This window comes from Chelonoidis abingdonii, chromosome 4 (assembly GCF_003597395.2).
Source record: "Chelonoidis abingdonii isolate Lonesome George chromosome 4, CheloAbing_2.0, whole genome shotgun sequence".
NCBI classification, from domain to species: domain Eukaryota; kingdom Metazoa; phylum Chordata; order Testudines; family Testudinidae; genus Chelonoidis; species Chelonoidis abingdonii.
In genome coordinates, this window is record NC_133772.1 from 6391275 (window position 1) to 6460680 (window position 69406).

Sequence of the window (69406 nt, forward strand, 5' to 3'; positions counted from 1 at the left end):
TGAAATTGAAAGCCTCAGCTCTGTTAGCTCACAAGGAACAGACTCATAAATTTATTTGTGGTGAAGGGCCTAGAAGGGGCCAAACAGCCACCCTGTACAAGATGGGTTACATGTTCATTACCACACAGCTGTTCTGACAATATCAAAGGGCCCTGGCCCAGCTGGCATCAATCAGTAGCGCATCAGGATCCTTTGCTCCATAGCTACATCTGGCAGCTACCAGACACAGTCACCATTCTCAGAGTTTAAAATCTTCACTCCGGGTCGATGGTCAATTATCAATGTATATCTTCCCCCATACACGTATTTGTGAAATGTTCGTAACCCAGATGTTATAACTAAGGCTAAAACTGGGCAGAATTCCTCTCTGTCTTTGTCAGGGCATGTGAAACATAACCTTTACAGGGAGGCACACTGGGGCACAGATCCACAAAGATCCTGCAATGGAAGTTAGGAGCTTAAATACCTCTGTGGATCTGGGCCTGAAACAGGGATGGATAATGGTACAGAGCCCAAAGATAGACAGACTGGCTTTCTCCCTGCCACCTGGAATCAGCATGGGTTCCAGCTGCCACTGCCACAGGGCAGACGGTCACCAGCCAAAATTACAAATACAGGAGGGTCAAAATGCATCTCTCATTCTTTGTTAGCTGCATCCAATGTTTTTTGGTGTTCCTGTTTCCATTAGCATTTTATGGCAGTTCACTCAGGGGTTAGAGCAGACAAGCGTGACATGAATTTTCCATTGTATTTTACTGTGGCCAGGCAAGGTCACAGATCGGTGACTCTGAATGGATTGATAGTGCTTGTTTTACCTGTTTAGCTGAGTAAATTGCTCCAGCAATATTGCAGTGACTGTCCTGGGGAAAAAAAGAACATTCACACATATGCTTAATTCTCTTGCGGGGAGCCTCTGAGCTGTTCCTGGAGTTATTGCTCCAGCAGGGTGCTAGCAGGAGCTGTGACCCCAGAGGCATTGCCTTGTGCAGGGGAGATAGGGCCAAGGGGGGCCCTTATTTTGAGCTGTTATTACAGAGCACCACATTTAGAGTTTTACAGGTCACATTTTTTAACTAGCGTAAGAGCATTAAGCCAGATGTCTTGGACAGATCCTAAACGTGGGTCATCCTTTATAGTCTGGCTCCCTAGGCTCCCTGTGCAATTTTAGTTTGATAGCGTTCATGTCCCATCCGAAACTGCTGTACATTGTCAGCATTGTCCTGCTCCAGAGATGGCTGCATTCTTGGGGAAGTCCTTTTCCATTTGTGTGTCTCTCTTTCCCCTCCCCCCGTGTCTTGTCTATTGAGCTTGTAAGGTGGCTGGAGCCGGGGCTGTCTCTCACTGTGTCCATGCAGCGCCTAGCACAGCTGAGGCCTCTAGGAGCAATAAGAGTAGTTGAAGGGGTTCAGAGCTGGCCAGGGCCGGCGCTATCATTTAGGCAGCCTAGGCAATCGCCTAGGGCTCCAGGATTATTCGGGGGGCGGCATTTTGCCGGGGGGGCAGCAGGCGGCTCCGGTTGACCTGCCGCAGGCATGCCTGCGGAGGGTCCGCTGGTCCACAGCTCTGGTGGAGCTGCCGCAGTCATGCCTGCGGACGGTCGGCTGCTCGCGCGGCTCCGGTGGACTGCCCGCGGCAGCTCCACCAGAGCCACGGACCAACGGAGCCTCCGCAGGAATGACTGTGGCAGCTCCACCGGAGCCGCGGACCAGTGGACCCTCCGCAGGAATGACTGCAGCAGCTCCACCGGAGCCACGGACCAACGGACCCTCCGCAGGAATGACTGCAGCAGCTCCACCGGAGCCACGGACCAGCGCGGGGGGCGGCTAAATGGCCATGTGCTTAGGGCGCAAGAAACCCTAGCGCTGGTCCTGGAACTGGCATATCCATTCTAACCTGCTTCTCAATCACTGATTGCTCTCTGCATGTTTTCCTTTTCCTCTGAAACTAGCCATGTCTGTTCTCAGCCCAGGAGCCTTTCCACTGAGTCCTAGAGGCCACAGCCAGCAGCTAGGCTGTGGGGGTTCCCACTGGGATGAGCAGGGTTGTACTATTGGCAGGGACTCTCCTAGCAGAGGGAAAGGAGAGGACCAACAGGAGTTGAAGCAGAAGGCACCAGCCAGTGAGGCATCACATCGTGGGATTTTAAGGGTTACATATGCTGGGGTGATCAGTGGACTGGGTATGGACAGTGTAACAAGCCAGGCCTTCTCTCTCCCCCATAGGCAGTTTTATCATCCAAACTTACACAAAAAGTTCCTTGGCTCCTCCAGGGCTGCAGTCACCAGGGGATTTTTCCCATTTATCTCTGAGGCTCTCACTTCCTTCCCTCCCAGGAGAATCTGGCAATCCAGCAGCTTCCTAACCCTGGCACCAACTTCCTCCCATCCCCAGGCCCAAGGTGCCCGCCTTTTGGAGTCTCATCGGGGTCAGCTGACTCCATATTAAAGGGCCAGTGTCCCCCTGTAAGAGACTGATTTGCACTTTTGATAATAAAGCTGCCCCCAAGGAAGGGAGTTATTGAAGAAAGAGAGCCTGAAATGGAGGCCTCGGGTTACCTGGGAGAGGAAACTGAGGCAGGTGTGCCAGATATGTCACAGCCTGCCACAGGAAGGCACACCAGTGGTGACACCCTGCTTCTGACCATGAAGCCCAGGGTGGTGGCCAATGATCTGTTATGGTTGGCAGCCTTAGGCTGTGCAGTTACTGGCTTTGTAGTGAGGTGACCCTGCCCACCGCCCAGAAGAGCCTGAGTCTTGGCTGCAGAATGGATGGGGGGAAAGGCCCAGGGCTTTGCCCCTTGAATGTTTTGCACAACTTCCCCCTCCTCTTCTCCTGTCCCCATCTTGTTCCTCTCTCTCACGCCCCACCCCCATTCCCTGCCCTTGGATCTTCCCCAGAAGAGAAAGGAACTTGGCCCTGGTTTCACCCTGCTAGTCTTTGGGAGGAGTTGCTGGTCCCTGCGAGTTCCTGTCTGGAGGAGATGCAGCTGCCAGCACAGCACTCCTGATCTTGGGCCATGCCCTGCATGCGGCCGAGTGCCTGGAGTCTCTGCTGGAGGAGCGTGACAGTCCTGTGCAGCAGAACCTAGGAGGTGGCGTGTTCCTTGGTGCCGGGAATCCCCCAGCTGAGCCCTCACTGGATCTTGAGAAGGGCACTTCCACTGGATGGCTCTGCCACAGGCGGCACCCTGGATGGGCCCAATGCAAGGGGGCCCTGATCTCGGGAACGAAGGCACAGCTGTAGGGATGGGGTCAGGGCCCTGGGTGCAGGGCATGACCCTTCCTGGCTGGTCCGGGGCAGTCAATCTCCAGACCGATGGCACAGCTGTAGGGATGGGGTCAGGGCCCGGGTGCAGGGCATGACCCCCAGATTGTCAGGGCAGTAAAGTCTCCTCTAGGAAAGATAAGACGTGCTGTTCTGGCCCCACTCTAAAGGGCAGCAGGGCCCTGGGCATCCATGGGCCCTGCCTATGCCCAGAGCTGGTGCCTCTGTGCAGAGCTGGTGCCGGCCGTGCCAGGCCTCCCTCATGCCTGCGCTGGCCTCGGGCAGCCAACAGCACGAGCAGCACTGACCCTGCGTCCAGCCACGTCTCTCTCAGTCTCATCCCTTTGTCCAGATCATTTATGAATATGTTGAACAGCCCCAGCTCCAATACAGACCCCTGGGGGACACCACTATTTACCTCTTTCCATTCTTACCACTTATTCCTATCTTGTAACTGGAAGGCTTGGCAATGCTTTCGGGATCGTGTAGGGATCCTTAATTTAATTGACTGACAAGCCTTTTGTTATCTTAATTACCCCGCCTCTGTTTATAAACAAACTCCCAGGCCCAAGGCTGGAAGCTGGGAGCAGCACAGAACTCATCACAGATCACACTCAAGCTGTGTTGCACTTAGGAGCTCCATCCGGGGCTATGGCAAGTGCTGTGAGCAGACCTCAGGTATGAAACGCAGGGGAGGGAGAATAGAGCCCCCCCCAATACCTTCTAAGTGGTGCCCCTGCCCTCAGGGAATCTGTGCCACAGCGGCTGGATGTGCTGGAATCCACTGTCAGCGGGTGGGGGTGGGTGGCAGGCTGCCGGCCCTGAACAATGGTCCCTTTGAGCCTGGAGCCCGAGGGCCAGCACAAAGCGCTCTGTGCCTGCAGAATAGGCCATTCTAGTGCACCCAGGTGCCAGCCAGCTGGGCACAGTGGGCCAGCACATGGTGTGGGGGGCTCTGGATGCTGACCCCCATTCCCATCTTTCCTCCCCACCCTCTAGTCTCCCCCATTACCATCCTATGGGCACTCCATTCTCACCCCTAGGCCCTCTCCCCCTCCTCCACTCCCATCCCATGGGTCCCCCACCCCGGCATCCCCTGGACCAACCCTCTCCCTTCTCCCTCCTCACCGCCTCCCACTAGCCACCCACTTCTTCCCTTTCACCCCCATCTCCCCATGAGCCTCCTTCTCAGTCCCTTCCATCCCACGCCCACCTCCACTCCTCATGGCCCCCCGGCTCCTCCTTCCCCATGGGCCATCCGCCCTCCCTCACTGCTCCCCTTCCCCCGATTCCACTGCCTGTGGCACCAAGGGACCCACTGAGCCACATACACCACCTGTCACTGGATGGTACCACTGAGCCTTGTACACCACCTTGGGCACCACATGGCACCACGGGCCTGTCCCCAGGGCCCGGAGCTGCTCCCCCCACAGGATAGTGGCTGGGGCTCCCATAACCCCTGGTCTGGCCAGGACCCCTGTGGAAAGGGGCCCTGCCATGGGCTAATCCCTTGTTACCAGTTGTTAAGCCACCCCCATGGGCCCTGGGCAGGGCACGTGTCACAGTCTGGGTGCTCTGTGGGTGGAGGGGCTGGGACATGAGCAGGCAGGGCCCTGGGCAGGGACAGGTTCATGGCTCAAACACAGCAAACTGCATCCCCCAGCCCCTCCCAGCCTGCCCTAAGTCAGACAGCACCCACCCCGGGCACTGCCCACCCCCAGTGCACAGGGCGCCACGGTGGGGCAGGGACTCATCATGGCCCATCCTGCCCCACCTAGCTCCTCCGTGGCCTCTACTCCTCCCCCACTCCCATAACCCTCCACAGACTCTATAGAGGGAAGCGTCGGGCAATCTGAACAACAGGTGCCTGTCCTGAAGCGTGAGCTGGGGCCGGTGGCGTCCCCAGCATTGAGGTTGTCAGACACTTCCCACTATAAGATCCTCTTTTCATGTGCTTCTGACTTTGCCATGCTGTAACTGGTCAGGGCAGACCCTCCCCGACCTGGCGTTTACCTCTGGCGGAGTTTGGGGGTTAGGTTTCAAGAGAAGGGGGAAAATATATTGTTTTGCCATGTTAAAAAAACCCTGTACACCCGCTTTATTGAGCTCTAGCGCCCCCGTGCTCTAAAGCAGGGACTGGATATTTGGCCCTGGAATCAGGGATGTGCCTTTTGCTGTTCCCACAAAAATTCACCCAAATATGTCCAAGTTACGGGCTTCGGAATAGCTCAGTTTGCACCTGCCCAGTAGCAACTTGTTAGCATTGGGCTGCCAAACTCTCCAAAGATTCTGTCCTCAGTGAGCATGCTCCAGCCCCTCAGTACCTAGAGCACCCACAGAGCAACTAAGCATGATCCATCCTGGGGCGATGAGGGCTGAGCAGGACAATCCTTGCAGTTGCTGCTCCTGGGTACCATCAGAACTGAGAGCAGGGAGCCTGTTTCTCTGGGCTTTCAATGCCCCCGCTGCTGGCATCTGGACAGCATGGAAAAAATGGTCTGTCTGGGACGCAGAGGGGTGAGGAATGCCCCCACACCCACAATCCTGCGGCCTCCTAGTGAGAGAGGTGGATTATAGATTTGTGGGGCTCTGGGTCAGAGCAAGTGGGGACCTCTCCTCATCCCTTCCGCCTGCAGTCCCCCCTACCCCATTCCCATCCTGTGCTTCTGCCAGGGAGTGGGGTCGGGGTGTGGGGGATTTGCAGAAGCTCTGAGCACTCCCAGGCGTGACTGCAGTCAATGGGAGCTGGGGCTTTGAACATGTCAAGTGCTGCATAATGCCACATACTATGGAAGGTCCTCAGTGTCTCCATTCGGGCAGCCAAAGTTAGTGGGCACTTGGAAACGGTGACCTTAATCTCGCTGAACCTCAGTCCCCTGCATGCATAGTGGGGATAACATCACCCCCACTGCTGGGATGATAACGAATTCACGTTTGGGAAGCTCTCCGACACTATGCTAAGAGCACCATAGGAACGCCCAGGAGGCAATGGCCAGTTCTGCACTGGGTGGACGGGGTAGATGGCACAGCCAGTGCAGGGCCCATGCACTTGACAAGGAAGATAAAAAGAAATATTGAACAGCTGTCCATTCACCAAATGAGGCTGGGTCCTGTGGAAACAATAGCATGTGATCATATCCTTAAAGACTGGAGCAGAATGACTGTGTCGTCTTGGAATGCCGGGGACAGAGGACTGGAAGAAAGCTAATGCTAAGCCAGTATTTTAAAAAGGGCAAATGGGATGTCCCAGGTAATTACAGACCTGTCACCCTGACATCAGTCCGGGGGAAGATAATGGAGTGGCTGATATGGAACTCAATTAATAAAGAATTAAAGGGAGGTAATGGAATTAATGCCATTCCACACGGCTTTATGGAAAATAGATCCTGTCAGACTAACCTGATCTCGTTTTTTGATGAGATGACAAGTTTGGTTGATAAAGGTAATGATGCTGACATAATCTACTTAGACTTCTGTCAGGTATATGACTTGGTACCTCACAACATTTTGATTAAAAGAACTAGAGTGATAGAAAATGAACATGGTCCACATTAAATGGATTAAAAATGGCTAACGAATGGGTCTCAAAATGTCATTGTAAATGGGGGATCAGATCGAATGGGTGTGTTTCCCCTGGGGGTTCTTCAGGGGTCAGTGCTTGACTCTACTCTAACATTTTTATTCGTGACCTGGAAGAAAATGTAAAGTCATCACTGATAAAGTTTCCAGACAACACAACAATTGGGGGAGGAGTAAATAATGAAGAGGACTGGTTACTGATACACAGCAGACTTGGTAAACTGGGCACAAGCAAACAATGTGGCTAAATGGAAATGAAATGGAAATGTGTACACCTTGGAGCGGAGAATGTCGGATGCACTTAGGATGAGGGGCTCTACCCTGGGAAGCAGCAACTCTGAAAAGGATTTGGGGGTTGTGGTGGATAATCAGCTGAACATGAGCTCCCAGTGTGACATTGTGGCCGAAAAGGCTAATGCAATCCTGGAATGCATAAACACGGGAATCTCGAGCAGGCAGTACTGAGTTAATGGGGGAGGGATAGTTCAGTGGTTTGGGGATTGGCCTGCTAAACCCAGGGTTATGAATTCAATCCTTGAGGGGGTTGCTTAGGGACGTTGCGCAATATCAGTACTTGGTCTTACTAGTGAAGGCAGGGGGCTGGACTCAATAACCTTTCAGGGTCCCTTCCAGCTCTAGGAGATAGGTATATCTCTCTATATATAACGGCACTAGGCCCACACCCAGCAGGGGTCCCAGCACCTGAGCCATAGGCTTGTTCCTAGGGTGACCAGATGTCCCAATTTTATAGGGAAAGTCCCAATATTTGGGCTTTTTCTTATATAGGCTCCTATTACCTCCTGCTCCCATCCAGATTTTTCACACTTGCTCTCTGGTCACTCTACCTGCCCCTGCCCCCACTCCGGAGTCACCTCTGCTCGGCCTCTTCCCTCAGAGTGAGAGACCCAAGGAGCTCAATTTAGTTAGCTTAACAAACAGAAGGTTAAGGGATGACCTGATCACAGTCTATAAGTACCTACATGGGGAACAAATATTTCATAAGGAACTCATCAAACTAGCAGAGAAAGGTCTAACATGACCCAATGGCTGGAAGTTGAAACTAGACAAATTCAGACTGGAAATAAGGTGTACATTTTTAATTCTGAGAGTAATTAACCATTGGAACAACTTACCAAGCACCATGGTGGATTCTCCATCACCGACGATTTTTAAATCAAGACTGGATGTTTTTCTCACAGCTTTGCTGCAGGAATGATTTGGGGGCAGTTCTTGGGCCTGTGTTATGCACGACGTCAGACCAGATGATCAAAATCGGCCCTTTTGACATTGGTATTTATAATTAGGGCTCTGTGTTTGCAGGGAGGTTGCAGAAGTCACGGATTCCTTGACTTTCCACTGCCTCCGTGACTTCTGCACCGGCCAGTGTGGCTGACCCCAGGGCTGCCCAAGCAGCTGGTTCTGGGGTCAGCTGTTCAGGTGGCCTGGGGTCAGCCATACCGGCTGCCGCTGGAGCTGGTCCCAGCCTGCCCCCCCGCTCCCCCCAACAGGCCCCCAGAGCACCTCCCCCAGCAGCAGCCCCCTCCAGAGATCTCTCTCAGCAGCAGCCCCCCAGGGTATCCCCCACAGCAGTGACCCCTCCCCAAGATTTAGTCAGGGGTATTTATAGTGTAAGTCCTGGATAGGTCATGGGCCATGAATTTTTGTTCATTGCCCAGAACTTTTATTAAAAATATCAATGACTAAATCGTAGCCTTATTTATAACGCATATGCTTGAGGGCAGAGTTAAGGCCACATGGGCATCGTGAAATTCCAGGGGGCTGTTCACCCCCGCTCCCTCTTTAAGCAGTTGGCAGAGCGCAAAGGGGCCGTTGTGTGGCTGAGAATGAGTCTCACAGTTGAGGGAGAAGGAGCTGGGAACATCTGCCCCATGATGCCAGCAGGAAATGACTGATGCAGACCCCGTTGAGGTAGGGGGTGGAGCTGAGTTTGGGGACCATTGCTGTGCCATGGAAGGACGTATCTTACTATCCTGCCCCCTCTCCTGACCCTGCTCTTTCTCCAGGCCAAGGAGCCTTGGACTGGCTGCAAGGAAAACAGGGAGCAAGGTATGTGACTCGGGGGATGTCAGAAGTGTCTGTATCACAAGGAGCGGCCAGAGGCTGTTGGGAAGTCTGGAAGTGACTGCCCTGGGGGGGAACAGCCCAGCTCATGAGCTTCAGCCCTGCTGCTGGGAGCAGCTGATGATGCAGAAAGGCAGCTGGGTCTAGTGACTGGAACATGGATCTTGAAAGCCCCTCTCATCTGCCCCCTCTGTTAGCGAGCAGGGTGCTGCTAGGACCGGCTTTCAGAAGTGCTGTCCCACGGTGTTCCTTGGAGCAGGTTTCTCCACTGGACTCAGCATTAGATAATGGTGAAGACCACATCTGTAAGTCTGCCCCACCCCACCCCTTCTAGCAGTGCAGATTCACCGGGTGACCTTGGGCAGTCACTTAAAGGTGACCTGCAAAAGAAAAACATCTGTTTGCCTTGCTTTGCATAGAGAAAGCCTGAACCTTTGTTTGTCTGTTAAACATAAGGGTGTGTTTCTACCTTTTTCACACTAGAAATTCAGGTCTTGGCTACTGTGATTTTCTGGGATGACTGGAGAGCTGGGCGGGCTGGGACAGCACAGACACAAAGTGACTGAAAGCTGGTCAATGATGGGGGAAGGTATACATTCATTGCTTCAAACTGTATGTGGTGAGGTGCTACCACTTATATAACTCAAATGCCAGAGACACACTCAGGGGAAAACAGTTCTTGTGAAATCTTCAACTGCCCTCACTCTTCAAATGCCAAACCATCCAGAATCTGTCTCACAGAGTCCTCAGAGGAGATCAGACCTGCCATGACTGGTATTTCTGAGATAAAAAACAAGCAAAGACCTTATAAAAACCATCAGGCCCCTTCATCCATCACAGAAGAGCAAAAGCCAGAGCACAACTCTCTTCCTAGATTTGCAATGGGCCCTTCTGGCCTTGGATCAGATATTCTGACCTCTTGGACGTCACAGGCCAGAGAACTGCCCCCAAATAATTCACAGAATATCAGGGGTGGAAGGAACCTCACGTCATCTAGTCCAACCCCCTCCTCAAAGCAAGACCAATCCCCAGACAGATTTTCACCCCAGTTCCCTAAATGGCCCCCTCAAGGATTGAGCTCACAAGCCTGGATTTAGCAGGCCAATACCCAAGCCACTGAGCTCTCCCTCCCCCCTATAATTATAACTCTAATCAAGTCTCCCCTTAAACTTCTCTTTGTTAAGCTAAATAGACCGAGTTATTTGAGTCTATGGCAGGTTCATTCTCATAGCTCTTCTCTGAGCCACCTCCAATTTATCAACACTCTTCCTGAATCGTGGATATGAAAACTGGACACAAGATTCCTGCAGTGGTTGCCCCAGTGCCAAATAAAATAACCTCTCTACTCCTACCTGAGATTCCTGCATACACATCCAAGGATCAGATTCACTTTTTTGGCCACAGAGTCGCACTGGGAGCTCACGCTCAGCTGATTATGCACCATGACCCACAAATCTTTTTCAGAGTCACTTCTTAGATTCCTAGTTGTCAAGGCCAGAAGGGGCCTTTCTGATCAGTTCCAGCCTGTTCTATGCTGGGCTCACGCAAGGCTCTCTCGCAGCCAGGCCTACAGCTAGCCAAGCCATATCTTTAGAAAAGAGACTGGTTGTGGATGCAGACTCCAGATGATGGCAAAACCCCCATGCACAGGGAATCTGTGGGGGGCAGGAGGGACAGATAATCCAGCTTGCTGTTAAAAATATGCATCTTATTTCCAGTTTCATTTTTTCTAAGAGGGGTCTCCAGTGTCTGGCGCAAGAGCCTTCTCCTCTGCAACCCCCTGCCTCTTGGAGCAGCATTGCTGTACCTCTCCTCCTCAGCTGGGGCACAACCCCTAGGGGGAACACCCCTGGGACAAGATGGTGGTGGCAGGGTGCGTGTGTGTGTTGGGGAAAGAGATATTCCAGGACAAGCTGGGGCAGTGGCTGTGACTCTTCCCAGGCCAGGCTCTTGGGCCCTGTACCCCCGGCAGCCGTTGGCTACGAACCAACCCTCCCTAGCCCATGCAGCAGAGCGAGAGTCCCTCACCCCACTCCCTTGCCTCAGTTTCCCCGCCTTCCCCGCGTGGCTTGTGGCAGGACAGGGAAGGTCTCCCTCTGACACAGCGGGGCTCTGTTCCCTAAATCCCAGGCCGAAGGCCCCCGGTGGAGGAGCGCGCTCCGGGCTGCGGGCGCGGCGGCACAGCTGCGCGTTAATCGCCGGCCGGCCCCTCTGGTGGGGCCGAGCCTGGCTGCTCCCCGCCTCCTCCCGCCTGCGAGAGCCCGCGCCGCACTTCCCGCGGGCTGGCTGCCAGGGCGAGGAGCGGACGTCCGCGGCGCGGCTGCAGCGGGGACCTGGTGAGTGCCGGGGCCGGGGCCGGGGCCGGGGCCGCTCCGGAGCGTAGCTGTGCCCAGCAGGGTCCGCGCCCCCGGGGAGGTGCCTCGGGGTGGGGCAGGTGGACGCGGTGCAGCGGGACCCTGTCCCCCGCCTGCTGCCTTTCGAGCCAGGGACCCTTGCGCGGCCTCTCCCGGGGCCTCCAGCCCGTGCAGGTGTCGGGGACCGGCAGGGCGGCCGCTGCGCTGCCCAGGGCATGTGGGATGCTGCTGCCTGCCCCGCCGGCGGCTGTAAGAGGCGTTCTCAGCCCACGCGGGATTGGCCTGGGCACTAGTGTATCACGTTGTGGTGCCCGGGTGGCACAGCCGCGCCCACCGGAGAGCCGGCTGGGGGCCCTTCTGTCGGGCTGGCTCCCCCCACGCGCACACCGGGGAGCCGGCCGAGGGCCCTTATGTCGGGCTGGCGTCCCCCCCTGCACCCACCAGCAACCGGGCCCCATCTATAAGCCTCTCTCCTTGCCCTCACTCAGATCTCTGAAATGCTGCAGCCAGCGGTTAGCTCCCCCCTCTCGGTGGGGGGGACAGAACTTGGAAATTTGCCCTGTCAGGGGCTTTTGTCTTGGGGGAGAAGTCCAGGATCCTCCCAGGAAGGGCTGTGGCTGCTGTGTCCCAGCCCTGCCCCATGGATAATGCAGAGGTGGGGCTGGGCCGCAGCTCTGGGGGCTTCAGGGTGCAGCATAGGGGGCAAAGGATGAACAGCAGCCTCCCCGTGGGCATCGGGGTTCAAGGAGTGCGGGGCAGGGGGGTTTGGAGCAGTTGACTGTTCAGCGGTGGATGTGGGGGGTTTGCAGGGCCTCTATCCCTTGCTGCTCAGGAGTGTAGTAGTGCCAGGAGAGCGGAGCCTCCCTCCCCAACCCCTTTGTGATGGAGGGGATTCTGGGAAACCCAGAGTGTGAACTTCAGAAACATGCCAAGCCCAGAAACATGCGTCCGTCCAGCCCCCTGGATCACCTGGCGCTGGTCCGGTTCCAGCCTGTGTGTTGGCTGGGAGCTGGCAGCTCAGGCCGGCTGCTGTGCTGCTCAATGGTGAGATCTGAGGTGCTGGCGCTCTGGGCCCTGTCACTGCCTGGGGGTTCTGGAAGTGTGGAAGGCGGTGGACTAGGGCTGTGCTCTGAGGAACGATCCTGGGCATCCCGGGAAGAGAGGTGTTCTCCTCTTCACTTGCAGGAGGCCTGTGAGAGCCCAAGTCCTGAGGAGTAGCCAGCCAGCTCTCTTGGTCTGATGGGGAACAACTAGAACCCCAATGTACCTGTGACTGGAGGTCTGCTTCCCTGCCATCCCCCCTAAGCCCATTTGGTGCTGCTCACAGGCTCCACACCCAGCCTTAGGGCAAGACCCTGGCTTTGAGGTGGACCCAGGGCAGCCTGGAGGCTTGGTGCACTGCTGAGGTGGCAATGGCGTGATTGGCACAGACCGTCATGCTCGGCTGTGGGTTCTGGTCCCCTCTGGGTTGGAGAGGCTGGCGCTCGGCTCTCAGTGCTGTAAATCCGGGGCAGGTTTGCAGGGATTGCCCTGGGAGACTAAGCACCGTCTGTCCCTGCTGTGCCATTTCTGGAACAGGCTGGCTCTGGCCGCGGAGCTCTGGTCGGAGCCTGCCCAGCAGGATCTGCGTTTTGACTGTGTCCATAAGGCCAGGAAATGGGCGGTGAGGGGGGTTTTCTCCCCCGATCAGCTCCATATGCATATTCCGCGTGCCTCCTGACCTCTGACTGCACTAACAGTCCCGACTTTGCCCTGTTGGCCCCACAGAGCGGCCGGGGCTGTGGAAATGGCAGTCAGATGGGACGGCCTGCGGTGGTACCTGTCAGCAGAACTTGGGCGCAGAGCGGTTGCTGCAGCTGGTATTTCCAGAAGGGCTCACTGTGCACCAATGGGCCAGATCTGCAGATGGGTTTGGTGCCCGGGCTGTGAGCCCACCTGGGAACCTGGCACTACTGGCTTGGGGCTGCTGTGTGAATCTGGCTCGGTCTGGCGCAGCCTGTATTGGTGGGGCTGATGGGCGAGGGGCCAGCAGGACTCTCTGAGCCCTGGCGTGTGTGCAGGGCCAGCGGCTGGGAAAAGTTCCGTTGTTTTGCTTGTGAACGGAACCCATTGGACCCGGGGTTGCTGGGAGGCGCTAACCCAGAGCCCCCTTCTGGAGTAGAGCCGGCTGGGCGTAGCAGGGGTGTAGATGAGCCCCCTCCCCTGCCCTCCTGGCTCAGGTCTGCCCTTGGCACAGGGCCCTCCGGCACCTCGGAGCAGTGGAGGATGAAGCGCCTTCCCTTATATGGCTTCCAGCCCTTGCATTTGCTTCCCCCAGCGCTGGGTTTGTGCCTGTAATCGCATGACCCACGCGGGCTCCAGCTCTCATGCCGCTCGCGCATAGACTGGCAGAGCTAGAATCCCAGGCGCAGGGGAGTTGCCGCTGCAGCTGTGGGGATGGCTCCCGCTCCTGTCCCAGACCCCCTGCTCCCTGGCTGGGCTCCGGGAGACAGCTGCTTTCCCAAATGCCGGTCGCCCCTCCCCCACAGCAGGCCAGCCATGGGAAAGCACCTTGGGCGGGCAGCGCCTTGCTCACAGTTTCCTGTGCAGAACGTGTGATGGGTCAGCGGGAGAGGCTCCTTCCTGTAGGCCAGAGAGCTGAGGGCTGGGCCTGCTCCCGTTTGGCTCTGCTCCCTGCCTGCCCTGGGCCTGCTTCCCCACCCAATGTCCCAGCCTGGCTACTCCCAGGTGTTTGTGCTTGCAGCCTGGGAATGGATCCTAGGGCGGATCCCAGCACCTGTAGCCAACAGGCAGCCTCTGCGCCCACCAGCGCGCCCTCCCCTGGGCGGGTTGCCGTACTGGGGAAGCACCGCTCCTGACGAAGGCCAGATTGGGCCCTGGCTCTGAAGCCCGTGGGGCTGGCAGGGGCTAGGGCTGTCTGGTCCCGTGGTGCCTGGGCACATCGTCTCATTCCCCAGCTGTGGGCCTCTCCTCTGCCTCTGGCTGAGCAGTGACAAATCAGTCCCCGGCCAGCTCCGCAGCTGGGAGACGCACACGCAGGCTCAGCCCCTCGCAGAGACAGCAGGCTGCCCATGAGCTCATCCCGCTGCATGAAAATACCAGCTGTCCCCTCTGTGGGAGCAGCCCCTCCACTGCAGAGCTAGTCACTGGGGTTAACCCACTGCCGCCCTCCTACATGCTCCCCCTTGGGTCTTGCTGAACCCCAGAGCTGTGGGCTCCCCCTGGCCACTATGCCCCACCTTAGCACCCCTCCCCCTTTAGCTGAGCCGGCTTGCTGCTGTGTGTTGAATGGGGCATGTGTTGATGGGATTCTTTCCAAGTCCAGAACGTCCCTGTGTTCAGGGTGCTTGTGTTTGGGTCATTCAGGGGGTCAGGGGTTCTGGTGTCAGCAGTAGTAGACTCTCCCTGGCTGGTGTCTGGTAGGGTTTATTTATTGGTGATATGCATTGGAGCCTGCAGGGCCTAGTGAGCTAGGCTCCGTGTCTGAGCTGGGTTCTGTTCCCGGCCCTGCTGCTGGCCCTCAGGGTGACCTTGGGCAGCCATTTCCCCTCCCGCCCTCTGTCTGTCTAGCTGTTCAGGGCAGGGACTGTTACTGTGTGTCTGTGCAGCGCCTGGCACAATGGGGCTCTGATCTCAGCTGAGGTCAGGGAGTTTCTCACTGCAGTGCCTGGCACAACAGGGCCCTGATTTCAGCTGAGGTTTCTAAGTGTCAACGCATGTAACTACTACTAATTATGACTGTAAGATTATTGACTGAAATTTCGCAGGACTGTGGGGAGTTGGGTGCCCAGCTCAATGGGTGATGAAAAGGATCTGGATCTGGGTGCTTGATTCCCTGAGGCCCCTGTGCCCAGCCTGCCTGTGGCTCCCCCATTAGACCCAAGGTGCCAAAAGGCAGGGGCCAGGTGCTGCGATATGTGATGTGCAGATGAAGGGACTAGTGTTGCTGAGCTGGCGCCAGAGTGCTGCGTGTTGGGGCTTGGAGCTGGGTATTGTGGGAGGGGCAAGTGCTGCCTTTAACTGGGCTTAGCTCAAAGTGCAGGAGTTTTGGTGTCTGACTGTGTAATATCAGAGCGTGTCCCTTTAAGTTCTTCAGCAGGTGCCAGGTTTCTCTGGTAATGTTTTCTCATGGAGAGCACAGGAAGTGGGAGAGGCAGGGCTGAGGGCTGTGCTGTTGGTGCTGCCAGGCAAAGGGCTGCAGAGCCACGGCTGGCTTCCCTCTTGCACCACTGCCTCATACACCCTCGCTTTGCTTCCCTGTCACTGGTCCTCAGCTTCCTGCTCCAGCCACGTGCCCAGTGCCAGGGCGAGTGTGCCTCGGCAGGATGCTGGGCATAGGTCTTCGCCTGGGACAGAGGGCTGCTAGCTGTGCTCCGCCTCCTGTGTGGGGTCCTGGATCTCAGCCTGGTCTCTTTGGCTGCCCCATGTTCTGAGGGTCTGGGCTGCCAGGGCCGGACCTGCGGGAAACGCACAACCCAGGATCAATGTGAGCCCTGCACCAGGCCCGGCTGTGATTGGAAAGCCGACATGAGCTGCGGGGTGCTGTTGGGGAGGGCTGGGTTCCAGAGGGTTCACAGGGAGCTGGGTGGCCAATCCCCCCCCCCCCCCCCGCCTTTCTGCCCAGACTCCAGCCCTAAGATGGGCTCAAGCTGCCCAATCCCAGCAGGGCTCTCCTGCCCCTGCAGAGGGACCCAGCAGCGATGGGCCCACAGGGCTGTTCCCAGGGTGACTGGGGGGGTCTTGCAGCTGAGAGCTGGCAGAGCCTCCTTGCTACCTTGGCGTTCCCCTGGTACCGGGCAGGTGAAGAGACTTGCCCCAGGTTGGTGGCAGGGCTGGGAATTGAACTCGGGCATCCTGCATGCCAGTCCACTACCCCAGTCTCCCTACTTAATAAACCCCCTGGGCTGGTGGGGTGGCTTCTGCTCTCTGTCCCACGGTGACAGCCTGAAGGAGGTGTGGGCGGGCAGCTGTGTTCACTGAATATATGGAATGCGCCAGGCCTAGCTGCATCTGCGCACTGCTGGGTTCTACAACACAGAGCCCAGTGAGTGCTGCTAGTGGGCTCCCAAAGTAAAGGGGTACTGCCCAGTTCCTCTTCACTCCCAGCAGTCTGGGAGCAGAACGTAGTGAAATCTCATTCCATGGGCGAGTTAGTGCTAGAAAGGAGAGAGAGGAGTCAACTGAGTCAAAAAAAATCTACAGAACCGTGGTTTCAATGGCACTATCCGTGGCATGGTGGGGGGGGGGACTTGCTCCCCCCTCACACTTGGCTCACAGCTCCTCTGGTTGGTGGAAATGTTGCTGATCCAGTGTCGTCAAAAATGGGTCAAGCTGGGGATCGTTCGAAACCCCTTTCTCTCGCGAACATGTGGTACCAAACCTGACAAATCCAGGACAATGATGTTGATCTACAGTCGAGAGAAGGGTTAATAATCAATGTTGTTTTTAATTATACTTGAACTCAGGAGTGCCTTGATGGTACATAAAAAAGGCATTGATCTTTGGTCATTCTAGGGGAGTTAGCCTTGCCATAGACTCATAGGAGTGGAAGAGACCTCAAGAGGTCATCTAGTCCAGTCCCCTGCACTCAAAGCAGGACTATGTATAGACATGTAGGACTGCAAACATTTATTCTCCAATGTCCTCATCAGTGTCGTCTCCGTCCAGCACCCTGCTGCTAGACACATTGTCACGCTGATCCTCGTCCGTGACACACTCGCACGGCTCCATATGGGGCAGGCTGCTGGCCAAACGTCTGCCGGGTGGTATGCATCTGGTCTTTGCACCTGATATTTGGTTGGCTGAGGGACTGATTTGGTAGCACACATAAGTGGTGTGATCAATCCATCCTCCAAAACCCGTCCGTGCCCGATAGGGGAGGGTAGTTTTGGATGTGCTTGGCCATCCTGGAGTCATTCCACTGCTTGATCATTGCCCTCTTGATAAATAAATACACCCTCTATTGTTGGTGATTTTTCTCTGCTTCTTGATAAACATCCATCAATAGCTCTGTAAGCGCCGTAATGTTGGTCTTCAAATGATAAAGTTGGCATACGAACCTCCCTCGTGCACTTATGATTTCATCAGTGTTTCTCAGCCATTCTGAACACCTCCAGATCAAGGAGAGAGTCTTTGGAGGCTGAATCAAATGCCTTCCAGGAAGATAATTTGGTCTTTCCAGGCAGCCTTCCAGTAATGTCACATCCTGGAAGGGTGTGGAACCCTGGCTGTGGGTGGTATTAATGGTCCGAGTGATAGGGGTGTATCTCTGAGAGAGATCCAGTGATTCTGTTCCCCAGTAACAGGCACAAAATCAGCATCTTGCAGATGTTTTGAGTAGCATCTCTCTGAGAGCACTGTAACATCTGTGTCCTGTGCAAAAATTGGGAGTTTAGTAGGACCTTTCTTCGTGGCATGGATGACAGGCAAGGTGTTTGAGCGTCCGTTGTCTCATGAGAACTACTGCCTCTGAGTAGTGCAAGAGCGCAGCGTTATTGCACCAGGCAATGGCAAAATTCTTCCAGCAGCTCTTTGTATGCTATAGCATTTTCCCTGCAAGGTGTGCAGTTAACTCATCCTTCGTGCTGGTACAGCACAGTAGCTTTCGCATTGTGACGTTGGAGATGTTTGTGGAGTCAGTGATTTTTGTATGGGACAGGTGCAGTGCCATGGAGTTTCTTCTTTCTCGTAATATTTCTAATTGATTCCTCTGCGTATGTGTCGAACATGAGGTGGACTTTGTCATAGGTCCAGTATTTTCCTGGTAGCCTCCTAATGAAGTGTACCTCTGCCATGCCATCTGCGATTGCTGCGCTGGAAGTCCTCTGCTGGCACAAGGTACAAGATGTGTGTGTTTGCTTTTTGCCTGGCACATATGCTTTGTTCCATCATATTCAAACATTAATCATGGTACCATGGAGAACTCGTACTTTCCAAAGTCTCACGTAGATCAACTTCATGCCGAGATCCAGACGTGACCAGGAGATGAACAAACAGCAACCTCTCTACAGTTCCTGCTACCTTCATTCTGACTTCTTTCTTTGAATTCAAGCACTGCTTTAGGCTTCTTGATTGGAGCCTGTAGATTGACACAGCCTTGGATAATTCTTTGGGTTTTGAAAGCTTCATACAAGTTGTGACCCAAAGTATCCGCTCTGGCATCTGTAGCTACCTCATGGCTGAAGCCTGCTTTCATTGTGATATTCGTGCACTTCAGTCTGTCAGACTCAAATAGGTTGGCAGGGCATGTAAGTTCATCTTGTAGCTTTAAAATTACCCCTTGTGGCATCTAATAATCTAGCTGGCGCTTGGCTACTTGTGGGGAAGCTATTCCAGCAGTTCTTAACGTTTTGTTCCAAATTCGATGGAGTTCTAGGATTGTCAGGAAAAACTGGGAAAGATCATTTGGCTGCTGCGTTATGCCCACTGACCTCATAGTGATTTCCATTGCTCTGTTTTCATATTCTAGGGCTTTATCTGAACTAAGTTCCCGGAAGGGATCTGGTGACCTTTTACAGCCCAATTTCCCTTGCTGGAATTCCTCCCCTATGTCACAGTCAGACTTTTGTATACCTCTTACCTCAGCAAGGAACCACGCGATCATCGCAGAATAGTTGGTTACACCTAAAGCAAAAAAGGGTTTCACACAGTCTTCCAGTGCTTTGAGGTGCAAATTGCGATGAGCAGTCCTGACAGGTTGAATAAAGCGCAGCAAAGAATCAACCCTCTTCGCGTGTTGCGACGCGATCCTGAAAGTTGGCTTTGTCATTGATTTGGCCTCCTGGAATTGCTTGATCCATTCTGTGCTGTGGCAGCTTTCCGTTGTGTGCAATAGGTCATTGAGAGCCAAACGCACCCTGGATGTGGGGAACTGGTCTTGCAAGTCCTGTTCCCTTTGGAGAGTGACTTCAAACACATCAGATTGTCTTCTCTGGAAAGCAATCTAGGTAGCATTTTTGAAGGGCAGCGGGTGTTCAGGTGCATGCTTCTATAGCACGTCACAACTTTGTCCCTGCAAGAATATGGTTTGCAGTACTGTCACTGTACCGAATCCCCCAGATCTCAGGGCTACCAGTGTCACTGTGATTGATATGTGCGGTTTGCCAGGACATAGAATCCACTGTCAGTGAAAACCATCGGGGGCATTAGTAGCTGTTGGACAGGCCTGTAAAGACCCATGTCTAGTGTCACGCCACGTTTTAATGCAGTTCCACAGATATATTCGTTCCCGCATTCCAGCTGCATAGGAAACATGCGCTTCTTATAGCATGTAAGGTGCCGCTGAGCGTTGTGTTTAACCAGGTCCCTTCATGGTGGTATTCTCTGAGTTGAGTGACTAGTCAGTGTTCTTCCTTTCCCCATTGGTAACTAAAAGTGATCAAGACCAAAGTAAAACCAAGGATTTTGTAATACATTATCTTGGGACTGTAATTAATTCATGGTCTGGAACTGGGCGTACCATTTGTGGATGGAGTCCAGTAATTTTTGTCTGGATGCTGAGCTCTTAACCAGCGCCTCATTACAACTCTTTCAGCATAATAAACAAAGGTGGATAATCAATATCACTGCTTCGCCATCACTGGCAAAAAAGAAGCCATTCAACTTGAAGCTTAGGGTGACCAGATGTCCCGATTTTATAGGGACAGTCCTGATTTTTGGGTCTTTTCCTTATATAGGCTCCTATTACCCCTGTCCTGATTTTTCACATTTGCTGTCTGGTCACCCTATTGAAGCCACCCCTCCACTACTCTGTAATGGTAAAAAAAAAAATTAACTGGGTCTCGTGTTCTATGCATTACCTGATCATGCAGGACTGTCGGTCAGGGACCACCATGTACCTTCAGGAGGGCTGCGGGTTTGAAGGGCCAGTGCTAAAGAGTAATTTAAAAAAATCTTGATTTTTTTTTTTTTTAAAACCTTTCCTGGAATCCAGAGCTGCATCATTGTTCTAGGCTTGTCAGGTTTCGTACCATTGGGGGTCATAGGAGAAAGGGCTTTTGAATGATCCCCAACTTGACCCATTTCCGATGACATTGTGTCATCAAAATTTCCACCAACCAGAGGACCTGGAGCTGCAAGAGGGGACAGCGAGTCACCTCGCTGCCCCCTGCCGTGCCACAGAGGGTGACACCATTGAAATGATTATTCTGTAGGTTTTTTTTTAAAATTAAATCCGATAACGCCTCTCTTACCTTTCTATCATGAACTTGCCCGTGGAATTACGCATGCCTCTGCCTAAGGGGCATTCCCCTGGGTGTGGTGGGTGGAAGCAGAGATCTGTGGCTGTATTGCCCAGCATCTGTCCTTGGGTCTGTCTGAGGCCTGGGCTGGGGAGAGCTGTCTTGGAATGGGGCAGGGGTGGCTCTATGGGGTGTATTTGGATATTAGGAAAAACTTTTTTACTAGGAAGGTGGTGAAGTGCTGGAATGGGTTACCTAGGGAGGTGGTGGAATCTCGTTCCTTAGAGGTTTTTAAGGTCAGGCTTGACAAAGCCCTGGCTGGGATGATTTAGTTGGGGGTTGGTCCTGCTTTGAGCAGGGGGTTGGAGACTAGATGACCTCCTGAGGTCCCTTCCAACCCTGATTTTCTATGATTCTATTCCCCTGGCTCCCTGCTTTGAAGGAGAGGCCAGTCTGTGCATCTGTTTCTGCCATTCTTTCCAGGCTGGGCTGCGTTTCGAAGTGGTGCCTCCTGGGTTTAAAGTTAGATCTAATCTGGTGGTTGAGGAGGTTGCAGGGAGCAAATCTGCCGCGTGCCTGCTGGGAGGGCGGGGGAGGGGGTTAGAGTAAGAGGATAAAGGCTCTCACTGCCCCGCTGACAGGGAGGGGCGCTCAGGGATGGCAGCAGGGACAGCGCCAGTGGGGCTGCACGTAGCCGAGGAGGCACGGCTCCTCCAGCGAGTCATCGTTGGCTGTGGCGACATTCCCCCTGGCAGTACCATAATCCCAGGCCATTGTGCTGAGCAGATTAGTGCATCCTGGAAGGACAGCGGGGCTGGGGTGGACCTAGCACTTCGTGGGTGGCATTTAGAGGCAAGCCGCAAAGACTGCTAAAGCACAAATCCCCCCAAATGCGAACAGCCCCAGCCCCACTGTGCCGGGTCAGGTGTCAGTAATGGTAATACCTCGTGCTGTTCAGCCATTGATCTCAAAACACTTCACAGAGCAGATCATCAGTGGTTTGAGCATTGGCCTGCTAAACCCAGGGTTATGAGTTCAATCCTTGAGAGGGCCATTTGGGGATTGGTCCTGCTTTGGAGCAGGGGGTTGGACTAGATGATCTCCTGAGGTCCCTTCCAACTCTAATAATCTATGATTCTATGATGAGTATCTTTATCCCCATTTTACAGATGGGGAAACTGAGGGGAGCAGGGACTTGCCAAGGGTCACCCAGCAGGTTGGTGGCAGAGTCAGGAATATAACCCAAGTCTCCCGAGGCCTAGTCCAGAGCTCTAGCCACTGAGCTGCAGGGAGATGCTTTGAATTCTGGTTCCAGCTCTGGTTTGCCTATCCCCTTCCCTCTGCCGCATCCTCTCTGCAAACCCTGGGGTTGTTGCCTGCGACTCATCAGGCAGCGTTAGACGCAGGGCTCGGATTTAAGGCGGGGAGACTGGACAGGTGCATGTCAAAGGCATTGGCTTTGTTAGGAGAGATCCACAGTGTCTATTAAGTGCAGGAGCGATCGGGGTCTGAAGCTGGATTCCAACATGCTACCTCTCCGAGGAGCGTATCCCGGCACTCCCACTCAGGGGGGTTCAACCAGCTCCCCCATATCCAGGTGTTTGGTTCAGGGGCAGAGTCAAGTTGGGAGTGGAAGCGGGGCCAGCTGGGGCAGGATCGGTTTGGGCTCTGTCCCAGGGGAAGTGGAATTAGCAGGAGGCTGCTGGCACAAATGTGGAGGCTCACAGGGTGGGTCGGAGGGTGAGTGGCAGCATCGGCAGCTGCAGAGATTGGGCCAGAGTCGGCCTCTGCCCTGTGTTTATGGTCTCTCGCTCCGGCCCTGTCACTAGAGCCTCTCGGAAGCTTTTCCAGGTGCTGCCCTGCTGAGGGGAGCAATGGTGAAAGCACTCATGGCGCGAAAGTACCCCGTGCCCGCTCCCCACTTGGAGCAGTGTGACGTCCTGTGCCTTGCGCCTGCCAATTCCCCCAGCATTGCTGCCTCCTCTGGGCCACGTAGCCCAGGTCCAGAGGCGAAGGGCCCTTCTACCCCTGCCTTGGCTGGGAAGAGTGGTACAACCCCGACCACTGCCAGCATCCCTAGCTCTTAATAGAGAGGGACCCTCGTGGCTGTGCCCTGTGCCAGTCTTCCCCCTCTCCCAATGGCCCGCAGTGAGATCTCACTGGACCACCAAACGCCAGCTGGCGCCTGTGGGCATCCCCCTACAGGCAGAGACTCTGGCAGATAGAGACTTTCCGGATCATGCTCCGCGTGGTGATGGGCTGGCACGGGGAGAAGAATCTGGGTGCTTGGGGGCCAGTGGCTTCAGCTACTGCTCGAGAGGGGAAACCTCTGTTTGTGACGGCCAGAGGAGTGACTGAAATAGCTGAGGGCTGGCAGCGGGAGAGGGTAGTCCAGAGTTCAGTAGAGATTTGGCTAACAGATCAGGAAAGGGATATTGGACCTCCCGCTTCGGGGCTTTAGCGGATCGGATCGCTGGCTGTGAGACCAGACTGAGAGCTGTGTGGGGAGCAGATTATCCCGCAGTGACCACTGCGCAGGTCCCACGCCTCCCTGCTGCTGCTGGGACGCTGGGCTGAATGGTCCTTGGCCCGGTCTGGCGATTCCCCTGTTCCCAGCTGTCTCCATTTTGGGGTGTCCAAAGACCCTTTACATGGACCTGATTTTTTTTGAGGGGTGGGTGCTCAGCCCAGTCTGAGAATTGGCCCCCCGGAATCCCTGGCCTGCACTCCCTGCTGTGCCAATCAGTGAGCAATGCAGAGAATGTGAGGCGCCAGCAGAACTTCCTTCTGAATAACACTTTTATCAGCCTCTTCTCCAGGAGGCGTGTGCTGCTCTTTAGCTTCAAAGCCTCCTCCTAGCCACTCGCATGCTGGCTGTGTTAACCACTTCCCTGCACCGGGGCTGGGACCCGTGGCTGGGACCCAGGCGGGCTGTGTGTGCTAAGCAAGGTCAAGTTGGCATGCAGCTTGGATGGGTGACCTCCCAGTGTTCTGCAGGCATTGTCCATAGGGGCCATTCCTCCTACTGGACCAGTGGCTTAGCATGATGGGAGGCAGTGGGGTGGAATGGATGGGTGGGAAGCCACAACTTGGCTCTGCCAGTGACCTTGGGCAAGTCCTTTGGTCTCCCCGTGCCTCGGTTTCCCCCTTCTACCCTTTGTCTGTTTAGCTCTTCACCCAGCTCTGGGCTGAGGTGGGTACGTGCTGTGATGTCTGGAGGTGCTCTGCTGCAGGTGAGCTGTAAATATGTTCATTAAAGATCCCACATCACTTCTCACAAGTACAGGGCGCAGGCTTCAGTGTCCCACGTGATTACATTCCACCAGCCTGAGTTCTGAGCCCATTGGTGGTGGGTTCACACAGTTTGTCTTTGTTCTTTATAAGCAGCACCTAGTTGCTATGGCTGGAGATGCTAAATAATTTTCCAAGCCATTCCCATTGGAGCATCCTCTGCTCCTTTACTGTAGCGTTGCTCTGTGTTAAGCAGCTGCCACGTTCCACCCCAGAAGTGGCCGCATGTCAGTGACAGAGACAGTACTCCTCACGTGCAGCTTGTCTGCCAGGTGGCTCTATTTGCAAAGCATATGGAATGATAGAGCCGTGCACCTGGGGGCGTTTTATGTTGGGGGCTGCATCTCTGAAGGTACGTTTTGCCACAGAGGTAGCGGGAGGCCGCCTAGCTGGAGTGAGAGCGGCCGCACTGCGCAGTAACAGTGGGCCCCCCTGAGCCATCAAGTTAGAGTCCTATCAAATGTAAGTGTAGACAAGCCCTGACACTCGTGTTGGGCGGTAGGCTCTCTGGGGTTGTATCTGTGACTCTTTGTGCTGCAGGAAGCTGAGCCGCTCTGTGCATTCTTTCTCAGTGAATTGTCCTTTCCAGGCACGTGTGGAGGAATTGGGGGATAGCTTTGGAGGACTAGCCTGGGTTGCAGTGTGGTCATGTTAGCAGCACATGCGCTGTATTCTTGAGTGTTCCCTCATGCCTGAGAGGGACCAGCCAGCGTGGGGTAACAGTACCAGGCCTGGAGGGAGGCGGGGGTTAGTGTGTGGACAGGACTCGAGCTAAGGGCAGCGCTCGTGTGAACTCTGCAGGGACGACAAGCCCCAGGACCGATCTTCTCAGAGGCTTCTTCCTTCCCCTGGTGGCTCCTTTGCTTGACCACATGAGTGAGAAGCGATATTAGTGACCTGGTGGTGGGTTATCCAATGCAGAGGTACTCTCCTCCCCCGCTCTTGAATCCCCACTTCTCTGCTGTTTTTAGGCAGCTCCCTGAGTCCCCAGCTGAGATCAGGGCCCTGTCACTGCATGGACACCACCTCTGCTCCCAAGAGTTCTCAGTGCTGCTAGACTAAGGGTGGGAGGGGAAACTGAGGCACGGAGAGGGGCCGGGACGTGTCCAAGGCTACCTGGCAGAATGTCAGGAACAGAACCCAGGTGTCCTGGGGCAGTGACCGAACTGCTGGTCCAGGCTGCCACCTGTGACCAGGCTGAGCACTCATGCCGTGGGCCTTTGCTGCTGTGCTTTGTGCCAGGGTCATTGTGGGGAAGCTGCTTCTCCTTCGGGCTCTCTGGAACAGATGAGGTTAAACAGGTTGTTTCCAGTCGGGATCCCTGGTGCTGGGAAATCCCCTCCCTTGCCCGGCAAAGCGGCTTAGGTGTCTCTGCTGGGCAATGATTAATGCCAGGCGGATGCTCCGGCCGGATGGCTCCCTTGGCCGAGGGCCCAGCTGGACTAGGGGCTGCTCCCACTGGAGCCAAGGCCACAGCCATGGGCAGGTTCCCACGTGGCCGCTTTGTGACCACTTGCCCTTAGGGAGCGGGAGGAGCATTCCCCAGCCCCAGCCGGTCTGACTGGTTCATTTGCCCCAGGGATATCCTTCCCCACCGGAGAACTCTGCAGGCTCCAATACCTAGGGCCCACGCCCCCCATCCAGGCTCTGACCTCTCACACGTGCCATCCCCCCACCAGGCTGCAGGGGCTCTGCTTATCGGCCTCTGGCATGGGCACTTGTTGTCCTTCCTGGTTGGCACCTGGAGCTCCCTGGCTATGTCCGTATGGAGCCCTGCCATGCATGTGAAGGGATGAGTCTAGCTATGGTCTCCAGGTCCCTAGGAGGGGAGATGATTTCTTCTAGCCGGGTTTTCCTCTAGCAGCCTGGGGCTGGGAGCTGAAGTGACAAATCCAGACCAGAGATAAGGGGCTCATGTTTAACAGGGAGGGAATTAGCTATCAGAACAGCTGACCCAGGCATAGGAGAGTCTCCAGCACTTGGCGCCTGTAAATCCAGGTGGGATTGTCTCTCGACAGCTCTGCTCTGGCTCAGCCCGGAGTTCTGTGCTGGCCGCAGGGATCGCAGGGGGATGCTGGCTGGTACTACGGCAGGGCAGGCTGGATGGTCAGATGGAGCCTGCTGGTTTACAAAGGCTGAGATTCTCCCCTCTAGCTTAGAGCTGCTGAAAAGTGTAGCCGGTTTTTTTTACTGCCCCTTTGAGAGGATTTCCCCTCCCCCAGTATCCCCAGCCTCGGGCATTCAGAAACCAGGAGCCTGGCTTTAAAATCAGGAGATCCTTAGAAATGGGAGGTTCTTGTTCTGCTGAGTGGAGCCTTTCAGGGTAACATTTTCAAACAGAAATCCAAGGTTCTCACAGCCTCCCCTGACTCCGGGAGCTGGAGATTTAAGGAAGGCACCATGGAGGTGCCACCACATAGTGCCAGGCTTGGGATACAATCATGGGAGCTGGCAGACTCCCAAATGTTGCTGTTCCACAGTGTGACTATGACACTGTAGTCGTGACACCCCATTTCCTGGAGAGGGGGCCCCCTCGGAGCCGAGAAGGGCTTCTGTTTGCTTGGGAAAGCTTTGCCAAATGTCACCCCTGCCTCTGTCCCTGGCAGTGCACCAGCGGCTGGGGCACATGGGAAGCCCTCCAGCTGTGTTCTGCTGTGGGTGACCCTGTTGTAGCTGTGCCCGCCCCAACTTCCAAAGAGTCACCAGGGCTCTGGCCTGGCACAGCTCACCTTGAAGAGTCCCCTCTGCGCAACAGCTCCGAGTTCTTGGTCCATTTGAGGGTGGAGGGGCTGCGTGCCGGGAACCCCTGCTGTAGTGTGCACTCACTGCCTGCAACGAGCGTGCTGTGCGCTGGGTCCTCGGGGTGTGTGTGTGGGCTGCAGGCCTCCTTGCTTTGCACAGGAGGAGCGGAGCTAGGGACCCCCTGGCTGGGTGAGCAGCCTGGCTGGCACATGTGGTGGCCCTGAGGGTTGCGAGTGTGGGCTGCATCCGGCACGACACGTGGGAGCAGGCCCCATCTTGGCTAGTTCTGCAGGTGTGACTGTAATACTGTTCTGGAGCTGCTGGGCTATTCCAGAGCATGGCCTGAGAGTGACCCCCGCCCCCCGGAAGTTAATGTGCTCGGCATAAGCCACTCGGATCCTGAAATGGGTCAGAAACAGGCCCCCAGATCCCAAACCTCCAACTTTCTCCCTATATGCTTGCAGGGTCAGTGCAGCCCTTCCTGCTCCTGGAGGGGTCAATGGGTGTCCGGTGCCACTTTGTGGTCTGCGTGCAGGTGGGCAAAGCTAGTGGGCTCTGGCTCAGGCCCAGCCCCCACTGTGCACGGCTGGTGGCCCTAGTGGGTGAGTTCCCCTGTGGGTGTGGCGTGGACGTGCGCTCCTTCCTGTGGAGGAGCGGCTCCAGGTGAGGTCTGACGACAGCCGCCTCCGCACCCTGCCCCACTCACTCTCAGGTCGCTCCCAGGAAGGCAGCGTGGGCTCCCCCCCGCTGGTTCCTTGGCCCAACCCCATATGCTGGGACGGAGCATGTTCATCTGGGAGGAAAAGATCAGCCTGCCCTGGCTGCCTGCCTGCATCTCCAAGCTCTGGGGTAAGGGAGGGGAGACTGAGACCCTGTATCTGGACCTGGGGCTGAGCCCTGAGGGTGCGGCCCTCGGGGAGGGAAGCCGTGGGGGAGATAGCAGGCACAGCAGTGGGTCGTCACTGGCTGCCAAAGGGAACCTGAATGTTGCAGGCCTGCAGCCACATGCCTGCCTGTCTGCCCTGCCCTTCCGAGCGGTTGGGAGGTGGGGGGGAGGGAAGGGAGGATGTGATCCTGGTTACACATGCTGCAAAGAATGCAGAGCCCTGCTGCTGGGTGGAGGGATGGAATGGCTAAGTGCTTGGGGGGCGGCAGGGGGGAGGTGGGGGGGGGGGTGGCTGGGCAGAGTCCCGCCACCTGGGCCTGAGAGCAGCAAGTCCTCTTCAGCCAGGCTGCAATTTTAGATCGACCACATGGGTCTTCCTGACCTTCAGATTAGAGGGTGATTGGGGGGACGACCCTCCTCCTCTTCCCACCTCAGGACTTGGTGCGGGACCCCTGGCTGGTCTGTTCTAGTGCTGTAGGCTTGATGCTGTGGTGATGGGCTGGAAGGCGTTTCCGGTGCTGAGCCCCAGTTCTCACAGGCGTCTAATCCTTCAGGCGGGTGTTTCTCAGCCTGCAGGCAGCTTGGTGGTCTTCTGGGGCAGCTGGGTAATTGTCTGTCCAGCTGGCATGCACACCTAGCAGACGCCATCTCTGTGTGCCTCTGAGAGCACCTGTATGTGAGACTGTCTGTGAGAACGCCTGTGGGACTGTGTGTGATTGTGTGTGTGTGAGAGCACCTCTAGCAGTGTGAGACTCTGCGAGTGCCTGTGACTGTCTGTGTGCAGCCCTGTGTGACTGTGAGACTCTGCCTCCGCATGTGTCTGTGTGTGAGTGCGCCTGAGGGGCTGTGTGAGCGCAGGTGGGGCTGTGGGGGACTCTGCATGGGGCTGTGAGCATGCACGTGGGGCTGTGGGGGACGCTGCATGTGTCTCGGGGAGGGAAAAGCCTTTTTGCAGTGTCAGAAATTGCTGGGATTCTTTGCTGCTTGCACGTGGGAAATGATTTGTTGTTTTCAGGCTGGCAGCACTGTTGGAGATCTCTTGGCCTGGTCTACATAGCCCAGGCTGGGGGATCTCTTGGCCTGGTCTATGCAGCCCAGGCTGGGGGATCTGGCCCAGTGAGGACGGACCTGCCCACCGGTGCAGCTGCCCTCTGCCCCTGCTTGCTCCAAGGGCGCTTCCTGGGAGGAAGGGTGGATGGTGGCATGGTTGTCACTCTGTGGCTGTGTGTAGAAGTTGGCTGGCCTTGCGGCTAAGTCCTGGGACTTGGAAGGTCTGTGTCCTGCTCCGCCCCTGGCCCCGTTCATGACCTTGGTGTCACTTAGACCAGAGGTTTTACACTGATCTGGGTACCCCAAGTTTTCTGACGGGTGGCGCTGGGGACCCCACTTTCGAGGAGTGTTGGGCACCCTCCTGCTGGAGTCACTAGGCGCGACAGGGGCTCTGCATTTCCGATGTCCAGCCCCAGATGTCACTAGAACTGCTCAGCCTGAATCTCTGTATCACATTCCGTGTGTGGAAAATGGGGATCACTCCCCCGTGAGCCTATCTGCCTCCCGCTGGCAGCCCGGCAGAGCCAGCTCAGCTGGTGGAGGGTGGATTCCAGTCCTGCTAGCACACTGCCCGTGGAATTCCCACCCTGGGTTCCCTGTTCACCCCTCTCTGCAGTCGGTGAGGTACACAGGGATTGTTCAGGCTGCAGAGGGGTCACCGAGGGCAGATCTGATCTGCAGACCCTTCCTTGGAGGTATATAAACCATGTGGGCCAGAGGATGTTTTGGTTGCAATTTTCCATGCCCTGAAGCCAGGCAGTGCTGCCCCCTCCTTCCCGCCCCCCAGTTGCGAGCGGGGATCTGAGCCTTGCTTGGCCAGCCCCATGGCAGGTAGTTTCCCAGTTGGAGCTGCCTTCCCTATCGAGGGAGCGTTGAGTCCCATGGCCCCGTCATGTGGAATTCAAGCACCGCCCGCCTGTGGCAGTGAGATGTCCTAGTATCTCCCTGTGTCCCCCAACAGGCTGGGAGCCATGGTGCCAGGGACTGTGGTGCCAGCCCCTCTCCTCTAGGGTCTGGCCAGTCTCTCAGGCAGGAAGAAGGGGGCAGTGGATGGCAGCAGGGTCCAGGTATCCTCATAGACTGTTGCTTTCTAACCCAGAAAACTCCCTACCCCCTCCTTCCGTGCTGCCATGTGCAGTGAAAGAGTTCACAGTGTGAACGTCAGGCTATCACTGCCATCTCCATCAGCTCCCAGTGAACTGAACAGGACACGGCACAGCTCAGAGAGACTCAGGCCCATCTTTTCCACCTCTGCCCAGCATGGGCTCAGGCTCTCTTCAGACTCAGGTAGCGTCGCTGGACTGGTCACACATGGAGTAGCTTCCCTCCCCGCCCAGCGAAGGGCTCAGGCTCTCTGTGCTGGGCACGTTTTGGAGGTTTTCTTGACAACCCGGGTAGCTGGAGACTGGTTTGATTCTCTTTCAGTGAAAGCAGGGACCCCTGAGAGTGCTGGCGAGGCCAGTCGCGCCCCTCCTGGCCGGGGGAACACAGAGCCAGGGGCTGTGACTGGAGCTGGGGCTCACCCAGGCCGTGGTAGGGAGGGAGTGGCCTGGCACCAGCCACTGGGGAGTCAGGGGCCCTGTCCATGTCTGCCAGCTGCCATGCATGTGTAGAACAAAGGGCCTGTGTCTCCAGGCAAATGCAACTGGGCAGCTCCGGCCTTCGGGGGGGCGGGGTGGGGAAGAAATCTGCCGCTGCTGACCCAGCCCTTCCCCTTCTGTGGGGAGCAGGGGCCTCGCTCCATGCTAGCCACTGGCCACCTGGAGGGATTGGGTGCTCGGGTCCCTGCTTGTGGGGCTCCCGGAGGTGGTTAGCTGCCCCGGGGTTCAGTTGCCAGCACTGAGCTGTATGACGCACACAACGCATAGCCTGGTGCTGTGAGCCCTGCCCCCATCCCCTCAGTGCCCCATTCTGGCTGCAGTGCCGCAGCCTGGCATGGGAGGCCGTGAGCATGACCCGCGAGCTGTGTCCAGTGGTCACTAGAGCTGGCCCAGGATCTGCAGTATTGGGCTGCCTGGCAGCTGTGTCTGACAGCCCAGCTGTGGGGAGCATTGGTCAGACCAGCTCCCGGGCCTCGAGCAGCACCCTGAGGTGGCCTGACCCTGGGCTGCTCTGGCACTGCCTGGCTGTGGGGGGCTGGGACCAGATGGACATGGGGTTGAAGCATGACTCCAAGCGTTTGCTCCCGCCCGGCCACCTGGGTCCGGCCACTCCCCAGCCAAGCTCCCCCCACAGCCACTCCTCAGGCCGAGTCTGCAGCTGTGGCGATGGCATGGGGTCGGGAGCAGGAAGGGGTGCGGCTGGGGCATGGCATGTGGGGCCCTGTCCTCCCTAACTATGCTGCCTCTCCCCCCATCAGAATCCCCCCGGCTGCCAGCACTGCCCTGCCCCAGCAGCTATGACAGGATGCCCGTCTGCGCTGTCTCCCCGGAGTGCCCAGTGAGCCAGATGCCCATGGAGGGGCGGGACAAGGCCCCCGGCCGTGCGCCGGCCCGGGAGGGTGATGCCGTGCGGGTCAACCAGCTGCACAACAGCAACAACAACGCCTCGCCAGGGGGCTGGCTGGGCCGCAAGGGCTCCCGCTCCCTCTCGCCCTTCGGCCCCCGGGCCTCTGTTGGTGCCAACCATAAGCTGAGCTACCTGGAGCGCGTCGTGCTGGAGCTCGTGGAGTCGGAGCGCACGTATGTGCGGGACCTGCGCAGCATTGTGGAGGTGAGCCGGCCCCCTCCACACCTCCCCCCGCTGGGCGTGAGCCACAGGCTGGCCCCCTTGCTGCCCCTGTGTGGCACCGCATGGCTCCCCTGACCCCATTGTCCCTGGAGCTAGGGGCGCGCCTCTGTGCTGTCAGCCCCACTGGTATGAGCAGCTTGGAGGGGCATGGCACTGTGCTAGGCTGGCTGGGTCTGTACCCCTAAACGCCCCATGGAGTGGAGGTCAGGGGACATCTTTCGTCCCCATATTGCTGGTCTGGCCCCTCCAGGGAGGGGTCTGCTAGTGGGGTGAGCTCCCAGCATGCACCCGGGGTGATGGAAATGGGGGAGTGGGGAGTTGCTATCAGGGTCGATGGGCTCTGTGGGGATAAAGCCGCTTGCAGGGACCGTGGCCCATTGGCTCTGCCCTGGCAGGCTCCAGGGTAGGTGGGCTGGCATGGGGAATGGTGCTTCCTGTGACAGCAGGACAGGGATGGCAGACCTGAGCCCTGCTCCCACCACCGAATGGAGCCACCTTGGGCTGGGGGAAGCTCCTCCTGATGGTTCAGACAGGAAGAGGGGGCTGGGGGGCCCTTGGCCGCATGACAGCACCTCCCTGCTCGCTGACCCCCACTGTGGCTCACTCTGTGCGCCTGGCAGGACTACTTGGGGAAGATCATTGACACCGAGGAGCTGCTGCTGCGGCCGGAGCAGGTCTGCGCGCTCTTTGGGAACATCGAGGATATCTACGAACTCAACAGGTGAGCCAGGCCCAGAACTGCCCGCTCTGTCCCCCCTGCCTCTGTAATCCTGCCCCCTCTGTCCTTGCCCCCCGCCTGCTCTGACCCAGCCCCTGTAAGCCCAGCTCTCACTGTCCCTGCCCCACATCTGCTCCCGGCCTGACCCCCTTCATTCCTGCTCTGACCTGACCCCCTCCAGCCCCCGACCTGCTCTGGCCTGACCCCTGTAACCCCTGCCCCACCTGCTCCATCCTGACCCCTGTAACCCTTGTAACCCCAGCCCCCTCCATCCTATCTCTGCCCTCCTGCCTGACCACCTTCATTCCTGTCCCTGCCCGCTCTGGCCTGACCCCCTCAAGCCCCTGAGCTGCTCCAGCCTGAGCCCCATAACAACTGCCCTCTCTGTCCCTGCCCCCTTTGCCCCTGCCCCCCTCTAACCTCCAACCTGCTCCAGCCTAGTCCCCCTGGCCCCCTCCATTAACACCCCCACCTCCTCCACTCCCCCCGTCTCCAAAGGGGATGAGGCATAAATGCCCCAAGATGGGCTTCCCCCTAGAATTGGAGAAGTCGGTGTTAGTGCTCAGTAGAAAGCACCTAGGGAGCCTCCTGGGCTTCCCGCCCCAGCTCTGCCGGTGCCCATCAATCCCAGCCTGCAGCCCCTGTTCTCCCAGCCCTGGGCTCTTCCTCACCCCTTCCCCTCACCCCAGCTCTGCCTGTTCCCCTCAGCCCCCACCTTGCAGGCTTCTGACTTGTGGGCCGGGGATCTCTTTGCCCGGCCCTAGGACAGCAGTGTCAGAGGGAGCCGCGTTAGTGGCCCAGGACTGCCTTGCCTGAGGGTGGAGGAGCGGCTCCGGCCTGTATCCCTCCCCATCTCCCTTGGCTTGGCACTGAGGCTGCCTCAGCCGAGAGCCCTTGGGCAGAACTCGGCTGGGGCAGGGGTGGGTGTCCTGTCCATCGAGCTTTTTGCAGTCTGGGGTTGGGGCCCGCGTGGAACGATTGTAACACCAGCGGCTTGACTGACAAGCGGCCAGGCCAGGGCCACGGGGAGAGGGGGCAGCCAGTGCGTGCGTCTCCTCTCGTAACGCTTGCTTTGTTTTCAAACCCTGCTGGCACAGGAAGGGGCCCTGCCCTGCAGGTGGGTACCACACCGGGCACACTGCATGCTCCGCTGCCTGCCCTCTGCTTGGGGGTTTGTGTGCTGGGAGTGGCGGGGGGCATGCCTTGCATGCATGCAGCACATGCTTGGCCCATGTGTCCCCCGGAGAACACGTGTGCTTGGCAGGCCTGACCCGTGCGTCTCCTGGAGCATGTGTGCTCTTGGCAGGCCCTGCATGACTGACAGTCTCTTTCTGCCCAGTGAGCTGCTGCAGGACCTGGACAGCTGTGACAGCAACCCTGTGGCCGTGGCCAGATGCTTTGTGGACAGGGTAAGGGGGGCTCTGGAGGTGGCACGCGGTGGTGAGTGGCTGGCGAGAAGATCCCATGGCATCGTCGTGCGCCAGGCCAACTGGTGTGCTCAGGGCTTAGTGCTAGCGCCTGTCACCTTGACATGTGAATGTCTCCCAGCTCACATGCCTGGCACAGCACATGGCCCTGATGGATTTCATGGGATGGCCCCAGCTTGGCAATGGTGGGGATGGGGGAGCTTTTGGTGCCAACCAAGCTGGGGGAGGAGGACTGGCTGGGGCACTTGGGGGACGCTTGCAGCACTGAGGCACTTTTGGAGGATGCTGATGGCCAGGCAGGTGGAGTACTGGGAGGGCAGTGCCCAGCGTAAGCACTTACTGGCAGCTGCAGCTGGGCACAAGGAGGGGTGCAGCTAGGGTTGCAAACTGTCTAATCACACAGACCCCAAACCCTTGCCCCGCCCCCTGCCCCCCCATCCCTCCTCCCTCCATCGCTCACTGTCCCCTCCCCTCGCTCACTTTCACTGGCCTGGGGCAGGAGGTTGGGGTGGGAGTTTGGGTACAGGAGGAGGCTCAGGGTTGGGGCAGGGGCTTAGGGAGTGGGTGCCAGCTCCGGCTGGCACTTACCTTGGGAAGCTCCTGGGGAGCAACCAACATGTTCCTCCTGTTTCTAGGCTCAGGGGCAGCCAGGCAGCTCTGTGCGCTGCCCCTGCCTGCAGGCACTGCCCCGGCAGCTCCCATTGGCCACAGTTCCCGGCCAATAGGAGCTGCGGAGTCAATGCTTGGGATAGGGGCAGCACGTGGAGATCCCCTGGCCGCCCCTGTGCCTAGGGGCTTCCAGGAGCTGTGTGGAGCCAGGACAGGTTGGGAGCCTGCCTTAGCCCTACTGTGCCACCAACTGGACTTTGGCCTATTAAAATCTCCCAGATTGGTTTCCGAAGCCACTGGGAGATCGATTCCGGGAGACTCCTGGCCAATCCGGGAGAATTGGGAACCCTAGGTGCAGCTCCTGGGGATAGAGTGCGGGCAGAGCGTGGGGGGATGGGGGCTCCCCCTGTGGACCTCACTCACGATCTCTCTTCCCCCCTCTGCAGAGCCAGGATTTCGATATCTACACCCAGTACTGCAACAACTACCCCAAGTGAGTGAGTAGGGGGCGGGGGATCCCTGCTGGCCCCGCCCACATGAGCGCTCCTTAGCGTGGGGGACCCCTGCCTGTGGGGATGTTGCACTGCTTGCTGGGGTGGCCTGGCTCTGGCAGCAGATGATGGGATCTTGCCAGATTGGAGGGGTGGGGGCACAGTTGAGCTGGGGGGGGCCAGTGTCCCAGTGGGAGGAGAAGGGGCCATGTGCCAGCTCCCCGTTTCACCACGCAAGCCGCGCACAGGAGCGGGTGGGGCTGGTTTCTGCCCCTGGCTCTATATGTGCCATGTATATGTACTTTGCATCCCTCACTGTGATGTACAGGTGCTGTGCCCAGCGCTTGCCCCGTGTGGGTGGGCATCTCCCATCGTTGTGGTGTCTGAGCACCATGCCAGGTCCCTGCCCTGTGTGGGTGGGCACCTTCCATCACTGAGGTGTCTGGGCGCCATGCCAGGCCCCTGTCCCATGTGAGTGGGTATCTCCCATCACCGTGGTGTCTGGGCGCCGTGCCAGGCCTCTCTCCCACGTGCGTCTCCCCTCACTGCAGTGTCTGGTCCCTGCAGCTCGGTGGCGGCTCTGACCGAGTGCATGAGGAACAAGCACCAGGCTAAGTTCTTCCGCGAGCGCCAGGAGCAAATCGGCCACGCACTGCCCCTGGGCTCCTACCTGCTCAAGCCGGTCCAGAGGATTCTCAAATACCACCTGCTGCTCCAGGTAAATGAGGGGGTGCGTGCCCCCTCCCCGCTACACGGGCATTGTGGTGCCTCCCGCCCCCACCCCCCCGCACAGGCATTGTGGCGTGGCACCCTATCTGGCACGTGGTACCCCTCTTCTACTGTGCACATCCCGATCACTGCCTCTGCACCTCCTCCCTCACCCGCCACAGGGCGCCCCCTGCCCCCCCCCCCATCCCTACCGCTGCAGTGTCACAGCCTGGCCCCCTGTCCAGGGACACTGCAATCCCCTTCCTTCCTTCCGTCCCGCGCTGCATCCCCTCCAGCCGCAGTGCCACTCTCTGAACCCTAAAGGAGCCCAGTGAACAGCCCCGCAGCTGTGTCCCCCAGCTCAACCCTGCCCATGCCCTGGGTGCCGCGCTCCTGGGGAGGGCAAAGGGAGCAGGGCAGCGAGCCCTCACGCCAGGTGGTGCCCCCAGGAGATCGCGAAGCACTTTGACCTGGAGGAGGCCGGCTACGAGGTGGTGGAGGAGGCCATCGACACCATGACCTGTGTGGCCTGGTACATCAACGACATGAAGCGCAGACACGAGCACGCAGTGCGGCTGCAGGTGAGCGCTGGTGTGGGTGTGTCCTGCCCCCGGCTGCGTGAATGCAGCGATCCGGGGAGCGGCTCCGTGGGACTGGCTGGGAGCTGAGAGCCTTGTGCGCTTCCTGAAACCCCCCCGTGGGAGGTGGAAGCGAGCCCCTCCCAGCTGCTGCCTCTGGCCTGGCCACATCTGGGGACCCTTTGCTCCTGGCCCCATGTCCCTGCCCTCAGAGAAATGGCCTCCTAGGGCCCTGGAGCTGGGATGCGGCCCGGCTGGGTGCTAGCAGGGGCCCAAGGCCAGCGGCAGTGCCAGGATTGGGGACAGCAGGGCTGAGACACCCCCCCCCCCCCCATGTATCTGTGGGGGCATGTGGCTGGTTTGAGAGAAACGCCACCTGAGGCCACCTCCCCCCAACCCCCACAGGAGATCCAATCCCTGCTGCTGCACTGGAAGGGGCCGGATCTGACGACCTTCGGGGAGCTGGTGCTGGAGGGCACCTTCCGGGTGCACCGCATGCGCAACGAGCGCACCTTCTTCCTCTTTGACCGCACCCTGCTCATCACCAAGAGACGGGGCGACCACTTTGTCTGCAAGAACGACATTCCGGTAAACCCCTCACCCCCAGCAATAGCTCTGTGGTTCCCCCCAAGTCCGTGGTTCCCCGGCGCCCTACACTGTCGGCAGTCGATTGAACTAGTTGGGTGGCATGGCTTCCTGCCCATTCCCTGGTGGCAGCGGTGCTGGGGGAGCCCCAGAGGGAGAGGGGGGTTGACGGCAGCGGTGCTGGAGCCGGGAGGGGGAGCCCCGGGCAGGAGGGGGCTGGCAGCAGGGGTGCTGGGTGGGGCTGATGGCAGCAATTATGGGAAGGGGGAGTCCGGGGGCGGGGCAGGGCGCTCTGGCAGCAGCAGTGCTGAGGCGGGGAGGGGGACCCCCAGGGGTGGTTGGCGGCAGTGGTGCTGGGCAGGGAGGGGGACCCGGAGGGTTCGCGGTGCCCCTGGGAGCAGAGTTCTACCTGGGTTGCTGATGCCACTCTCCCCCCAGTGCTCCTCCTTGATGCCGATTGAGAGCACCAGGGACTCGCTGTGCTTCAGCGTCACCCACTACAAGCACAGCAAGCAGCAGTACAACATCCAGGTGAGGGCGGCGGGGCACGGAGGGCTGGCTGGGAACTGGGGGAGGAGTGCTGGGCACGGGGCCAGCCAGTGGTGGTGCAGGGGCTGGTTCTCAGGTGATGTGTGGTGCACGGCCCCATATCATCACACTCCTTTGCCTCAGGCCAAGAGCGTGAGGAGAGCGGGTCTGGACCCACCACATCAAGAGGCTCATCCTGGAGAACCACCACGCAATCATCCCCAGAAGGTGAAGAGCCCGGTGCCCCCGGCCCAACCCCCGTCAGAGCCCCATGCCCCATTGAGTCGAGCGCTCGGACCTGGGGCCATGCAGACAGGGCCTGGAGCCGAGCCTCAGCACTGGCTTCCGAGGGCGTGTGTCTGGGCTTGGGGTCAGCCCGGGCTGTGTCAGAGCGCAGGAACAGCAGCTACCGGTGTGAGGCAGAGGATGGGGAACGCAGCCCCCTGGCACGCCGGTGGCCGTGTGTCACAGAGCCACAGGTCTGGTGCTCTTGTCCAGCTCTGGAACAGTCCCTGGGAGGAGCCCTTCAGTGCGCCAGCCCGGATAGGTCACACTCACTCGCTGATGTGAGCCCTTGGCTTCACTGCCTCCTGGGCCACCTCGGAGCCTTCAGCATCCTGCTTCATGCCGTGAGCTCCCTGCAGCGAGTCCGCCTGGACTGGACACTTGGGAAGACTTGTACCCCTAAGGAGCGATGCACGCCCAAGAGGGACTCTGAGCCAGCGCCTGTAACAGCAGGAGGGTTTCTGAATGTCTGGACCACAGCCTGGAAAGTCCTTCGGTTAGCACAGAGAATGGAAGTTACAGCAGAGTGTCTGGGTCAATCCGAGCGCCTCTGACCCTCCTCAGTCCCAGTCCCCGCTTCTCCTTCAGCAGCCCACACTGAACAAACCTCAGTCTTGTTCATCTTCCCAGGCAAACTCGTCCCCCTGCCCTCCTCCCTAGCCCTTTGTTCCCTGCTGCTCACATCCGGCTGGCATCCGTGGATCATGGTAGGTGCTAAATGTCCGGGCAACTGGAGTGGCCATTGTCTTCTGGGACTCTCATGGGCATGAGGGGCCCAGGCCCCCGACAGCCGGTGTAAGTCTCACCTGGAGCTCTGCAAGGCGAACAACCTCCCCACCCCCACCTAATTACCATGCAGCACATAGGGAAACTGAGGCACACCCAGTAGTCATACAAAACACTATGAAAAATTCCGACTTCGTTCCCCCGTGTACCACTGCACTGCCTCCCTGTTCGCTAACCGACTGATCTCTGCACTCCTAGGCAAGAACGATCTTGGAAATGGACTCCTCCCGTAAGTGCTCGCTCCAGCTGTCTGTCTGTTCTGCGGGGCGGGAGCTGGGGTGTCTGTCTCTGTTCCTCTGTCTGGGGGGTCCCATGGCTGTGTGCGTCTGTCCTGCACTGCTGTGCCAGGCCGTGCCCACAGAAAGATGACCCTGGCAGGGGTGCTGCAGGGATCAAACTGGAGCTTTTGGGTCTAATGGCACCAGCTCCTAGTGCCTGCCGTGGGACCTGGCTCTGTGAGCACACAGGCTGCGGCAGGCTCATAAGCCTGTCTTTGGGGCAGCCACCAGGGTAGGACTGCATCAGCCTGAGGTGCTCGTGCCAGGCCCGGGCTAAGCTCGTGAGGCCCATCACACCCTGCCTTCGCTCTGGCGCGCTGCAGAGCGGTGGGACACGTCCCCTCCATCCCCCCACTCACTCTGGTGCAATGCAGAGGGTGAAACTAATGCCCCCTACCCCCCCACTCGCTCTGGTGCACTGCAGAGGGTGGACATGTCCCCCCATCTTTCCTCTGCTCGCTCTGGCGTGCTGCAGAGGGGTGGAACTAATGCCCCCTACCCCCCTGCTCACTCTGGCGTGCTGCAGAGGGGTGGAACTAATGCCCCCTACCCCCCTGCTCACTCTGGCGCACTGCAGAAGGGTGGAACTAATGCCCCCTACTCCCCCGCTCGCTCTGGCGCGCTGCAGAGGGGTGGGACTCGTGCCCCTACCACCCTTCTCACTCTGGCATGCTGCAGGGGGTGGGACTCATGCCTCCTACCCCCCTACTCATTCTGGTGCACTGCAAAAGCTCTAACCCGCATTCCTCTGCTCCTTTCAGACCCCGCTTGCTACAGATACAGCCCGGAGCGGCTGAAGAAAGCGAAGTCGTGCCAGCCCATGGATGAGGTGTCCCTGCAGGCACGGCAGGGACGCCGGCAGTCGGGTAAGAGGGGAGGGTGTGTCGAGGGAGGATTCAGCCAGACAGAGCCTTGGCAGGCCCAGCTTAGAGAGCTCAGTGACTAATGGCCACGTGGCTTTCTCTCCTGGCACAGCCCAGGATTCCCAGGGCGTGCATGGCACCACTGCAGGTGGCTGCTGGCTCTACCCAATGGCTGGTCGCCCTGGGGATTGGGAGCATGGGACAGGATGGCTGTTCACCGCCTGAGCCAGTCGCTGCCTCCTGCATGGGGCAGTTGGCAAGGCAAGGAGGGTGGTCTGCCCCTAGAGGCTGATGGCTGCAGGAGTCTCTGGCAGGCCCTGAGCTAGAGGGGCCTGGTGGAGGAGCAGTGGGCACTGATGGCTCGGAGGGATGGTGTCACAAGCACCTGTCCTCTGCCACTGGGAAAGCAGCCGTGTAAGTAGTTAGATCCACCCTCCCAGCTCGGCCTGGCCGGTGAGTGCACGTGCCACCCTCCTAGGTCGGCCTGGCCGGTGAGTGCAAGTACCACCCTCCCTGCCAAGCCCAAAGGGGAGCACCATGCCTGGCACAAACAGCAGGATGCTAGTTACACAGGAAGCTCAAGCTGCTGCCAGATTTCTTCTTCCCCTTCCAGGACCCAGCCCCCTCTGCTCCCTGATCCGTGAATCTCTCCGATGTGAGAATCTTTAGGCAGCGACGGTGAACGGGCACCGGATTGGCGTGGCATATGGCTCCCCCTGGCACTGGCTGGAGTGATGGCCCACAAGCCGGGCTGGCTAAGGGAGTGTACGGCTGGGCTGGGCCCGCACAAAGTGGGCAGGTGGCTGACTCTCTCCCTGCTGCTCTGCAGGGCTGAGGGTGGGACTGGATTGTCCGGGTGCAGGGCAAGCGCTGAACAGTTTGGGGTCGAGTCCCCTCCAGCTGGCTCAGGCCAGCACCCATGGGGGCACCGGAGATGTGGGGGTCCTTGTGTCCCAACCTGCACTGGCCCCTGCCCATCCTTCCCCCGGGGTCGCTGTCAGTGCTGGCTGTGATGGGGGCTGTTGCGTGGCCTTGCCTGGTGGTAGCTGATCCCCGAGGATCCAGCCCTAGTATCTGTCCAGGATCTGCCCTATACCCACCTGTCCTTCTCTGGGTCAGATCACGGAGGTGACTGTCCTGCTCTGGCCTCAGCATCCTCCTAGCACAGAGGCTGTGTGGCTGGTCGGGAAACACACTCAGATTGGTCAGCTGTCTCTGTCGGTGCGGCTGGACCCCCGGCCACGTTGGCTGCTGTCAGGCCCAGGGCAGTCCTGCTTCCTCTGCCAGGCTGGGTGGACAGGCCGGGCTGCCCTTTGGCAGCTTCCCGTGTCTTGGAGGGGCCTGCAGCTCCGCCCTGAGCGCCTGCCACTCTCCTGGGGGCTCTGGCCTTCTAGGAGGCCAGGAGAGAGCCTGGGCTGCCAGCACTACTGTGCCTATGGCTACATCTCCTCCTCTTCCTAGCGTGTGGTGGAGGCGCGGGCATGGCTGGCTAGCTCAGGCCAGACAGAGGTGATGCTGGGGGAGGGGAAGCAACCCCCAGGTACGCTCTCTTCTCATGTTCAGGGTGACAGGGGGTGTGTGTCTGGGAGGCCCCTGGCTGAGCTGCAGGGACCAGGGTTGCCTTTCCCCACCTGTTTCCAGCCAGGGGTATGTGTCCCTGCATCAGAGAGTAGCTGTCCCCTCTACTGCCATTGGCTGGCTTGAATGGAACCCAGGAGTCCTGAGCCCCAGCATTCCATGGCTGTCAGCCCATAGCTGTGAACTGCCCCCAGCAAAACATCTGTCCTCTCCACCATCTGTGCTGCTCTGGGATTCCCACCCACTGGGTTGGGGTCGCCTGGACCTTTCTCTTCAGAGGCCCGGCCCAGCAGCAGGTGTGACGGGTTGTCCCAGGTGCCACCTGGAACTGGGGTACCACTGAGCCCGCCTGACCCACCAGCCTGGGCTCCCGTTACACTTGTCTGCTGTAACAAGCTACAGAGCCCTCCAGCCGTCACTTTCACCAGCACACACACACGTGAGGACACACCCAGCTGCAGTTACATGCAGACACTGTGATCAGCCCTGCATGGGAAGGCTCCAGCTTAGGAACTTCCCAGGCACTCCCCTCCTCTGGAGTGTAAACCCAAAATTATACCGTCTTGTGCTGCACAGGGAACTGTACAGTATAAACTCATGAAATTCTCCCCCTCCATCAGTGTGGAGAAGAATATACGACAGCTTTCTGCCCCGAGTTATGACTCCCACACACTGGTTTTAGACAAAGCAAAAACAAGTTTATTAACTACAAAAGAGAGATTGTAAGTGATTATAAGTGATAGCAAACAGATCAAAGCAGATTACCCAGCAAATGAACAAAACACGCAAACTAAGCTTAATATACTAAAGAGATTGGATCTGAATAGCAGATCCTCACCTTAAGAGATGGTACCATCAGGCTGCAGATTCTTAAGACACAAGCTGCACTTGCTTTACAGCTTGGAATCCCCAGGTCCTTCATACACAGACTAGAAATCTCTTTAGCCTGGGTCCAGCACTTTCCCCAGTTCAGTCTTTGTTCCTCAGGTGTTTCCAGGAGCCCTCTTGGGTGGGGAGTCAGTGAAGAACCACGATGATGTCACTCCCCTGCCTTAAATAGCTTTTGCATATGGCAGGAACCCTTTGTTTCAATGCTTGGTTCCCATGCCAGGCAGTGGAAAAATACTGACATCCCAAGATGGAGTCCAGCACCAGGTGACCTGGTCACATGTCCCTATAGTGTCACAGTAGCTGTAACTCGGAGGCTGTCTGTAGCATCCTCAGGAAGGCACCCAGGTGGGAGATAAGCTTCTCCTAAGCCCTGTTGTTTTCCATAACGGCCCTTCCCCACCCAGCTTTACAGAATGAAAGTACCTTTGTCTCGTGGGCATTCCCCAGTTGTAAACACATTTGAAATATGGATACATAGTCAATATTCCTAACTTCAGATTAAAAAATGATACATGCATACAAATAGGATAATCATATTCAGCAAATCCTAACCTTTACAATGACACCTCACATGACTTATCTTGCACAAAATACATTATGATTATGTCATCATCACATCCTCCTCATATCACTGTGAAGAATATGGGGTGCCGTGTCCCAGCGGGCTGTTCCCAGGCTCTAGAGGGCAGAGGGGTGACTGCACCTGGCCCCCCTCCTCAGCCTTTTGTTCTCCAGCTGGACACACCTGGCTGGCTTCCTGCACGAGGGGACCTTCCATGATCACTAGGTGCTAAAATCCTAAAAATGCTAGGGGCAGTTGTTTCTGGGACTCTCCGTGGCATGGCCCCCAGGCCCAGACAGCCAGGTGTCAGTCACACCTGGATCTCTGCAAAGAGTAAACAACCTTCCTAGTCAATCATGCAGCACATAGGGGAAACAGAGAGACCCACTCAATTCATACAAATTATGATGAAAAAATGCTCACTTCGTCACAGGAACACGCAATGAGGGATCACCTGGGAATTTGCTGTTTTTGAAGTGTTTTGCCCAGCATCACACAGGACCTCTGAACAATTCTCTAGGGCAACATTCAACTGCCCAAGCCAAGAGACCCTTTTGTCTCTTCCTGCCATCTCCTGCCCCTTCCAGCTTCTGCAACCAATGAGGCAGGGTCCCAGTGCACTTCCCCAGAGCAGGGCCCATCCGCTGCACTGATGCGGCAGGAAAAGCGTAGTATATTTTGACTGTCGTAATGTATACTTGTGCGAGAGACGGAGTTAAGGTGATACAGGCAGCCTTAGTTCTGGCATTTCCTAACGTGAGTGTTTGACTCTGCAGCTGCAATGTTCCTTTAACATAGCTCTTTGCTTGTAATTCCTTAGTCTGCGCAAAAGCAAACTGAAAAAAACAGCAGTTCCATCCTGCGGCATCATCAAATTGACCCCCAGGGGTCAGCAGCAGGGTTGGAACCTTTAGATCCACCCCACAGAACTCTGCTGCTTGAGCTCACAGAGTAACTTGCAGCAGTAGAAGGTTGTCATCCTCTGTGTGGACCAGCATGAGGGAGACACCCTTTGCCGGTGGGTTTCACAGCTATTTGCTGGCAGCCGAAGGGTGAGACTCAGGACTCCTGGGTTCTGTTCCCAGTGCTGGAGAGCAGATTGCCCGGCTCTCTGAGCAGTGTACTCTCTGTGCCGGCTCTGTGGTGGCTTCCGTTCCCAGCGGTGGGATTTCCCCATCGGGGCGGAGCTAGCCAGGCTGACCCCAGACAGACTGAAGCTTGGCCCCACGCACATCCACTTTGCATGCAATCAGACTGCTGCCTGCCTGCCTGGCCAGGAGGGCAAAGTTCAAGGCCCTAGCCCAGCTGTCAGAGCCTTGGGCAAACAGGCGGGTCCATTGGCAAACCATCCCCTGCCCCCACCTGCCAGCCAATTGGATTGGCTGGCCAAAGGCTGGTGCAGCACCCTGCCTGCCATGGGTTGGCAGAGCTGTACATCTGTAGGGACCAAGGTTCCCTCATCCCCACCTGTCTCCCATTCTGGGATCAAAGCTGGCACCAGCCACCCTCTGACTGCTGGCTCTGTGTGGACTAGCTAGGCCCAGGATCCCATGAAAGCACCACCTCCCTGTGGCTGCCAGGAGAGCCGGCAGGGTCCCTCCCCCATGGGGTCGCTGGCTCTGGAGGGGTTCTCCCCCCCTTCCCTGCGGAGGGTGAGAAATGGCCCCATTCTGCTTGTTCCCACACCAGAGCTGCCCAGCCAGGTGTCTCTCCCCTGCTGTGCTGCGGCAGAGTCGCTGCCAAGCAACAGGGAGGGGGGCGCTGCCAGGCTGCCTCCCAGGCCCTGCCCCTCTCACTGGGTTATCACAGCAGGGCTGTTTGGGGCTAGCCGTGGGGCAGGCATAGCACGTGGCCAGCCATAGAACATCCTGGGGGGACATGATCAGTGCCCTGCATCCAGTGCCATTCCAGGTACACAGGTGGCAGGGCTAGCGCGGCAGTGGGTAGGACAGCTGTGTCTCGGGATGGAGGGCAGTGCCAGGCCGGGAGGTGCAGGGTACAGAGGTGGCAGGGCTTGGACAGCCGTGTCTCGGGGGGCCATGGGCGTTGCCGTATCTTGAGGGGGCCGTGGGCGCTGCCATGTCTCAGGATGATGGGCAATGCCAGGCCGGGGGGGTACAGAGTACACAACCAGTCGGACAGCTGCACTGGCTCTAACGGCTGCGTCTGTCCTGTCCTCAGAGCCCTTCCACCTCTGGCGCCGCAGGGAGAAGCTCCCGGACGGACTGCATGGCGGCGTGGGGTCAGGGTGCGCAGGCCGCAGGAAGTCTGGTGCGAGCTCCCCTCTACAGCCTGGGGCACGGGGCTGGAGTGTGGGCGGAGGGATGGGAGCTGCGGTGCTCTGGGCTTGGTGATTCCTGGCACATGATACTCTTGGGGCCAATCACAGGGGTGCGGTGAGGGGGCCTGGCGAACGCACCTCTCCAGCCCCCCGCGGCGTGCGTGAGGGGCTGTCAGGTGGCAGATGGGCTGCCCTGGGGCCCCGCTTTCCAGGAGCAGGAGGCGGTGGCGGAGGAGCCGCGGCTTTGGAGAAGTGCGTTCCCAGGGCCCTGAGGCTGCGCTGGGCTTGGGTGCCGCCCGTGCCCCGCGGGCTCCGGGGCTGGGCAGAAAGAATACGTCTCCCATCTGCGACCCCAGTCGCATCGCTGTGGGGGCAGGGTACAACTGGCAGGCCTCTCACTTGCTGTTTTCCCCACAGAGCCTGCCAAGCAGATTGTCAAGCAGCTGGGTGAGAAAGGTGAGTGAGTCCTCAGGATGGACACATGCACCCCCCACCCCGCACCCACTTTGGGCTGGGCAGAGCTCAGAGCCCTCCCCGCTTGGCCGGCTGGCTGGGGCCCAGCCTGACCAGACAAACTGCCCCATCTGCCTTTATATCAGTGGTTCTCAAACTTCTGGACTGGGGAACCCTTCCAGGTAGGAAGCCTCTGAGTGCGACCCCCCCCCCCCCTTTATAAATTAAAAACACTTTTTGATATATTTTACACCATTACAAATGCTGGATGCAAAGTGGGGTTTGGGGTGGAGGCTGACAGCTCGTGATCCCCCCATATAATAACCTTGTGACTCCCTGAGGGGTCCTGACTCCCAGTTTGAGAACCTCTGCTTTGTGTGGTCATTACAATGGAGCCCCTGCTCCCCCCACCCCCGGCCATTTGTGGCACTGCCAAGCCATTCCTGTGGCACTGCCTAGCTCACCCTGTGCGGTACCCTGGGGGAGCAGGACTCCATGCCCTCACCCCAGCATGCTGGCCTCTCCCTGGCTGTGTGGGGGGTCCCCACCACTCCCTGGTGTTGAGGGGCCTGCAGGTGCCACACTCTGCCCCCGGAGGCTGAATCTCTGCTGGCATAAAGGGACCAGCCCCCCAGTGCACTAGGGCAGCCCCAGTCCGGCCCCTGCAGGCAGCTGCTCTAACCTTCCGTGCTCACGTCAGCTCCCAACACCACAGTCCAGGCGTTCGGCAGCCAGCCCAGCCTCACCGCCCTCGGCCCCCTGCAGCTCGTTGAGCCAGGGAGGGGGGGCATTGGGGTGATGCACCATCCACTTGCTCCCCTCCCGTCGCTGTGGCCGCGGTGCACAGCGACACCTTTGCTAATCGCCTGTCTTCTCTCTTCCATGTGCTGGGAATGTGGCAGCAGGACTGAAGGTAAGATCACAGAGCCCCAAGGTGAGACGGGACCGCAAGGGTCAGCTAGGCTAGCCCCTGCCAAGGTGCAGGATTTGTTGGGTCTAACCCACTCAAGACAGCTGGTTATCCAGCCTCCTTTTGAAAACCTCCAGTGAAGGCGCTTCCTCGCCCTCCCGAGGCAATTTTTCCATTGTCCTCCTGTTCTTACCGTTAGGAAGCTTTCCCTGAGATTTCATCTAAATCTGCTGTGCTGTAGTTTGAACCCATTGCCTCTTATCCTGCCTCTGTGGCAAGAGAGAGAAACTTTTCTCCATCTTTTTTATGGCAACCTTTCAGGTATTTGAAGACCACTATGATGTCCCCTCTTCATCTCCTCTTTTCCGAACTACAGATACCCAGTTCCTTCAGCCTTTGCTCGTATGACTTGCATTCCATCCCTTTGATCATCTTTGTCGCTTGCTTCTGGGTCCTTTCCGGTTTCTCTACATCCTTTCTGTATGTTGGTGACCAACACTGGACATAGAACTCCAGCTGAGGCCTAACCAGCGCTGAGTAGAGCGGTACTGTCGCCTCCCATGACTTGCCTGCTGTGCCTCTGTCAAAGCAACCGAAAATTGCGTTTGCTCTTTTGCAACAGCATCGCATTGTTGGCTTATGTTGTTGTGATCCACCACAACTCGCAGATCCTTCTCAGCAGTGCTGCTGCCAGGACAGTTCTCCCCCATTCTGTGTTTGTGCATTTGGTTTTTCTTCCCGAAGTGCAACACCTCATATTTGTCTTTGTTGAATTTCATTTTGTTGGCTACAGCCCAGTTAATTTATCGAGATCCCTCTGAATTTACCTCTATCTTCCCAAGTGTTGGTAACCTCCCCAGCGTTGTCATCTGCAGCCTTGGTCAGTGTTCTCTCTATACCTACATCCAGGTCAAAAACTACACCGGATCCAGAACAGAGCCCCATTAAACCCCACTGAAGACCTCCCTTTAACCTGACCACATTCCATTAAGAGTCACTTTTTGTCTGCCGTTGTTTAACCTATTTTGTATCCACTTCATGGTAGTTCTGCCAAGCCCACATTTCTCCAGCTTTCCTAGCAGAATGTTATGTCGACTGTGTCAAAGATCTGGAAGTCGCCCGAGCCTGGGGGCAGTGGGAGGGCATAAGGGGCTGAAGATGCTAGCTGAGTAGCAGTGGGCATTAGGGGGTCTTGCTGCGAGGTTCCTGTGCACACTGTATGTGCATCGCATGCACGCAGCCCCCCTTTGCCGGTTGCATGCACATTCACACCCACGCGCTTGTGCCCCAGCACGCATGGCCTAGTGGCCCCCAGCTTTTTGCAGACACGTGGAATCGGGGTGGGCTGGTGCAGGGACACACTACGACTGGCCCTGTCAGGTCCCCGCCAGCAGCTCCGGCACCCAGGGATGAGGTGGCCCTAAAGGGAGCCCTTGTTTGTCCCTTGAACAGCACGCCGACAGCGCCGGAGCCCTCCTGGAGACCAGGGCACCCTTGCAGCTCCCTGGCAGCGCTTGGCAGCTGGCTGAGGGCGAGGGGGGCGCAGAGGAGGAGAAGGAGGAAGCAGCCATGGGGAAGGAAGAAAAGCAGGCCCTGGGGCAGGGCTCTCTGGAGGAGCTGGCTGTGAGTGACAGCAGCGAGAAGGAAGCCGGGCAGGAGGAGGAGGGCCCAGTGGGCGAGGAGCAGGTAGCTGACTTTGCGAGCTTCCTGCTGGCGGCGCTGCACGGCTGGCACTGTCGGGCCAACGCTTTGCTTTTCTCCTGGGGCCGCACGGTGAGGTGTCTCTCCACCCTCCTCTTGCATGCTGGCCTGGCGCATGGCTCGGAACTGCCTGCCCCTCCTCCCTGGCCCCGCTCTCCTCTATCTCCCACCTGCCGCCCTGCTTGGGGCAGGCTGATCAGCACCCCCGGCTGGAGCCCCTCTCTGCTATTAACCCTTCACTGACCTGACGGAGTGGCCGCTGTGACTCCCAGCATGCTTTGCACTTGCCCCATCTAACCCCACTCACGTCTGGCTGGTGTGCCAGAGGCGGTGCCCTCAGTCGGCCCGTCTCTCCCGAGGAGAAGCTGGTCCGGTTCCCTTGGAGCAGGAAGGTGACGTGCAGCCAATCTGAACAGTGCCAGGTGTCCGCTGGAGCTCTGACATCGGAACCTGTCGGGGGCTGGCCGGCGGATCTCACTCCACAGCTCTGGTGTCAGAATGAAGAGCTCTAGGACACTGCGCTGGAGGTCGCTGGCGCTTGACCGGGTCGGAATTGGGCTGCTGCTCTGAGGTTCTCGTCCCTCGGGCTGGCACGGTGCCACCAGGGCTGTCTGAGCCGCGGCCCAGCAGCATAACCTGTCCCTTTTGCTGTGTTTCAGGGCAAGGGGCCCAAGGGAAGCCAGGAGCCAGGGGGGCCTGAGAACCATCGCAGTGCGGAGACGGCCTCGGCCATCCTGGAGGTGAGTGAGACACGGTCCCATGGGGGTGAATGGGCCACACCTCCCATTATCCTTCACCGAGTCCAGGGGGTTGGGCACTGTGCAGACCCGAGGTCGGGGGGACCCCACTGGGCTGAGTGCTGCCCAAAACACCCCATCCACACAGCCAAGGGGGGGTGGGCTGTCAGGCTGGGGGCTGCACAGATACTGGCCTTGCCCCAAAGAGCTCAGAGCCAAAGGGAGACAGACACCTCCCTGCTCTCCTCTCTGTGCTGCTGAGGTCTCCCAGTGGGGCAGTGATGGAGCCAGGATAGATGGCAGGTGTCCTGCGTCTCAGCTCACGGCCTTCGTACTGTCAGAGCAGCCACCTCCTGACCAATGAGCATTTGCATTTCATGATAGCACCTTCCACCTGTGAATTTCACAGCTGCTGCAAGGGCCTGTTCACCCAACACCGCCCTGCCACGTAGTTGGACTGCTGTAGCTTGGGAAACTGAGGCACAGTGAGGTGGGATGATGCAGCGAGAGAGCAGCAGCACCAGGACCCAGTCATCTTCATGTCTTCTGCTCTTACCACTGCTCACAGTGGCCCCCTAAATCTGGGGCTAGAATCCAGGAGTCCTGGCTCCCAGCCCCCTGCTCTAACCACCAGAGCCAGGGATAGAACCTGACTCCTAGCACATCTCTTGCCACTAACCAACATCCCCTCCCTTTTCCCTGGCTGATGGGTGGGAGTTGCCAAGTCTGGCTTCAGCCAGCTTGCCCCTGTACCTCTGAAGGAGAAGACCTCTTCTTGGCTTCCTTCAAGGGGGCATTGAAGGAAATCAAACGTGGTAACTTGATAACCAGTGAAAGGCAATGAACCCCCTTTTCTCCCAATGGGTGATCAGCCTGTGGAACTCCATGCTCCGGCAATTCTCCTGTGCCTCAGAATCCACGGGAATCCTGGGCTCCTTCCCGGCCTGGAGGAGAGGAGCCAGCACCTCAGGGATGGTGTGTCGGGCTGGGTCAGGGTGGGCGGCCTGCTGGTTGGGGAAGCCCGTGCCTCCACTCACTCTCCGTGCTGCCTTGCAGGATGCCCCGGAGCCCAGTGAGCTGCACGAGGAAGAGCACCCAGAGGAGTCCCCCGAGACGGCGAGCACCCCGGAGACGGCCCAGCAGAGGGCGATGGAGCAGGAGCAGAACCTGGCCATGGCGGAGAACACGGAGGACCTCAAAGCCCTGAGCAGCGAGGAGGACGAAGAGGAGGAGGAGACCAGGGCGAGGAGCATTCTGCCCCCCTCCGTGCTGGACCACGCCAGCCTCATCGCCGAGATGTTCGCCAGCAGCTTCTCACGGCGCAGCAGCCTTGCGCTGGAGGAGGGCCGGCCCGGGGGCTTCCTGACGCCCAGGCTGGTCAGCCGGAGCAGCAGCGTGCTGAGCCTGGAGGGCAGCGAGAAGGGGCAGGGCCACAGCAGCACTGCCGACTCCCAGGGCCACGTCTCACCGCAGGGCTCCACCCGCAGCGGGACTGCTTCGCCTGGCCCCTTGGAGCCCGAGCGCACCCCCTGCCCCAGGAAAGAGTCCATGCTTTCCCGGCAGGACCGGCTGCTGCTGGACAAGATCAAGAGCTACTACGAGTGCGCGGAGCATCGCGACGCCGGCTTCGGCATCCGGCGCCGGGAAAGCCTCTCCTACATCCCCAAGGGGCTGGTGAGGAACTCGGTCTGCCGCCTCAACAGCCTCCCGCCCCCGCCGGAGCAGCACGCCAACACCAGGCGGGGAGCAGGCAGTGGCAGTCGGACAGCTGCCTGGGTGCTGGCGGGCGTCCCCACCCCTGTGCACAGGGCCGAGCCCAGCACCCCTGTCGCCGAGGAGGAGTTCCGCCCACCCGCCGAGATGATCAAGGTGTGGGAGGGCATGGAGAAGATGAGCGCCAGCCAGCCCTGCCCGGAGGAGGGCAGCGGGGAGGGCACAGCTGGCGCCGCCACCACCACGTGGCCTCTGGGCAGGAGCCAGGAAAACGGCTTGGACCTGCACGAGCCGCTGCTTATCCTGGAGGAAGACGAGCTGAGCGCCATTGCGGAGGAGTCGGCCGGGCCCTCGCCCGAGAGCCGGTCCCCCATGGAGCGAGCGGGGCCCGCCAGGCTGGCCAGCCAGCTGCAGAGACTGGCACAGGAACTGGGCCACCCTGCCAAGCCGCGCCCCCGGGTCCCGCCGCTCTCAGAGGCCGAACTGAGCGAGCGCCTGAAGAACAAGGTGTATCAGCTGGCGCGCCAGTACAGCCTGCGCATCAGGAACTGCCAGCCAGCCGTGCACAGGCGGCTTGCCAAGCTGGAGGAGCTGCGGAGCTGCGCAGCACCCCCTCCATGTGACGGGCACCAGGAGGTGAAGAGAAGTACAGGTGGGTGCTTCCTGGGCCATGGGGCTTGGCAGGAGGGTGGCACAGGGCAGGGAAGGCTCCCTGGGCTGTGGGTCTGGGTAGGAGGGTTGGCATGGGGCAGGGAAGGCTCCCTGGGCTATGGGGCTGGCACAGGACAGGGAAGGTGCCTTGGGGCTGGGTAGGAGGGCTGGCACGGGGCAGGGAAGGCTCCCCGGGCCGTGGGGCCGGGCAGGAGGGCTGGCACGGGGCAAGGAAGGCTCCCCGGGCCGTGGGGCCGGGCAGGAGGGCTGGCACGGGGCAAGGAAGGCTCCCCGGGCCGTGGGGCTGGGCAGGAGGGCTGGCACGGGGCAGGGCAGACACTCCAGGGCTGACACAGGGCAGGGAAGTCAGATGCCCCCAGCTCTGGCCCCTCCACTCACCAGTGTGTGTGACTCCCCCAGGCCCGCAGAAGCCAGCGCTCTCTCCCATGACCTTTGAGCAGGTGGTGCTGCAGGAGTACAGCCCCCGCACGCCGCACTCTGCCACCTCCTCCTCGCAGGACAAGTCGCCCAAGCGCTTCTCTTTCAGCCCCTCCTGCCCTGCCTCGCCCGGCAGCGGTGCCTTGCCCGGCCCCTCGTCCTGCAGCCCGCTCAGCCCCATCGTGGCGGAGACGTTCACCTGGCCTGACGTGCGGGAGTTGCGCTCCAGGTACTCCTTGGGCACGGCCTTCCCCGGCCTGCGCCGGCCCGCCCCAGTCAACAGGAGCCAGTCGGCGCCAGAGAAGATGGTGGCAGAGCTGCCGGGAGGCTTCCTGGGACAGGAGGGCTGGCACGGGCTGGAGCAGAGCCCTGGGAGGGGACGGGGCACTGAGAGCCCAGACCCCAGTGCCCGGCAACGCCAGAGGAATCAGAGCGCTGGCTCACTGCGCATCACCGCTGAGGCCATGCTGGGCGGCCAGCGGGTCATTGTGCTGGAAAAGGTGCCGTGCGATGGGGACCCACCTGCCCATGAGGAGCCACCCGATGCCGCCAGCTACGTGCAGATCCGCTCGCCCACCTCACGGGAGAGGATCTCGCTCAAGGCCGTGGCGGAGCGCTGCAAAGCCTACCAGGAGTCGGACGAGTACCTGCGGCAGGAGGAGGGCCGGGCCGCGGGCTGGGAGCAGGCGGACACCAGCCAACACGGCCACGTGAGGAACCTGCGAGAGAAGTTCCTGAACCTGAACTCTGCCAGCTGAGCAGGCGCTTGGCGGGAGACCGGACTTGTGTACATAGCGAGCGCCTTCCTTCTCCCCTCGCCAACGCCACCCACCCCAATGGGACTAAACTCCCCAAACCAGGCCGGGCCATGGCCAGAGACCTGCTCTCATCGGGGGCTCTGCGCTGAAGCATGCACCTGCAGGTCCTGGGCTGGCAGGAGCAGCGGGCAGTGCCCCCCCAGGACCTTGGCACAGAGTCTGCCCACCACCCTAGGGCTGATCCCTGCAGGCAAGAGGGACTGTGCTGCTGGCCAGTCCTGGAGGAGGAGGGTGAATTGCTCTCCACTGTGCTGGGTGAAAGGGAGCGTGGTGTACGCGGGTGCCCCACGCAGGGCGGTCGTGTTGGCTGTACACACACTTCAGTGCAATAATCGCACCTCTCGCCTCCTGCCTGCCTCCTCATGTCTCCTGCAGCCTTGGCGCCACTGCTCTTCGGGGAGGGGAGGCAGCGCGGCCTAGTGGGCAGGCGCTGTCTCGCTGTGTGTGCAGCACCTGGCACACGGGGCCCCTGCACTCGCTGGTGCCACAATACAGTCACCACCCCCATGCACCATAAGACCGAGTGGGCCACCCGGGCTGGGATTACAGTGAGCATGCAGTAGGGTGGGTTCAGTGCCACCTCGGGGTGCTGCCAGACACCACTCCACAGCCACTCCTGTTTGCTGTGGGCCAGCGGGAGGGAGGGGCGGCTGAGCCCTGTCCTGTGTACGGTAGCAGCTGGTGTAACTCAGGCTAACAGCGGCCTGCCCTGCTCTGCCCTCTCATGGCTGCGTGGCACGGAGAGGTTGGGCTCCCTTAGCCTAGGCACTGAGTACACACAGCCCCCAGCGGGGGTCCCGCACCACACGGAGCACTGAGCTATCTCCGGCAGCATGGCACATGCCAGGATTTCCAAGGCAGAGTGGTGGCAGCTGTTTCCTGGGGACCTTGGCCTGGTCTCTGCCCCTGTGCCAAGCTGCTGGGCTGTCCCCTCGCTGTCCAGCACCCCACTGGGTCTTATGATCCCAGCCCCGGATGCTCGGGACCTCGATGGAAGGGCCTTTCCGGCCCCAGGGAGGCCATGCCAGCGGGTGGGGGCACCCTCTGCCTGAAGCCCAGGGTGGGTCTAGCTGGTGGTGCCACTGCCCCCAGACCCCACTACGGGATGGGCGTCAGCAAAGAACCCATTGGCGGTGAGGTTTGGGCCCGAGCCTGGGCCAGGGAATGGGGCCTGTGTTCTGGGGGGGGGGCGGCATTAAGTACCAGACCCGGAGCCCTATGGTTGGATGGGTTAATTCATGGAGGGGAAGACAGCAGAGGGTAGAAGCAGCTGCGCTGAGAGCTCCCCGCTCAGGGCAGGTGGATCCTCAGGAGCCCAGAGCTGCTCACAGGCTCCAGCACCTGCCCTGGCTCCCACAGTCAGGCCCTCTTGGGACGGGAGCCCCCTCCTGGGCTATCCCCCCCCCAGCAGGGGCAGAGAGACGACACAGCCCCGCCCTCTCCCAGCCTGAGTGCCAGGGCCCCTGTCCATCTGCTCACTTGCCCCCCAGCCCACAAACACTTACACATGTGACTCAGTGCAGGCTCTGGCCTCACCTTGTGGGACCCAGCAATGGAAAATTTAGTGATTCAGAACCACTCGTCTCCCTCAAATATATCACTGACTGGCCACCCTACACCTCCCCAATACCGCGCTGACCGCCCGCCCCACACCTCCCCAATACCGTACTGGTGGGCTGCCCCACACCTCCCCAATACTGCGGTGACTGCCTGCCCCACACCTCCCCAGTACTGCGCTGACCGCCCACCCCACACCTCCCCAATACCGCACTGGTGGGCTGCCCCACACCTCCCCAATACCGCACTGGTGGGCTGCCCCACACCTCCCCAATACCGTGGTGACTGCCCACCCCACACCTCCCCAATACTGCGCTGCCGCCCACTGTACAAACACCCCAGCCCAGATCCAGCACTGTGTCTGTGCCCCCAATAGACCATGCAAACACTCTCCAATATCAGAGGGGGTAGCCGTGTTAGTCTGGATCTGTAAAAGCAGCAGAGAATCCTGTGGCACCTTATAGACTAACAGACATGTTGGAGCATGAGCTTTTGTGGTGGGTATTCACCCACGAAAGCTCATGCCCCAAAACGTCTGTTAGTCTATAAGGTGCCACAGGATTCTCTGCTGCTTTTACTCTCCAATATATCACTGTACAAATGCCACAGGGTCCCCCACCACTACCACTATCTCACTGTGCAAACACTGCAAGAGATCCCTGTACAAACGCAACATGCCCGCCCAGTATAGCACTATGGCAGTGTCCCTCCCACTAGATCACTGTGCAAACACTACAGCCCCCTGCCCTATAGCTCACTCTGCAAGTGCCACACCCTCCTGCTATTGCACTGTGACAATGACACCGTCCACCCCGGTACGTCACTGGGCGCACACCCGTGGCCTGCTGGTATAGCACTGTGGCAATACACCCTCCTAATAGATCACTGTGCAAACACTACAGGATCCCCCCGCTAGCTCGCTCCACAAATGCCACATCCTCCTGATATAGCAGTGTGAAAACTGCCCCCTCGCCCCCCCATACATCACTACAAACATCCGTGGCCCCCTGGTATATCACTGGGCAAATGCCACACACCTCCCCCAATAGATCACTGGACAAATATCCCGTGTCTGTGCTAGATCCCTGTGAAAACACACCCCACCCCACATATCATTATACAAACACCAGTAGATCACTGGACAAATATCCCTTGTCTGCTAGATCCCTGTGTAAACACTCCCCACCCCACATATCATACAAACACCAATAGACCACTGGACAAAGGCCACACTCCCCTGCCCCAGTATATCACTGTGCACGCCCAGCCCCGGAGCTGATGGGATGTAAGGGCACGTGACCCGCTGGTGAGGCCTATAATACACTCGCTCTGGGCTGAGCCCTGGAGGCCAGGAGTCTCTGACAGCTGCTACCTATGTAGCCCTGGCACTTTACTGGAAACCCCTGGGTCTGTCTCCAGTGCGGCAGCAGCTAGCACCCCTGTGATGGCCACTAGCCTGGTTCTGTCCATGCAGGGGAAGTTATTGCTCGTCCCGGCCTCTGTGTTTCAGCCTTTCTGCCTGGAACTGTCACCATCACGCACATGCCCAGCTAGCTAAAGGCCTTCTATGGTGCCCATCACCATTGTATCTGGGTGTCTCCCCTCTGTGGCGCTGCAATGCCCGTGGGACAGCCGGGGAGCTGGGACTCGGAGATGTCAGGTTTGGCTCCATAGAACGTGCACTGGGGCGTTTAGCTGGCGCCAGCCCCACGGGATCTGTGTGGGCCAGTGAGCGTGCAACGGGCAGGGGCGCTGGTGAAATCACCCCACTCCAAGCCTTGTGTCCAAGCCCTGAGAGCAGTCCGCACCACAGACCAATGTATGGTGGCACCCCAGCATGGTCCGGAGGAGACGGGGACCCGAGTCTCTGCCTAGTTACAGCATCTGTGTAGGACCACAGGGCACGGCCATGCTGCAGCTGGAGGGGAGTTGGAGCACAGGCGTACCTCCCTGTGCCAGCTTTCATCTCGTGTGGGGTGATGGGGCAGCCTTGGGGACCTTGGCTAGTCACGGGCCACCAGCCCTTTGCTGCTATTTGAGCACAATGGGGTGGAGCAGATGAAGCCGGCATTACACAGCTGGGTCTAAGTGAGCCGCCGTGGGCGTAGCTGGGCTGTAATCGCACCTGCCCAGGCAGAAATACCCCATGTCAGCTGCCCTGGCCACGCCGGTCGCCAGCCTACACCAGAGCAGGGAACCGGGCCCAGGTCTTCCAGCATCTCAGCCAGTGCCCTGATCACTGCTCTGCACTTGCCACGCTGCAGCATGCCCCTCACCCCAAAGCAGGAGCAAGTGCCTAGCGCAGCAGGCTGGGCATTAGGGGTGTGGAGCCCTGGGAGGGTGGATGGGCAGGCTGCTACCAGACGCTTTCCAACGGGGCCTTAGGGAGCTGCCCCCAGTCGCAGTGGGCCTGGGCCCAGACATGGTTTGGCCCTGTTGCCAATTCCCAGTCTAGCACCAGCTGCCAGGCATGGGCTGAGCCCAGCTCTCAACTTCTCTCTGGTTTGGCCTCCAGAAAAGTCGCTGGGGGACATTTCCAGAGGTGCCTCAGGCCATTGCCGAAGCTCTTCAGGTACCTACAGATGCAGAGCTGCACCTAGGGGCTTTTCAAATCCCCACTCGGCACCTCGCTGTATCTGCAGGTGCCTAAAACCCTTCATAAATTGGTCCAGGAGCCTAAACCCCCTTGGCTTTCCCAGAGGCTTGGGCTCCCAAGTCACTTAGCTGCTTTGGGAAACGTTCCCCTTGGGCCTGTAAAAAGTCCTGTCCTCTGTGTGCTGCTTTTCCCCGCCCCGGTGGTTCCTGGCTGGCTGAGCCAGCACCGTTCAGCTAACGCACCCTTGCAAGCCAACGCACAGGAGGGTTGTTATCGCAGATGCTCTTCCGCAGCAGCAGGGCTCCCTGTGGGTTCGTCCGGATTCCCCGCTGCTCTGCACAGAAACGGCCTTCTACAGACCCCTAGGAGTGTAGGGTGGGTTGGGCCCTCTAGTCCTGCTCCTGTGCCAAGGCAGAACCCCAGACCAGCCCTGACGGGCACCTGCCTACCCTGTCTTAAAATCTCCACAGCCTGCCTGGGTAACCTGCTCCAGGGCCTAATATCTAGCCTGACTCTTCTGTACAGTACTGCAAATTAACCTCATGGCGGCACGTGAACCCATGGTTGGGGGAGGCTAGCCCCCTGCCCCACCCCCTTCTGCCTGAGGCCCTGCTCCTACTGGGCTCCCACCTCCCCCACTCTCGCCCACCAGGGCCAGAGAGCCCTGGCTGGCCTGGCCAAGCCGCCCCACACATTGGCCCGCTTACCCAAGCCGCCTTGGCCCATCTGAGGCCTGGCTGCCCAGAGGAGCTCTGAGCTCCGCCATGGCCCAGCCCAGTCCAGGGGTGGGGAGCATTAACAGAGGTTTAAGCCTCCATTACGTGCCACCCTTGTTTCTTCTCCTACCCTTGGTGGCCATGGAGACCAATCGATCCCTTTCCCCCTTATAACCACCTTTGCACCTCTGAAGCCTGTTCTAAGGTCCCCCTGCAACCTTCTCTAGACTAAACACACCCAGTCCTCAAAACCTTCCCTCCTAGGCCACCTTTGCTAAACCTCAGACCATTTTTGTCACTCTCCTCTAGATTCTCTCACTTTGTGCACATCGCTGTCTACACGTGCTGCCCCAGACAGGGCACAGACCTCCAGCCAAGGTGTCCCCCAGTGCTTTGTCTGACCCTTGTGTGAAACCTGCTGGGTAAAATCAAAACAAGATGCCTCCACCAGAGAGGGGTTTGGCTTATTTATTTCTTAGAAAAACACCATTATTAAAATGCTTCTGCAGCACTGTCTGGAGGTTTAGCTGTTTCTATGCACAGTGGAAGTACGTGACAGCGGGTTGAACGTGGTGCCTTGCCAGCAGGAATCAACGAACCAAATCAAGCAACGTGACCCCCTGCCCCTCGGAGAGCTGCTCTGGCTGTGTGCCCGTCTTCTGCAATCAGTGGGGCTCCAGCCCCCGCCATGCATGTCTGCCCTGAGCCCGTGCCCCCCATCTGTGCGGGAGTGCTGTGCATGCTGGGAAAGCAGCCTTGTGGAGCAGAGATCCTGCCGAGATGAGTTCAGCTGGAAGGAGGAGAGGGCAGTAATGGTCCAGCTGTCAAATGGCTTCACGCTGGGTAAAACTGATGATTTCCGGGTGAATCCATCCAATGCTGCTGGGTGTAATTGGGGGGGGGGGGCGGAGGCAGGGGTCTGTGATGAGAAATGAAAGGCGTTTGAACCCAGCAACACACGGAAAGGGCTGGATCCAAGACCTGCCGCATGGAGCCTTCCACAGGCAGGAGGGTTGGAGGAAACGTGCGGGGTTACTCAGCCAAGGACAGAAACCTGCATGGAAACACGGGCCAGGAGAAAATGCATGTTAACCGCCACACCCCCCCATGGCACTGACTGACTGCAGTGCCTGCCTGTGCCCAGTGAGATTTCCAACACAGGGGTCAGGCCCCACTCTGTGTTCTCAGTCCCAGTGTGTGGAAATATAGCTACACCTCCCTGAGAGACACACCTGCGTTTGTCCTAACGCCAGATCCTGCAGTGTGGCTCGCCAAGGCTCTTTGGTTCTTGCAGGCGTCACTGAAAACACCCCGTTCCCTGCCCCTGCCACCTCTGCCAGCGACTGGAACTCAGGTGTTTCTTGGCTTAGAAAAGGGGATGGTTGTGCCTGTGTCATGTGACCACTTGGCCCGTTTGCTGCTGCGGAATAACCCCAGAGAGTAAAAGAAAGGCTTTTGCAGCTTCAAGCTGCAGGGCGGGCCCGGCTCAGTACCGTGCTGCCTTACAGATCTCAGTACAGTCTCCAGCCCCGCTGCAGGGCAAGATCAAACCCCAGGGGACCAGACGCAGCCTCATTGGCATGAAGTGGGGGGATCCTTTCCTGTTCCGCACCCAGCACATACCGCACGTGCTGCCAGCCAGCGCCCCCTGCTCCCACCACGTGTCCCAGTGCTTTGCCGAACCAGGCTGGGGCAGGTGGAGGAGCTGATGGGAACCGTTCAGTGCTAGTGGGGTGGGGCTGGGCTCCGGCAGGCTTGGGGGGTGGCTTTCCCAGCGGGCAGTGGTGGAGGTATGATGCCAGGCCCCGGCATGGCTGGTTGCAGGTCGTGCCCTCCTTGAGAGCTGAGGTGTGGGAGATTGGCAGTGCTACGGCTGCTACAGAGCGTGAACCTCGCCTTGGGCACAGCCTCCTGCCAGGGCGGTTTCCCAGCTGCTCTGGGGCGCTGTTCTGCCCAGCACTGACGAGACGTGGGTCAGCCTGCTGGGCTCCCACAGCATCTCGTGCCAACTGTGCGAAGGGCCCGGGAGGGGGGTTAGACACTGCCCTCCCTCGCAGTGGGCGGGCTCTGTGCTTGTGACTGGGAAGGCTGCCTCACACTGGCTGGGCTGAGTTGCCAGCCACTGACCCCCACGCCAAGCTCTGCTCTGGGGGGAGCCTGGTCGGCCCGTGCCATGGACCCCCGAGCTCAGCCAGCCCCTGCTGGGGGCAGGGATCAGGGGTTGGGGACTGGGAGCGCCTCTTTGGGGGCACGCGGGGGCACTAGTCCTGGAGTTTTCAGGGCACGGCGCATCAGCACAGGGAGTTAGTCTTCCATTATTGCAGGTAAGGCACTTTCAGGCCAGGACCCCCACCAAGGGAGCAGTGCTACTCGGAGCACCAGTACCAGTGGCTGCACACACTGGCACATCCCCCAGTGCACGTGTTGGTGCGTTTCTGTGCCATCTGCCAGCAGCTCCACCAGCCTGGGTTTAGGAAGCAGAGAGGCTCCCTTGGATTGACCTAGCTGGGCATGAGGCCTGCAATGAATTCAGCAGGTGGCAACAAGGCAAGAGTTGGCCCCGTCCTGGCATTGTGTCTGAAGCACACAGGACCCACACAGTGGGGGAGGCAGGAGTCGCATCCCTGTGTCTATGGGACCCGGAGGAGGAAGTGCCTACTCTCTCGCCCAGCCTCCTCGCCTCCAGGGATGTGCCAGAGCCTCTGGGGGAGCGCCAGCGGGCATTCAACCCCGTGGTATCACTTCGCTGGCTGCAACGCAGGGTCCCCCCGCTGCCACACACCACAGGGTGTTCCCCAGCCCCCAAGCAGCAGCAAGGATGCAGAGGGGAAGGCTGGGAGCTTTGGGGCCAGCCCTGCCCACAGGGGAGAGCACAGGAACCACAAGGTCAGGGATAGAAATGGGACCCAGGCCAAAAACCCAGGCAAGGCCTCAGCCAGTACAACAGTGCCTACACGTGGGAATTGTGAACTCACACACACAAACATGCACACACACAGTCACATGAAATACAGATGTGTAAACACACTCAGATGTGCACACACGCGCACACACACTCAGATGCAGGATTACAACCATTCTCTTCCACCTTAATTTAGGGCAAACGTTTGCTCTTGGCTGCGCATGGCTTGTCTGACAAAGGGCTCTCTGTGGGTTGTGGCTCGGGGTGTGTGTGTGTGGGGGGGGGTCCGAGAGACAGTGCACGCAAGCACACCTCACGCCCCCTGCTGGAAAGACTGGCAGATCTGCCCAGCCATGTGTGACTGTCGACCCCGAGTGGCTGCAGGCAGCCCTGCTGCAGCCACGGTGCCCGGCGATGCGCCTGTTGTGGGCAGTCATGGCACCTTGTCAGAGCGGCAGTTTGGGAAGCTCGCTGCCTCCATCCTGTCCTGGGCAGTGCGTCCCCAGCACTGCGTGGTCTTGCTGAGATGGTGCCTCCTCCGCCAGACGCCTGTGTGGATCTCTGGCCGTGGGCGATGCAACGCGTGTCCCACAGGAAAGGGCCCTGTGCCAGCACACCCAGCACTGGCCTTCAGCAGACACCACTCCTCGGCCCCCGCAAGGCTGGCTCAGTGCAGCATGGGAGCAGAACGGGTCGTGGGGCTGAGCCCAGGCACTGGAGGCAGGGCTGTGTTGTGAGCACCAGCAGCTGCTGCCGGAGGTGTGTGGGGGTGGTGGCTGGGCCCAGCACGCCCGCAGATGCTCCCCCATGCACAGTTCTTAGGCAACTGAGTGGGCTGCCCTCGGCCACCTCTCGGGTTATTTCTTTTTGGGAAAGAAGATGAATCTTTTCTCTTTGTCTTTCTTGGCCAGGCTGATGTCCGTGGCGGTGCTGGAGGGCAGAGGCAGGCTCAGCGCCTTGGCTTTCACGTTTTGGGCTTCTGTTATTGCTGTGCTGAGCCCCTGCAGCCATGTGTGCATCTCCTCCTATCGGACAGAGACCGAGAGAGAGCATCCCTCAGTCACCGCCCCGGGACAGCAGCTTCTGAGCCTCCAGCCCGCCCCAGTGCTCGCCCCAAAGAGTCCCACGCCTTACGGGGGGCAGGAGTCACCCCGTGTCTAACCCAGCTTGCCCTCTCACCCAGCATTCCTGCTCCAGGTGACGGCCAATGCATTATTACCTCAGTCAGCTCAGTGTCTTTCATAGGTTCACCCACGCACCGGGAAACAGTAGGGCTGGAGTCTTCTGCCCAAGGGAGTTGGGCACCCAACGGCCATTGCATTTCAGAGGGATTTGGGCCACCCATGAACTTCCCAGCCCGTAAGGTCCAGATTCTCAAAGTATTTAGACATGTAAATCAATGGGAATTGGGCACCTAAAGACCCAGGAGGATCTCACTCAGGGCTCACTGTGTCCCAAACTCCAGCACTGCCCAGTGGGGCAGGAAGCAAAGGAGAACGTCGTATTCTCCTGCCCCTGCAGCCCCCGTTGGCGGGGTGGGGGTGGGGAGTTAGGGATGCGGAAGACAGCTACCCTAAGGGGGCCAGAATCCCAGGACTAGTCACCCCATGGCAAGAAGCCCAGAAAAGTGGAGAGATGGGTTGCTGGGCTGACCCGACGCCCCTGGACAGATGTGGAGGAGCGATCAGACCTGTTCAGAAATCGGAATGTCTGTCCCGGGGCAGAGGCCAATGTGGGGAGGTACCAGGTACCAGGCTGGATCAGCCCAGCTTGATGGAACAGAAAGTTCAGACATGTCTGAACAGTTCTATTTGCAAGTCAGTTCCACCTTAATCTGTGTCTGGCTGCGTTGATGCACTGCATCATGGGAGTTGTAGTTCAGGTGTCTCATGCAGACATTCTCCTCTGTGGGCTGGGCTCACAAACCAGATTATATATCCCATGATGCACTGTGGTCTTCTGTCTCCCTGAGCTTCCATGGTGCATTATGGGAAGCGTAGTGTGGCCTGGGAGCGTGTCCCACAGGGGAGAATGAGTGTGTCAGGCAGCTCCCACAATGCACCAAGGTGGTTCAGCCAGATGCAGATAAAGGACCCCTTTCTGCAGAATTAACATACTCCTCACAGAAGACAGTGAGTCTGCAGAGTCTCCGCCACCCCCAGGGGAAGGATGGCGAGGCATGCAGGAGGCAGAGGGAGAATGCAAGCAGCTTCCTCTGCCGCTGGCTCTGCAGCTGTACAAGCAGGGGCTGGGGGAGCCAGACATTGCTGGGTTCCAAGTAAAAGTCAGGGGCAGCTCACGTGGAGCAAGCCAATGCCTCTGAAGAGCCATGCAGCCAGGTCTGGAAATGAGATGGTGATGCAGGGGCCTTTGCTGCCCATGCCACTCACAACCCGACTGCCCCTAGTTCTCTGGAGAGACCCATCCTCAGCCCAGCTGTGGGCATGGCAGACTTATCTCCCAGCATGCTTTACCTGAGCCGAGGCCTACATCATAGCTATCCTGTAGGACTATGTCGCCAGAACACTCCCTCTGCTAGTGGCTTCCCCTTTCTTCATGCCACCCCTAGGCCAGGAAGCTGTCGTGACAGCCTCTGTCCCCATCTGTGCAGCCAGGCCTGAGCCCCTGCTCACTGAGATGTTCCAGGCCCAGCCTCCCATGTCCTCTCCAGCCCCGAATGGCCCATGCAGGCACCTACCTCGTCCTTGCCATGGAAGAGCCACTCACTGCCATTGCCAAGCCTGGAAAGCAGAGGGGAGATTCCTGGTCATTCAGATGCCCACTTAAATATACCTTCATGAACTGATTTAAAGCCAGCATCTAGTTACCTCTCCCTTCTCGGGGCTCCAGACGCTGTGCCCCAGGGCTCCTGACCCCCTAGCAGCAGCTCCCCACCCCTCCTAGATCTCCCAGCCCACAGCGGTCCCCATGCCAGGCGGCCCCTCACCAGGCAGACCCAGCATGTACTTTAGGAAGCAGTTGCCGGGGGGTGCTCGAGCTCAGCTCCACCCCAGGCCCTGCCCCCCGTTCCCCATCTCTCAAGCCCCCACCACCACCCTGCCTCTTCCCACCCCGTTCCGCCCCCTGCCCTGAGCATCCCCCGCCCTTGCTCCTCCCCCTCCCAGCGTCCCAGCCATATGATAGAGGTATATAAAGTCATAAGTGATGTGGAGAAAGTGGATAAGGAAAAGTTATTTACTTGTTCCCATAATACAAGAACTAAGGGCCACCAAATGAAACTAATGGGCAGCAGGTTTAAAACAAATAAAAGGAAGTTCTTCTTCACACAGTGCACAGTCAACTTGTGGAACTCCTTGCCTGAGGAAAGGCTGGGGACATATAACAGCGATTTAAAAGAGAAACTGGATAAATCATGAGGTTAATCCATTAATGGTATTAGCCAGGATGGGTAAGGTCCCTAGCCTCTGTTTGTCAGAGGGTGGTGATGGATGGCAGGAGAGAGATCACTTGATCATTACCTGTTAGGTTCACTCCCTCTGGAGCACCTGGCATTGGCCACTGTTGGTAAACAGGATACTGGGCTAGATGGACCTTTGGTCTGACCCAGTATGGCCATTCTTATGTCTCCTGCACACTGCTGAACAGCTGATCACTGGTGGGCAGGAGGTGCTGACGGGAGGAGGAGAGCTCCAGCCCCGGAACACCCATGAAGTTGGCGCCTATGTTTGGAAGCCAGCGTTAATTTTAAGGGGCTTATTTCTGATGTGGAAGACGTGGCTGGAGCTGGAAGAGAACTCCCTGCCAGCAGGTCACTGGCTGAACATCAGGACAAAAAGCCACACTCACTGGCTGTGGAGCGGAGCGGGGGGGGGGGGGGCAGAGCCTGCGCCAGAGAGTGGGCACAGAGAAGGCAGGGCCATGATCCTGATGGTAGCAAAAGGACAGGCCTGAAGGGGTTTAGGTGGTGGAAGGGACTGGGTTTAGGGTCTGGCCCAGCAATTGTCATGATCTCAATGTCCTCTGCCCGACAGTGCTTGGCTACCCTCGCCTGCAGGGGGTGGCCTGGAATTTCCCCCATTCAGTGCTGAAACAGTGCCTCCCTCTGGGCCCCCTGGCAGATGCACCCGGCACTCTGCTCCGCCAAGGTGCTCCCTGAGAACCCCATGACCCAGAGGGATGGCTTAGGTGCTACCCAATCTTGCCCCTCACGGTTGGCATGGGTCCCCTCCCCCCACTGACTGTGACATGGCTATTGGGTCCAGGTCCCAGCCATGAGAGGCTTAGGTGCTGTGATGTACCCGGTGCTGGCTTGCGGGGGGTTCCCTGGGCAGGCTGGCTGCAGGGTCTGGCCCCGAGGCTCTGTCTGCACCTCACCTCAGCTTGAAGATGTGCTTCTTCTTCTTGTAGCCAGTGGCTACATCGCAGAGGGCGTTCCTCAGCTGGAAGGGCTCCTCCCCATGGTAAGGCACTCCCAAGGCTAAGCTCTTGGCATCCTTGTAGAAGGCCAGCTCGCTGCTCCGGAGCACACAGTACAGCGTGTTCCAGGACCTGTGTGACAGGCATGAGGGCACGCGTGTTACTCCAGCTCCATAATCCAAACGCACCTCACGCACCATCAGAGCCTGGAACCTGGTGCCTGTGATGCATTGGCTGAGGTGACTTTCCTAGCACCCAGAGGTGACCTGATCGTGGGCTGTCAGGACCTATGGGGGAGAAGATTTCGGAGAGCAGGAGGGGCTGGTGAAGCCGATGCCCGACAAATCAAGGCTAGAGGAAAGGCCCAGTTTTTTCACAGGCAGGGGAGACTAACAGCTGACCCAGCCATGGGGCAGGTTCTCCGTCACTTGGAGTCTGTAAATCTAGCCTGGTTTTTCGTGGCAAAAACTCCACTCCCGCTCATCCAGGAGTGACAGGGTTAATACATTGGGTGGGGCTCTCTAGTCTGGTCCCTTCCAAGTGCCAGGGGTCTCGGGCAGTTGGGCTGAAATGGTTTCTTCATAGATTTCCCAGGCCAGAAGAGACCATTGTGGTCATCTCGTCTGACCTCCTGCGTAATACAGGCCAGAGAACGGCCTCAAAATAATTCCTAGAGCAGAGTTTGTAGAACAAACATCCCGTGATGGTAAATCCATGCCCCTGGGTAAATTGTTCCAATGGCTAATTACTCTCACTGCTAAAACTGTACATCGTATTTCCCATGTGAATTAGTCTAGCTTCAACTTCCAGCCACTGGATCCCGTTAGGCCTTTCTCTGCTAGACTGAAGAGCCCATTATTAAATGTTTGTTCCCCACTTATAGTCTGTGATCAAGTCACCCCTCAACCTTCTCTTTGGTTAGCTAAATAGATTGAGCTCCTTGAGGCTGTCTCTCTAAGGCATGTTGTCTGATCCTTTAATCATTCTCCTGGCTCTTCTCTGACCCTCTCCAACGTGGCTATGCCATGGGGGAGAGTTGGCTCACGGCAGTCTAAGGAACTGCACCCGTGCCTACCAGGGCTGTGTCTGACATCATCATCCAACACACAGAGTCAGCTACAAACTGTTGTGCCAGTCAGAGGGGCCATGGTTCATGGCATCGCAGCAGGCAGGGCCGGCTCTAGCCATTTCGCTGCCCCAAGCACGGCGGCACGCCACGGGGGGTGCTCTGCTGCTCGCCAGTCCCACGGCTCTGGTGGACCTCCCACAGGCATCCCTGCGGATGCTCCATCGGAGCCTCGGGACCAGCGGACTCTCCGCAGGCACACCTGCGGGAGGTCCACCGGAGCCACCTGCCGCCCTCCTGGCAACCAGCAGAGTGCCCCCCGCCGCATGCCGCCCCAAGCACGCGCTTGGCGCACTGGGGCCTGGAGCCGGCCCTGGCAGCAGGCATCGGGCTGCGGTGGTAGTTCTGTACTGAAGTGGAAGTTCTGGGGCTGTTTTCTTTAGTAAGCAGCAGCAGCTACGTTAGGACAGCAGCAGCCGTGAGCTAAGAAGCAGAAAGTCACATCGTCCTCCTCCATCTAAATTACATCAAAGCAGTGTAATATCAGGCTGTTAAGAAGGCTCCTGTCCTAATAGCACCCACCATCACCAGCTAAAGAAACAGCTCTCCAGATCTCTAAAGAAAACCTTGTTCGACACGTTCTGTCTGGCAAGAAACCACTTATCAGCAGTTGTGTTTGTGAGACCTAGAAGTCTCTTGGTTTGCCTTTGGGGTCACCACTTCTCTGTTGTTTATCTGTAGGGTCTGTCTGGTTCTTTGATTGTCTCTGTCTGTTGCATAACTAATTTTGCAAGATTTAAATCAACTCAGGTGGTGGGCTCTCATTGGGTAAAGAATTGTTTCGTAATGGGCTGGGATCGGTGAAAAATACCATTCTGTAGGACTTCCGTTTACAATGACTGGGTGAGGTACAGCTAAGCAGGACTCAAGTTTCACTCACTGTAGAAACTGGGCTCCAAAGGGAAGTTCTCTGAAACCCAACTCCAGGATCCAACCCAGGATCAGAGCTGCCAGACCCAACACCCTGCCAAGCATAATCACACAGAAGCTGGAGTCCCTGGATGACCTGATCCTGAGTAGCCAGCCGGAAAAGTTCGTCTGCCTTATTGGAAGTGGTGAGCATTGTATGCTGAGCATGAGCATTCTGTTTTGGTGACTGGTAATAAACAGAGGATAAGGATATTACTGTGTAAGGCTCTTTCACTGGTAAAAGGCCCTGCAAACCCACAGAAGAGTACGCCCTGAGCCCTAGGTGCCTTTCACCTGGAGCCCTAAGAACTGGGTACAGGTTGGGTGCCTAAATCAACTGGGTTACGCCTTGCGCCCATGGAAGGATAAGGTGGGTGCTGTAGAGTGTGCGGGTAACAGATTTATGGAGTCGTGGTTAGTCGAAGTGTGGCTTCTGAGGAGGGTGACGGAGGAGCCTTCACCCATGGGTCCCACCCAAAGAATCTGTATTTCCCTGCAGGCAGCCTCCATGCTGCTCAGAGACCCTCCGCTGGGTCGCTCCCCAGCCCATTGTGCTTGCAACCTCTCCCCACCTGGTCTTGCTGGGGAGCTGCCAATGCCTCTATGGGCTGGGCACAGCTGACCCCAACCGAACCAGAGCCATTCCCTATGGGACACATCCTGCAAGGCGAGTGCCCGCCATCCCTGTGCACCTGTTTGAAGCCTTCTTGTTAGGAGCCTCCAGTTCATGTTTGCGGCCCAGGTAGCCCTCCATCTGGAGGCTGTGCGAGCAGTCCAGCTGCGTGGGCAGTGTAGCGGTCTCGTCGAGCTCACTCACAGGCGTCTGGAGGACTTTGAACAGCGGGTCCGTGGTGGAAGGCTCCTCGTTGTCCACTTTCATCTTCATTTCGGACTGCTTGGCCTCAGTTGGCTCCGCCGGGGCCTGGGCTGGGTCTGCTTTCTCCTCTTCCACCTGCTGTGATCACGGAGCACAGCGTGTTACCCGAGAGCAGAGTGGATCATGAATGCTGCTGGTCTGTCACGCTGCCCCTCGTCCGCTCTAGGAGAACTGACACCGCCAGCAGAGCAGGGAGAGGTTTTGGTAGGAAACCGCAGAGCCGGCCACACGGAAATGTTTCACAGATTCGTGTCAGTGTCGTTGGCTTGGGGCAAAACCAAACGTCAGCCAAATTCCGGAAAATCGGAAAGGTTTCATGTTGACCATTTTGAATGGAAATGTTTAGATTGTTTTTCTGTTCAGAAAGGACCTTGCCTTTCAGATGTCCCTGTCGTTTTATTTTAAAAATGTTTAAAAATTGTCAAATCCATCAAAGTGAAAAGTTGTATTAGACCCAAAACCATTGTTTTCCCTTTTCCATTTTGACAAAAATTTTGAGAAATGTCAGGTCAGCCCCAAACAAACGTTTTCTCTGATTTTTCAGAATAGTCAGTGAACCGAAAAATCCGCTATTCCCCCAGCTCTACTGCATGGGGGGAGCACAGGCTAGTGGTGAGGGCAGGGTGCGTCTGCTCTCTTATTTCTATCCTGCCCACCGTCTTACTGTGGGAGCTCGGTCAGCTCTCTCCTGTGTGTGCTCTCATGCCCACCTATGTGGTCCAAGGCCCATTTCTGAAAGGGACTCGGGTGCGTAGGAGCTGAAACCCCGTTGACTTTCAATGAGGCGTTGGCTCCTAAGTGCACAGGTCCCCTTTGGAAAAGGAGAGGCCCTAGGCCCGCTTCCCTCATGAGCAGAATGGGGCTCTCACCCCAAAGGAGATGGGGGTTGGAAGTTCCACATGTGAATGAATGGAGGGGTGTAAGGCCTGTCGAAATGCATGGATGGACGGTGCTAGATATACACGTAAACGTGACTTAGTGCTCGGAAACTTCCGAAGTATATGCAGACTCTGCAGCATCAAGCCGAGATCTGTCCACTTGTCTCCTATTTAGGCACCACCCAGCTTAGTCCCACACTACCTCTCATCTCGGATAGGCTATTGCAGATGTCGAGTCCCTCCTCTGATTGGCCAGTGTAGCCTCCATCACCTGCTCATTACATTTTCACAGATTCCTAGACTCCAAGGCCAGAAGGGCCCATTGTGATCATCTCGTCTGACCTCCTGGATAACACAGACCAAAGACCGGCCCCCGGATCGTTCCCAGAGCAGAGCTTTTAGAAAACCATCCAATCGTGATTTAAACATTGCCAGGGATGGAGACTCTACCGCACCCTTGGCTAAATTGTTCCAATGGTTAATGACTCTCCCTGTTAAACATTTACACCTTATTTCCCAGCTGAATTTCTCTAGCTTCAACTTCCAGCCACTGGATCATGTTAGGCCTTTGTCTGCTAGACTGAAGAGTCCCTTATTAATTGCTTGTTCCTAGGTGGATACTTAGGACTGTGACCAAGTCACCCCTTAACCTTCCCTTTGTGAAGTTAGTTTGAGCTCCTTGAGTCAAAGGCAGTTTTTCTAAACCTATAATCCAGAGGTCCCCAAAGTTTTGAGGGACATGCCCCCCCGACCCCTGTCTGTGCCCCCCGCTTCCCTGGGGCTGAGGTCAGGAGTGGGGCTGCGGTTCCCAGAGGGGCGGACATGGACGGGGTAAGGAGGCCGCAGCTGGTGCTGCAGTTGGGGGTGGGTATGGGTATGGGGCTGTGGGCAGGGGCCAAGGCTGGGGGTTGGCGCGATGCCAGGGACAGAGCCACGCTGAGGCTGGGGATAGGGCCAGGAGCGGGCCGGGAGCTGGAGATGCGGCTGCGGGTGGAGCCAGAGTAGAGCCGAGGGTGGGGAGGGGCTGGCTGTGGCAGCTGGCTGTTCCTCCACGCCCCCTGCTTTCATCATTCTCACGGCTCTTCTCTGACCCCTCCAATTTATCAACATCCCTCTGGAATTGTGGGCACCAGAACTGGACACAGGATTCCAGCCACGGTCGCACCAGAGCCACATCCAAAGTAAAACAACCTCTCTGGTCCCTGTTTGTGCATCCCAGGATGGCATTAGCCCTTCTGGCCGCAGCGTCACACTGGGAGCTCACGGTCAGCTGATTACGCACCATGACCCCTGGACCTGTTTCAGAGTCATTGCTCCCCAGGAGAGAGTCCCCCATCCCAGAGGTGTGGCCAACACTCTTTGTTCCTCGGAGTAAATCTTTACATTGCGCCTGTGACAGACCCAGCCCAGTGGGGTACAGGAGTCTGGTAGAGGGCAAATATACTGGTCACTGGCTGGGTAGTTTTCTGTTCCCTGAGTGACCAGAGCAGGGGCTGCGCTAGAGTAATCAGGAACCTGCTAGAACCAATTAAGGCAGACAGGCTGATTAGATCACCTGCAGCCAATCAGGGCAGGCTAATCAGGGCACTTGGGTTTAAAAAGGAGCTCACTCCAGTTAGGTGAGGAGGAGCCAGAGGAGAGGAAGTGTGTGTGAGGAGCTGGGAGCAAGAGGCACAAGGAGCTGGGGCTGAGAGTGAGAGGGTGTACTGCTGGAGGACTGAG

The 69406-nt window shown here is 58.1% G+C and overlaps 2 protein-coding genes across 5 annotated transcripts in view; one reads left to right on the plus strand and one right to left on the minus strand.

The window, feature by feature from the left end:
- Window positions 1–27183: 27183 nt before the first annotated feature.
- PLEKHG3 (pleckstrin homology and RhoGEF domain containing G3) lies at window positions 27184–51693 on the plus strand. The gene is given in 20 exon segments (XM_075065967.1): window positions 27184–27340; window positions 30787–31139; window positions 31778–31878; window positions 33215–33284; window positions 34358–34404; window positions 34970–35120; window positions 35560–35691; window positions 36094–36276; window positions 36712–36804; window positions 36946–36959; window positions 36961–37041; window positions 38076–38101; window positions 38912–39016; window positions 44226–44315; window positions 44743–44781; window positions 45681–45691; window positions 47141–47461; window positions 48049–48129; window positions 49183–50491; window positions 50911–51693. Coding segments are annotated over 20 exon segments (4062 nt in total). The 5' UTR covers window positions 27184–27261; the 3' UTR covers window positions 51687–51693.
- Window positions 51694–57065: 5372 nt separating this feature from the next.
- SPTB (spectrin beta, erythrocytic) overlaps window positions 57066–69406 on the minus strand; it is a 117971-nt gene continuing 105630 nt past the window's right edge. For all 4 annotated transcript variants that reach the window (XM_075065871.1, XM_075065872.1, XM_032775846.2 and 1 more), the window contains 4 exons: window positions 66622–66884; window positions 63853–64026; window positions 62216–62258; window positions 57066–60542 (listed from right to left, as the gene is read on the minus strand). In XM_075065871.1, the coding sequence (XP_074921972.1) occupies window positions 60375–60542; window positions 62216–62258; window positions 63853–64026; window positions 66622–66884 (648 nt within the window). In that variant the 3' untranslated portion in view covers window positions 57066–60374. The remainder of the gene's footprint in view (window positions 60543–62215; window positions 62259–63852; window positions 64027–66621; window positions 66885–69406) is intronic.